This window comes from Manihot esculenta, chromosome 3 (genome assembly GCF_001659605.2).
Source record: "Manihot esculenta cultivar AM560-2 chromosome 3, M.esculenta_v8, whole genome shotgun sequence".
Lineage (NCBI taxonomy): Eukaryota > Viridiplantae > Streptophyta > Magnoliopsida > Malpighiales > Euphorbiaceae > Manihot > Manihot esculenta.
This window is the reverse complement of record NC_035163.2, coordinates 19,331,335-19,403,423: the sequence shown is the minus strand read 5'-3', so window position 1 is coordinate 19,403,423 and position 72,089 is coordinate 19,331,335. Positions and strand designations below refer to the sequence as shown.

General features: G+C 39.7%; 2 protein-coding genes and 1 pseudogene across 2 annotated transcripts; 2 read left to right on the top strand and 1 right to left on the bottom strand.

The window, feature by feature from the left end:
- Nucleotides 1–11,945: 11,945 nt before the first annotated feature.
- On the top strand, nt 11,946–12,709 carry LOC110610750 (dirigent protein 22). Its single transcript, XM_021750811.2, has one exon. It carries the CDS (start codon nt 12,018–12,020, stop codon nt 12,582–12,584), a length of 567 nt encoding a protein of 188 aa, XP_021606503.1. The 5' UTR covers nt 11,946–12,017; the 3' UTR covers nt 12,585–12,709.
- Nucleotides 12,710–28,261: 15,552 nt separating this feature from the next.
- LOC110611548 (transmembrane protein 45B-like) lies at nt 28,262–29,381 on the top strand. The gene has a single exon (XM_021751937.2). It carries the CDS (start codon nt 28,299–28,301, stop codon nt 29,253–29,255), a length of 957 nt encoding a protein of 318 aa, XP_021607629.2. The 5' UTR covers nt 28,262–28,298; the 3' UTR covers nt 29,256–29,381.
- A 4,889-nt stretch (nt 29,382–34,270) lies between these two features.
- LOC110611547 lies at nt 34,271–35,198 on the bottom strand (annotated as a pseudogene).
- Between the last annotated feature and the right edge of the window lie 36,891 nt (nt 35,199–72,089).

The window sequence follows — 72,089 nt, the reverse complement described above, 5'->3', positions numbered from 1 at the left end:
TGGGGGTTAGGGGAGAGGGGTGAGCTAGATGCCCAGTGAGTAGAACTATAAAAAAGAATATTTAAAACATGCCATCATGAAATGCGTCACTGCGCAAACAAATCACACCACGGATGGACTGATTCAAAAATCCCTCAACTCCATGCCCGGCCCTATTATGGGCACCACAGGACTTCGTATTGCCCGGCCCTATTATGGGCACCACAGGACTTCGTACTCGGAGTTATTGCCCGGCCCTATTATGGGCACCACAGGACTTCGTATTCAGAAGGCTAATGAATCATCCTAATGTCCATCCACTAACATTTATCACAACAATGCAATGCGGCATATTCGTGAATTCTAATGCAAGCAACCTATAATATGATCATGATGCATGAAGCATGATAAAAGCATTTCATTTCTTAATTTAAAAGGTTAAGTTTAGTTCCACTCACCTCTGGCTGACTCTTACAACTCCGAAGCAGCTGAACTCACTGCTGGGGTCCTCGGTTCCTCGGGTCCGAACCTACACAGGTGGACTCAAATGAGGGACCAAACATACCTGAACATAACTATAAACTACTCCCCAAAAACCCCCTAAAACATCATGAAAACATCACAGAAAATATGCATGAAATGGCTGAACAGGGCACTTTCGGCGGCACCTTCGGCGGCCGAAAGTCCTGGACAGAGACGAAACTCAGCTAGGTTCGGCGGCACCTTCGGCGGCCGAAAGTGCCAGACAGAGACGAAAGTCTCTTTTCGGGGGCAACTTCGGCAGCCGAAAGGCCTGCCTCCCCAGCCATGTTCGGCGGCCGAAAGTACCTTCGGCTGCCGAACCTGGTTTCTGCCAAAGGGCAGAAACTTGGCTCCCTTTGCCCAAATCGCCTCCAAACCTACCAATCATGCATATTTTTCAACCCAAAGCATGCATACAAGTTCCTAGGGGCCTCAAACATGCATATACCCCGTCTACAACACTTCAAACACACAAAAATCCACACACATTGCTCAAAACATCAATATAACCCATAAACTCAACATATACCCTAACATGCATTTCTACCCATAGATCTTGCATAAAACTCATTTAAAACACATAAGGAGCTTAAGATCGGCTCTTACCTCTTGAAGATCGAGAGGGAGACGATCTAAACTTGGAGATCCACGAAAAAGAGCTCTTGAGTTCCCAAAGCTCCAAAACTTGGTTTAAATGCTCAAACTTGCAAATGTGAGTTTAAAACTCAAGAAAGATGGAAGAGATTTAGAGGAAGAACACAAGAGTTGCAAAGGGAAGGTCGGAAGCTTGCTGTGACCGAAAATGAGAGAAAACTCGCCCATTTCGGCTAAGTGCCCCATTTATAGGTGGCTGGCCAGGCCACGTTCGGGGGCCGAAAGTGCCTCCGCATCCATGCAATGTTCGGCGGCCGAACTTGACTTTCGGCGGCCGAACCTGGACTTCCCTAACTCATGCTTTCGGGGGCCTAACGTACCTCCAAAACGCATGCATGTTCGGCGGCCGAACATGACTTTCGGCGGCCGAACCTGGGTTTTCCTCCAAAGACTTTTCATGCAAAAACTCATTCAAAATCATACTTAAAAACATTAAAATGCATGAAAACATTTTACAAAGACATGATTCTACCCTTCTAGAGATTTTCGACATCCGAGATTCCACCGGACGGTAGGAATTCCGATACCGGAGTCTAGCCGGGTATTACAGACCTTGCAGATAGGGGGCAAGATCTGTGAATGACGGCTCAAGTGGGACAATCAACATGATCATGGGGGGAATACGAGGACGGATGAGCAGGAAAGGAAAGAAGAGGAACCGGAGCGGAGAGGGGAGCAGCAATGAAGTCATGCAGATAGTAGAACACTCCCCAATAACCATCTCTTTTTCTCCTGAAGATGCCCACGGAGTCCAAATGCCTCATGACGATGCCTTAGTCATTGATGCCGTCATTCACAACTTCCGAATTCGCAAGGTCCTGGTAGATGATGGGAGTAAGGTAAACCTACTGCCTTACCGAGTTTTTCAATAAATGAACATTCCCGAGGAGCAGCTAGTTAGAGATCAGGCCCCGTGGCGGTGGAAGGAAAGGTGAAAGTGGCCCTGATGCTGGGAGAACCACCTCTGTTGCACACCCACTACGCGGTATTTGTTGTGGCAAAGTTGTCCCTAAGCTACAATGCTATTTTGGGAAGGCCGGTGCTATACGACTTTGAAACAGTAACCAGCATTCGGTACCTAGCCTTGAAGTTCCCTACAGATTCAGGGGTAGGCATAGTCCGAGGAAGGTAGGAGGAATCCCAGGCTATATATTTAGCCACAGTGGCAAAACCAGACACATCAGAAGAAGTAGATCCGGAGGTTATGGAGGTCCAGGATAAGAAGAAGGAAGTCAGGATGGAGCATGTTGATGAGCTGGAGATGTTCCCACTATCTAAAGAGGAAGCTGACAAAGTCTTCAGCATCAATGCAAACCTTGAATTAGATCAAAAAGAGACAACAATGGCTCTTATCAAAGGATATACCTCAAGCTTCGCCTGGAAACGTTCAGACATGTAGGGGATAGATCCTGAAGTGATGACACACAAGCTGAATGTACTCCCTGGGGCCAAACCAATAAAACAAAAGAAAAGAGTATTCGGAAAGGAGAAACAACAAGCCACAAGGGAAGAAGTATAGAAGCTGGAGGAGGTCGGCTTTATTAGGGAAGTCATATACCCGCAGTGGTTTGCTAACACTGTTCTAGTTAAAAAGGCCAATGGAAAGTATAGGATGTGTATAGATTTTACTAACTTAAACCAGACCTACCCTAAAGATTGTTATCCCCTTCCCGATATAAATAAAATGGGCGATTCTACGGTCGATTTCGATTACATGTCGTCCCTTGATGCTATGTCAGGATATCACCAAATTCCTATGGACAGGTCAGACGAAGAAAAGACCTCATTTATAACCGAGAATGGGACATACTGTTATAAAGCCATGCCCTTTGAACTGAAAAATGCAGGGGCGACATATCAATGATTGATGAATAAGATTTTCAAGAGCCAAATAGGGAGAAACGTGGAGGTTTATGTCGATGACATGGTGGTAAAGAGGTAAACCTTCCAACTGCACTTAGCCAACCTGAAAGAAGTATTCAGAGTGCTACAACAGTACAAAATGAGGCTAAACCCGGTGAAGTGTGACTTCTTTATCAAAGGAGGAAAGTTCCTGGACTACATAGTCAGTGGGAAAGGCATTAAGCCGAACCCAGAGAAGGTGGAGGCCATATTGAGAATGCCCGAGCCGACCTGCGTAAGGAATGTGTAGAAGCTCATGGGAAGAGTGGTGGCGCTTAATCGGTTCATTTCATAGTCTGCAGAAAGGTGCCTACCGTTCTTCAAAAAACTAAGGAAGGTTCCAAACTTCGAATGGACAGAGGATTGCCAAAAAGCCTTTAAAAACCTCAAGTAATACCTCAGTTCAGCACATGTACTCAGCAGCCCTCTAGCTGGAGAAGAGCTCTTGATATACTTAGTCACCTCAGAACAACCCATAAGTGATGTGCTGGTAAGAGAGGAAGCAGGGGAACAAAAGCCTATCTTTTATGTTAGCAAAGTGCTCAAGGATGCCGAGATCAGATACATGAACATTGAGAAAATGGCATTTGCCATGTTGCTAACAGTAAGAAAATTCATAGTGTACCTGGAATGCCACCAAGGAGTTGTAATGACAGACCAGCCCTTGAAGAAAATCCTGTACAGACCTGAAACTTCAGGACAGATGTTGGCTTGATCTGTAGAAATCAACCTGTACTGCCTCATATATTGACCTCGGACAGCCATCAAAGCCCAAGCCTTAGCTAACTTCATAGCTGAGTGCTCTTTTAGCTCGGATCAGCAGGAACAGAGTGAGGGGTTACTGAGCTCAACCAAAGGAAGGGACAGGGACCAACAACCACGTAAGTTCAGTTGGAAATTATTTGTAGATGGGGCATCCAGCGCCGGGGGCAGTGGAGCAAGAATACTTTTGAAAGGACCCAAGGGATTCAGGGTATGTTATGCCCTGCGCCTAGAGTTTGCAAAATCCAATAACATGGCCGAGTATAAAGCCCTCATAAATGGGATGCAGATAGCGTTGGAAGTGGGAGTGTAATACCTGGCTAGACCCCGGCATCGGAATTCCTATCTTGCGGTGGAATCTCGGATGTCGAAAACCTCTAGGAGGGTAAAATATATTTTTCTAAAATGTTTTCATGTGTTTTAAGATTTTAAGTGAGAAAGAAATTGAGTTTTTGAAAGAAAAGTGCCTTGGAAGGAAATCCAGGTTCGCCCGCCGAACCCATGTTCGGCCGCTGAACGTGGTGCAGTTTAGGGAGCACCTTTGGCCCCCGAAGGTGGTCTGGCCAGCCACCTATAAAAGGCCCCATGTCCGAAAATGGGCGAGTTTTCTTCTCCATTTTCGGGCAAAGGTGAGTCCATGCCCTTCCATGGTTAGTTTTGATGTCTTCCTTCAAATCGTTCATGTTTTTGATAAGTTTTAACTTGGTTTTGAAGATTTTTGAGCTAAGAATGAAGTTTTGAAGCTTGGAGACCCCAGAGCTTGATTTCTTCTATCTCCGAGTTTGGATCACCTCTCCTTTCATTTTCAAGAGGTAAGTGGGGATCCTACCCTTCTTTTATGCTTTATGTAAGTTTTGAAGGATTTTAGAGAGTTTTAATGTATGATTAGACTAGTTGTAAATGTTAGGGTTTATGTGAGTTAAATGATGTAATGAGTGTTTAATGTATGTTGCTATGTTGATGTTTGTTGGGGTATAGGATAGTTTGAGACCCTTATATGCTTGAATAAGTGTTTATGCATGTTTTTGCATGAGTTGGTTTGAGTTGTGAGGTTTGGGGTGGCTGGATGCATGTTGAGGCTTAGGTTCTGCCTTCTGGAAGAACTCAGGTTCGGCTGCCGAAACCATGTTCGGTCGCCGAACCTGCCTGTGGAGGTGGTTTGGCCGCCTAAACTTGCCACCGAAAGCTTAGACTTTCGGCTCTGGAGTGGAGTTTCGACCGCCGAATCTGCCGCCGAAGGTTGATGACTTTCGGCTCTGGATAGACTTTCGGCCGCTGAACCCTGCCCCCGAAAGTGCCTGACTTTCGGCCGCCAAACCTGCCGCCAAAAGTGCCCTGTTCAGCCTTCCTTTGCATGTTTTCTATGATTGTTTTGTGATGTTTTAGGGGGTTTTTGGGGAGATGTTTAGAGTCATGTTAATGTATGTTTGGTCCCTCATTTGAGTCCACCTGTGTAGGTTCGGACCTGAGGAACCGAGGACCCCAGCAGTGAGATAGCTGCTTCAGAGTCTTTGCAGAGTCAGCCTGAGGTGAGTAGAATGGATCTTTATGTTTCAAAGCAAATAAATTTTGAGCATGTTCATGCATCATGAATGCCATGATATATACTAGGTTGCTTGCATTAGAAATCACGAATATGTTGCATTGCATTCTATGATGTTGATGTGGATGGATGTTGGATGACCCATTAGCCCTCGATATGATATGATGACGATGATACGGTATGGAAGTCCAGTGAGGCCCATTCTACGCCCCTGGCACGATGTAAGAGAAAGACCAGTGAGGCCCATTCTACGCCCCTGGCACCATTGGAATGTGTAGAGGGCTATTGGTGACAAGTCCGTCCTTGATGTGAATTGTTTGTGATGTGATGCATTCCATAAAAGCATATGTTTTAATATATTGTTTTACTATTCTGCTCACTGGGCTCTAGTAGCTCACCTATTTCCCTTAATCCCCCCAGGCTTGTAGGTTCGGGATAGATCAGGAAGTCAGCAAGAGTAAAGGTGTTATGTATGTAATAGTTTAGTAGTGGACATGATATGAAAAGATAATGTAATGGAATGTAAGGTAATGCAAGACATTGTATAGATTTGTATTGAGGATTAGTATGGTGCTTGACCCTAGAGTTATGGTTAATCCCTTTGATTCATGATCATTGTGTAATGTTTTTATGAATGTATTGTAAACCAAGCTTGATGTATGTAATGTTGACCCAACTAGAGCATTTGATGAGGGCTCTAGTATGGGAGTTTTATGTATTCAGTTTCAGTGCATGCACAGGTCGAGCTTGGTGAATGAAAAAGTTTAAAGTTTTTATGTAAATGTTTGATCATGTATGGGATTTATCAGGTAGGTCAGGTTGTAAGTTAGGCTTGCTACGGGTCCCGGCGACCTTAAGTCGATCTGGATCCTAGTGCCGGTAGCGGTCCGATTTCGGGTCGTTACAGATTGGTATCAGAGCCGTAGGTTCATATGGTCGGACCTAGAGAGTGTCGGGCTCATAGATGTCATAGAAGGGCAAGCACAATAGGAAAATCATGTCTACTAGGATAGGATGTGGAGTCCTGTCTTGAATGATGATGTGAAATGCCATGATTTTATGCATGTGCATTAATGTTATGCTATGTATGTGATGCGGGTTCATGTGCTTCCACACGAACCATATGGTGCTAATGTTTTATGTGATGTGTGCTGTTTTTCAGTAAGCAAGATGAGAGGTACTCGTCGATCTGCACGATTGACTGGAGTCCCACCAGAAAGTGAGGGCACGGATGCCCGTCCCCCTGCATTGCCAAGGACAATGTCCTGCAGATCTAGTAGGGAGAGAGTGTCAAGGGACCCTCAAAGGTCTTTTGATGCAAGTAGAAGGGGAGCAGTTTAGGGAGGAGTGTCAGCTGAGGGGGATGAAATGGATGTTGACCAGAGAAGGGATGGAAGTCTGGGTGTAAGTATGTCTGAAGAGGGCATGGGAGAATCTCAAGGAGGCACTCAGGCCTCGGGGTTTGCTCAACCACCCCAATATCAACCCTTTCCACAGGGCCCTGGGTATTCGATGGGAGGATGTGGTCCCTTTCTCCTAGCTTGGGGATTTATAGGGCCTCCGAGTTGAATCTGGCTACATATTCTCTTAGAGACTCATTCCTTTTCTGTCGAATTGTCTCCAAGTAACTTGTTTTCCTTTTTGCTGGGACTCCCGCAATAAATCGGCTAATGAAGATGTTTGCCAGATCCGTGAAGCCTTTAATGCTTTCTGCTTCTAGACTGTTAAACCATTCTCGAGCTGGTCCTGTGAGGGTGGTAGGGAAGACTTTGCACATCAGGGCGTCTGAATGAGTTTGGAGCTTCATGAACATCTTGTAGTTTAGGATTTATTCCCGGGGGTTTTCTGTGTCGTCATAGGCTACCATCAACGGTATCATAAACTTCATGGAGATGGTCTCCTACTACACCCATCTTGAGAAAGGGGAGGATGTAGGCAATAGGGTGTGGCTATTGTCTTGTGCCCCCAGTTCAACTAAGAGCTTTTAGTTCAGTTAAGAGTTGTTCTTTTAGCCTTTTCAGCTTTTGGTCTACATCCGTTTCCTCCTGCCTCAGCCTCTTTTCTAGGCGGTATCCTTTCTCCAACTCTTCGCTCTTCGACCTTCTCGTTGGCTCAATAAAATAGCTCTTAGCTTTGTCATTTTCGATGAGCTCTTTTACCCTTTGGCTTGTTGCTCTAGTCGCGGCTTATTTTCCCTGCCAGCCTCTCCACTCCTTTTGCCCGTCCTTCGGCTGCTTTATTGGGGAACCTGGTAGTTTAAGGTGGGTTGGAGTTCACTGGCATTGAAGCCTTCAGTTTCAGGTGGTATATTCAGCGGGGTGTTGAGACCCCTCTGCTGCAACATTTGCCCCAGCTAGTGGGCGGTGCTTTGGAGCTGGAGAGCCATGTTTTGCAGCTCTTAGTCAGATAGGGTGGTTCTGGGTGTGTTCCCTGCTGAACTTGGCGAGGGGTTAAATAATACAGGTGGTTGGTTTGATGGAGCTGTAGGGCTTGAGAATGAGAATTGATGACCTTCATGAGTGGAACTCAAGTCTTTTGGAGTATTGGTGGTATGATTTTCGTTGTAGTTGGTCATGTGGATCTCAGTGGGTATTTATAAGAATGAAAATTCTGATGACAGAAAGATCTCCTTCATTTCCACAGACAGCGCCAATTGATGATTTGAGATCCAGAAAGAGGTAAGGTTTGTGGTATGAATGAGTAAGCTTGGCTTGAATGGTTCACTGTCTTCCTCTTTTATTTCTTTTTTTCTTTATCTTCTAGTGACGCATAACAGCCACCCTACTACAATGCCACTTGTCGCTATCACATAAAACCGTACGTACGAACGTACATGTCTTCTCACCATTGTCAGGCGGCTATTTAATTCCCTTTCGGTGCTCGTGCTGATAGGATCATAGTATAGTTGGGCCTGCTCCCCCACTCTCCCATCACGTCAGATGAGCTGAGTTTATCTTTAATGAGTTCGGATTCCGATCAGCCCAGCCTGCTTAATTGTGGACGAAATTAAAATGAGTCAGTTTGCTAATAAGTTTTAATGGGTTTTGAGACTGGCTCTCCTATGAAAGCTTAACTATAATTTGAATGCTAATGGCCCAACAATTATCGATACTAATGATAAAAATAATTAACAATTAATGATAGTGTTTTTAATTAATGGGATTAAATTATAATAAAAAAATATAATGACATCTATTTTTAAAAGAAAAAAGTTCAGAATTTTGACTTAGAAAATTATATATTCAGCCCCATTGGACAGCATTATGCTTAAGTTGAAAACTAATTCCACCAAGCTGAATTGAGTAGTTGGGTTGCTTCCCTTCCACTTTTTCTAGAAAAAATACCCACAAGCATATGCAAGTAATTATGACTTACCCCACTTTCCAGGAGTAGGTAAGGTTTCTCGTGTCTTATTTTTCTCTCAACATTAGAAAAGTCCAAGTCTTGGTCTCTCGATGATCACCTGCGGAACGCTCCACCATATTTCACCTACTGCAAAAAATGTATTGGTCAAAGTAATCGGCAAAGTTAAAACACTTGACTACTCTTGATTCACAAAAGCGATTGAAGTTCATGAGCTTACATGGACTTGAACGTAGAGGATCTCCAAGAAAGACTTTTGCAGAGACACCAAACTTGAACTTGAAGTTTCCTCCATCAAAAGACAAAAGGTGCCATTGTCAGCAATTGTCCGACGTGAAGGGTTGGGAACGGGACCCACTTCACGAGACAATTCGGGATCGTTGATTAGCCTGTGACGATGTAGTTAGGTTCGGCGACCAAATCGAAATCATACATACATAAACGAAAAGAAATAAAAAAATATTTCTCTAAAAAATTAAATTAAACTAAATTGATTGGATTAATTTATTTTTTAATATTTTTAATAATTATATTAAAAAAGAAAAATTAAACAATTAAAAATTAAATAAATTATTGTATTAAGAATATTAAAGTTCATTATTAATTAAATATATCGTTGTGTTGAAAGTGTTATCAACTAATCAACATTGAATGTTTAATTTCCACAGATTGTTTTTTATGCGTTTTATATTATGGACTTTTATATAATATATTTATGAAATTTATGTAATGTTTGACTGTCAACTTTTATGGATTGTGTTTAATTATTGCTCTTTGTTGATTTTTAAGGGTTATTTTGGTTCAAAAGAAAAAAAAAAATGCTTTTGTAATTTATTGAAATTTTGGTTCATAAAAAATTAAAATCAAACCTAACTAATATTTTTTTATTCGATTCGATTAAAATAAATAAATTTTAATTTTAATAAATTTAGAATCAATCCACCGAATATTAATCTCTAGAGAATTAGAGAACCAATCATGTATATATTTAAATATTTAATGGCTATTTAACCCATGATCTATAACTTTGCTAATAATAATAATAACTATTTTAATAATTTTAAATGTTTTAATAATGATGAGTTATTCTATAGTAATTAGTTACAAATTAAAAGCATTAACTTTTCATGATTTTTTTTAAAGAAAAACAAAAACTAGAAGGATTTTAATTTTTTTCAAAATTAATTTAAACCTTAAAAATAAGTTGAATTAATGGTTGTTGATGACCGTTGAAACTTTGGTATATAGAATGAGATCGAGTTTTAGAGAAAGAATTAGATCCAAAATCCACTACAGCTCACTAAACATACTGATCCGTCAATATTCTATCCAACTCGTGTCTAAATCAGGTTGGAGGACTGAGACCTGTCAGAAAGTAACCTAACTCGTCTGATGTGACGGAGAATAATAGAGCAAATTCAATTATGCTGCGACCTTACCATTACGCGTGGCGGAGGAGAATTAAATAGCCGTTTGATGAGGATGGGCAGGCAGATACGCCCGTATGTACGGCTCTGTGTGATAGAGACAGATGACACTGTAACAGAATGATGATTATGCATCACTAGAAGATAAAAAAAAATAAATAAAAAAGCGAAACGTGACTTTTCAGACTAATTTTACACACTCAAAAGCATTTTTCTTTTTAAATTTTGGAATATCAATTGTTAAAAAATAAATACATCAAATTTTAAGGGTTTAACTTGAAGTATAGGTAAAAAGAAAGTCTTATTTTTCTAAAATAATTAATTTTTGTGAAGTGGTTCATTTAACTAAGATAAAATATAAATTTCATCAAATTCAATATTGTTTTCATTAGGTCAGAAGTTGCTATATTAATCAATTTAATTGAATAATATCATTAAAATAAGTTATAATCTATGTTAAAGCAAAGTCTATAATGTAAATATGTTGTTGTTCTAATCTTTTATATATTAAGATTTCTTCGAAAAAAATATATTATGATTTATTTTTTTTCATCTTCGTTATATTATTAAAATAATATTATAAAATTTTAATTTCGCACAATATATTATATTCAGTTTTCTATATTTTAATAATTAAATATAAAACCTCACCCATTGTCAAAAATAAAAAATAAAAAAAAATCCTCACTGCAACTAAAAAATAATGTAAGAAATAATAAATTTAAGAAAAATTGGCATTGTCAAACATGATCATATTGTAGGGATTATCATTAAAATAAAGGAGATTTAGCATCTAGTTTATTATTATTTATAAGTAAGTTTTTATATTTTTAAAAATTTATTAAAATATTTTTATATTATATTTTTATCAATAAAATAATTTTTTCATTTAATTCAATCTCTTTATACTTTTTAAAAATATATTAAAAAATAAATTACCTCTATTATTTAATTAATTTTTCTTTTATCTTCTTCTACTAACAAATCATTCTCTTTTTATTATATTTTGCTTTAGCCTCAATATATATTATCTCGGTTTGAAAAGAAAAATTATGAAAAAATTTTAGAGAAAGGGATTGAGAATTATAAATTTTAAGAGTAATTTAGGATTTTAAGATTTTTTTTTTATTTTAGTAAAGTTTTAACAGAATAAATGGTTGAAAATAAAGGGAAGAAAATAAGAAAGTTTTAATAGATTTTAAAAAATGTAAAAATTAATTTATAAATAAAAATAATATTTAAAAATTAAATAATAAAATTTTCTAAAATGAATAATAAATTTAAGAAAAATTATAAAATAAAATTGTGACATCGTGTAGATAGCCTACCTATGTAACAAACATATGAAATTTATACTCTAAATATAAACAAATTTTTGTAAGCATTTGAATGTATTACACTCTTTGAAAACCACATATTATTTTATACTAAAATTTTCAAAATATAATAAAGGAAAATATTAATATAATATTTTAATTTTTAATTAATTAAATGTATAGTCTGTTGATGACTTTTACACCAATTGCTTAAACAGAATTTTCTATGCATATGCGTGAGTCTCACCGATTGCTTGTCAAAATTTTCACAATATTTAACTATTAATATTAATAAAAAAATTAATTTTTAAAAATTTAAAATAATTTAATATATTTTTTAAAAATTAAAAAACTAATTAATGAATTTCATATTTTAAATAATAAATTTTTCATAAAATATTTACTTCACCTTCAAAAAATCAACTAAAATATTATAAAAACAGATTTCTAGTCCTATAAATTGGGTTAAACAGCAAGAGTTAGGTGCTCCACCGATCGCAAATTTCACCCATTCTTTCAAGGAGTTGCTAGGAAGTCCCCATACTGTTCATGGCTAGACTTTCCTATTTCATCTTTCTCTCCCTCCTCTCTTCCTTCGCCGCCGTACTGGTGGCCGGAGAAGACCACAAATTTGGGAGAACCATAAACAGAAAGCTATATGGTCTCAAGAAAGAAAAGCTAAGCCATTTCCGGTTATATTGGCACGATGCCGTCACAGGTTCCAACGCCTCCTCCGTCCTAGTGGTGCCGCCGGAGAACACATCAACTACAGCTTTCGGGATGGTAAGGATGATCGATAACGCTCTAACGTTAGGCCCACAAATGAGCTCAAAGTTGGTGGGAAGAGCACAAGGGTTTTATGCACAAGCTGCTCAGCAAGAGATCGGATTATTAATGGCGATGAACTTTGCTTTTATTGAAGGTAAGTATAATGGGAGTACTATCACGGTTCTTGGACGGAACACGGTGTTTTCAAAGGTGAGAGAGATGCCGGTGGTCGGAGGAAGTGGGCTGTTCCGGTTTGCTAGAGGTTATGTTCAGGCGAGAACACACTGGTTAAATATGACATCAGGAGATGCTATAGTTGAGTATAATATCTATGTGCTGCATTATTGATGCTTTTTCTGATCTTCCTCTTAATTATTGCTTATATATTATGATGTATTTTATTTTTATACACATTTGCAATTTCTTTTTTAGAATATGCAAAATGTGAATAAAGAGGAAATAGTGTTTTTTTTGTTTTTTTTTTATTTAAATTTTTAATTTTTCAGACAAGGATCCATCTGTTCAAGTGATTTGAAATCCATCCATTGCATTAACAAGTACCATGTGTTTCATTGGCAACCCAATTAGCTGGGAAATTATGAATTCTTAAGAATATGATTAATGGAGATAAAAGGGATTGTCGGCAAGCAAAAGCTTCAGCCTCCCAAAGCCATACCAGAGTTAGAACGACAAAGCTGCACCAAAATTAAATATTCCGTTTCCATAATTGGTTTGGGATATAGCGACTTCTTGCCAACTAAACGGCCATTCTTAAAACAAATCTCTCAACAGCCAAAGCAGATGATGCAAATCCAGCAGAATGAAAACCATCCAAAAATCAGGCATAGTTCAACAAACATGTAATAATTTATTTTATAAGAAATTCTCATCAAATGCTTCGGTTTATCATCATTATGTATTGCCATAGAGTTTAAAATCATAGGAATTTAATTAAAACTTTTAAGTACATAAAGAGATTAGAAGAAGAATCTATGGGACAAATACAATAACTAAACCATCATTTAATTACATGTACTTTACATAATTAATATATAGTTGTAGTATATCAGAAGACCTAGACACTACTCTGTACACTTGAGAGTTCAAAATTAGTAGACTGTTAAATTTTTTTTGAAAATATAATTCATTTCTAAAATATTTTTTATAAAAATTTATAATCTATTTAAACTTAATTAATATCACTTAAACATAGCTGAAATTATAAATATTTTCTAAAAATTTTAAAATTATAAGTATTGAAATATTTCAATAAATAAAAATTAAAAAATAAAAAGTATTAAAAATTAGTTAAAGGAGATATTATAGATAAAAGTTAACGGGTTTGAGTATTAAAAATTAGTTAAATGATATATTATAAATAAAAGTTAATGGGGCTTGAGTATTAAAAATTAGTTAAATGAGGTATTATAGACAAAAGTTAACGGGTTTGAGTATTCTTTCAAATAAAAAATAAAGGATAAAAAATATTTAAATTATGATAAATGAATACAAACCGATTATAAAGGAATTTAAATATATGATTTTAAAAACACAAAGATTAATTCATTAATTATGTTAAAACTTAATGATTCAAATATAATTTATTCATTTAAAAAATTAATAAAGATTTTAACTGCAAAAAAAAATGGAGAAATTCTAATTTAAACAAATTAATTATAAAGAAAATTAAGTGTTAAATTTTAAAAATATAAAAATTATTCATTAATTATACTAAAATTTAATAATCAAAATATAATTTACCCTAAAAAAAACTCTACTTAAAGACAAACTTAACTATAATGCACCAACTTTCCCATTATATTCTCTCGAGAGACCTGCTCAAAATTCCAGGCTTCCCTGATAATCCCTTTCACAATCTGAATTAGCTTCCCACCGAATATCAAACTTAAAGGATTTATGAGACTTTTGCGAATTGTGATTAAGACCAATAATAAAAAATCTATAATCAGACCCTTTAAAATTTTTGTAAATTAAAAAAAAAAAATAGAAAACAACATTGTCCATTCCAAATGTGTGAAAATTATATTTTTCAAATAACTTTTAAATTTATTTTCTATTTAGTCTAAAATTATTAATTCAAATTACTTAATAATTTTTGTTAGCTATTTATAAACTCATCAATTTTTTCTATAAACAATCAATAATCAATAATAAAAAATTTAGTTAAAAAACATGAAATTTAATTGAGTTTCTTAGTTATCAAAGTTTTTTTAAAATATTTTAATTTTAAATTAAATTAAAAGGATAATTATTAATTAATTTAGAGAAAAGTTGAAGACTGGTAATAAGTTGAACCTTTCCAATAAATCTAAGGTAACATTAAACATTTGGCCTTTTTTAAGATGTTTTAATTTAATTTTTACCATAATGGCATAAAAAAAAATCCTATAGTTTTAACATCTTTTTCAATTGTAACATGAATTTTAATTTTAATAAATTAAAGCACAAATTGATTAAAATTTTTCAATAGTTGCCTGTTTACTTACTGTGCTTAACAGGGAAAAGTGATCTCAAATTCTTTGTCATCTTTCCAAGTCCACTTGACTTTATAAGAGAAATTGCACACGCTAATGGTCTCTGCTTGAGGCCAAGTCCAAGTCCAAGTCCAAGTCGTCGGCAGTTTCATTGCTGCCCACAAAGACTTGAAGTCTATTGGTAGAGGCTTGTCCTTAGGAATTGGGAAATGACGATGATCTTCCTGGATTAATTAATGTTACTGGATTTGAATGACCTCAATGAAACGTAGTTAGTGGAATAAGACTAAGGGAGTGTTTGTGAAAGCTAAGCTCTAAAAGTTAGATGACTTCTTTGTTTATAATATTTTTTGAATCTATAAGTACAGCTTATAAGCTGAAAAAAAATTTTTGAAGGAGACAATTTTTTATTTTGGTACTTAGAAACTGGTTTGATGAAATAAATTACCATATTTTCTTTATTTAATTTTAAAATTTTACCATATATTTTATTTAATATTATTTTTAATAATAAATATATTATTACCGAATATATTCATCGTTTATCAATTACATATAGATATTTTAATTAAACACATAATAACTTTAAATTTTCAATATTTATGAGTGTTAAATAACTTATAAGCGATTAGTTTTTATAAGCTAATTTTTATAAATTAAGCCAAATACTCTCTACCTAACTTATATCAAATTAGTTTATAAACTCTAAAAATTAAATGTAAGTAATATAAAAAGCTTATAAGTAACTTATAGCTATATAATAAAAAAGCTTGTTCCCTCAATTTTTTATTTTGGTACTTAAAGTACTCATATCAAATAAGCCTAATTTCAATTTTTTAACCTAAATAAAACTCTAAGACCTTGTCTAATTTAAAATTCCCTACTTTCTAGAAAGTATATTACCCTGAAAGTACACTTTTAAGGAATTTATTTATTGGAAAGTTGGGTGTAACTGTATTACGTATACAAATTATTTTTTCAGAAAGAAAAATTATTTATGAGTAGTTAAAGATAATAATATCCTATAATTGATTTCAAATGTAAGAAATTAAGGGATAAATTAATAAATTCTAATATAATTTAATTAGGAAAGTGTAACTTGCTTGACTCTACTTTTTTTAAAGAAGTAATTTTTAAGAAATTAACTTAAAATGCGAATCAAATACAATAATTTTTTTGCATTTACGAAAAAGTATCACTTTCTTGATCTATTTATCTCCATTAAATAAAATCTAAATTATGTGATGATCGAAATATCAAAGTATAAGTTTTTATTTGAATCACTTCAATGAAACTTTTCATTAATAATAATCATAAATATTATTTCAATTATAATGTTCTAGTCTTATATTTTGATAATTACATTAAAATATCGTAAAGATATAATAAATAGTAAATTCATACACAACACCGCTTTGCTTCCTTGTCATCCCTCACCCTAACTCCTTTTTGGATGGGATATGGAACTTATCTTTTATTTTACAGTTGCATAAACTTTAAATCATATTATAAGTTAATGTGAATTTAAATTTGTATTTCAATTTCTTTTAAAAAATAATATTAAATTTAAAAATTTTATTATTTAATATTTACATACACTCGATCAATGAATATTAAAATGACTGATTCGACACTTTTTTTTCTTAAATGAGATTTAAAAATTCGATTTTAGTGAATAGTTAAAAATTTTCTTAAAAACACTTTATTCTTTAATAAATTGATGTAGTGCCAATATAATTTAGTATCCTATCAAATTTTGAGAATATCTATAGTTTTTGAAAAAAAAAAAAAACCCTTATGCCTTTCATCACAAAGCCCAAAAAATCTTAAATGCCTGATGGTTTGGATCCCAATTATGTATCCCTCTAAGAGCCCATTAATTTTCTCAAATAAGTTTTACTTGCCCATTATTATTATTATTATTTGTTTTTTCCCCTGAAAACTTTTTACTTAAAAGCAAAGTAGACCATCCAAAAACATATGAATTACCAAAACGCTATGATTTTTTTTTCCCATAATATACCATTTATTTCTTGCCTTTTTTAAAATAATCTTGGTCTTTAATTATAATTTTAACCCAATATATTATTAAGGATGGGCTCATCAATCTTGATTCTTTTAGATTATATGATAATAAAAATGTTTGATTTGTTTAACCCTTAGCATTTTGTGTATTTAGTTAATATATATATATAAAATATAAGTACAAATTGCTAAACAAAAATTCTTGAATACTAAAAATTCAAGAGAAAACCTTCTCACCTACTAAATTGATTGATTGAAATTGAAGGTTTTTTGAGATTCTTAAGAATTAAAGCTTTTAAATCTTAAAGTTTTTTTTTTTTTTTTTATTATTATTATCTTAAAAAATCTAATCAAACATATTGTTAAGGTTTCAAAAGGTGTTGAAATAGAAAAGAGTGTTTATGGAAAATGGTAAGATATTTGGTGCATACTTAAGAACACCTTGTACTGCAGTTATGTATAGTATTTTATTTTACCTACAGTCTCTAATTTGGATTTTTTTAAAAATTTTGTAACAATACATTCATAATATGTTAAGTAATTTTATTTCAAATTATTTAAGTAGCAAGCAAGTCCATGACTATTTTTACTATTTCATAGATGCACGCGCTGAAATAAGCAAAACGGATAATTAAAAAAAAATAATTGTTTTTTATTATTAATAAAGTGAACCTTTTTCATTTATATGGTCATTTTTAAAATGTAGTATTATCTTGCTGTTTCAAATTAAAGATTTTATAAAAATTTAATTTATAAAATTTTTATTTAAAAAAAATTAAAATTATGCATAATTTTATAAAAAAATTTTAAATAAAAATTTCGAAGCCTTCTAATACTACAGTCAAACTACGTGTCTTCCTTCCTTTACACGACCAAGCCACATGTGGCACTATCTCCAGAAGTTTTGTGAAAATTCTTACACGCATTTTTTAATATAAGGTAATTTATAAACTCAATTAATTAAAAATTAAAATATTATATTAATATGTAAATTTATTATATTTTAAATAATATTTTTTATATTATTATATAACATATCAGTTAAAATTAAATGAATATATACACTCAAATACACAAAAATTTTTTACAAAGTTTTGATGCATCCAACTGCAATTACAATGGACGGGAAATTCGCTAAACATAATTTCGAAATTATTTTTATATAAAAAATCGATTAACACTTTAATTTTTTATTATTAATATTTAATACTAAATTTTAAATTTAAATAAAATATAACTATTTAACTATAAAAGAAAGTACAACATTTTAAATTTACCATAAAAGATCTTATGCACTTGAAGTACTTTCTTAAATTCAAAATGGCTAGATCAATCAATGCTTATCATCAATCAACGAAAACTCATTCTGGAAATAATTTAAGAAGCAAGATTATATGATGCCAAAGCAGTTACTGTTAGGGGTGAGCAGTATTTGGTTTAAATCGAAAAAATCGACTAAATCAAATCGATTTAAAAATTTAGTTTGGTTTTTTATACATTTCGGTTCGGTTCGGTTTTTAATTTCAAAAATTTCGGTCATTTCGGTTCGGTTCGGTTTCGATTTTGATCAGAAAAAAATCAAAAAACCGAACCGAACCGATTAGTGATAATAATATATATTTTTAATAATATAGAGAAATTAAATTATATTAAGATTAAAATATTTTAAGCAAATTTTAAAATATTAAAAATAAAGTGTAAAAAATAAAAAAATTATTAAAAATCAAAACCGATCAAACCGAACCGAATCGAACCGAATCAGACCAATTCAGTTTGATTCGGTTTCTGACCAAAATCGATTCGGTTCGGTTTTCATAAATACTAAAATTTCGGTTTTCGGTTTATTTGGTTTGGTTTGGTTTTTAACCGAACCGACCGAATGCTCACCCCTAGTTACTGTTCCTCCATCTAAAGGCTTAAAATTTTCCTTTGACACTAGATATTTATTATTTGATCCTTATAAATTTGTAAATTTATTGACCGTCTGATTTATGTCAATATCTCTCGTCTAAATATAAGTTATATCGTACAACATTTAAGTGAATTTATAGCTGCTCCTTATGAACTATATTAGCAAGCTGCATTGCATGTGTCACGATATTTAAAGTCATACTCTTCAAAAGGTCTATCTTTCCTGATGATAATAACTTGCAGTTTCAAACATATTGCGATGTCGACTGGGCATCATGTTCTTTCTCATGCAAATTTCTCACTGTAGTCTTTTCTTAAGAGGAATCCTCGTCTCATAAAAAACCACTTCAAATTATTTGCTGAAGCAGAGTATTGTGTCATGGCGATTGTTATATATGAGCTTTTATGCCTCTCTTATCTCCTAAATGATCTCCAAGTATCTGTGACACAGCCTATTCACTTGTTTCATAATAATAAAATTGCGCTCCATATATAAGCAAACTCAGTATTTTATGAATGCATAAAACATCTTGACATTGATTGCCTAAAGAAGGAATCTATTATGCCATCTCATGTCAATTCATCTTTACAACTTACCGATGTCTTTACAAAACTTCTTAACACTCAAGCTCATCTCCATGCCATTTTCAAGTTGTCACTCCTTGATGTTTAAACACCCCTTACTCCAACTTGAGAGGGTAAAGATAGTTAGTGTTAGAATCAGTTAAATGAGTTGGCAGGTAGTTATTGGTTATTCTCATATATAAATACAATATAAAACGCGTTATTCTCATTTCTCTACAATGCTTTTCATTTTCCTACTCTATTCATTTTATATGGTATCTTTGGTAACAGAGAGAATCGATCTTTACAAAACCTCTTAACACTCAGACTCATCTCGATGCCATTTCCAAGTTGTCGCTCCTTGATATTTGTCCCCTACTTCAACTTGAGGGGATTAAAGATAGTTAGCATTAGAATTAGTTAAATGAGTTGGCAGGGTTATTCTCCTGTATAAATACATGTGACTGTAACTCAATATGAAGCGCGTTATTATCATTTTTCTATTCTGTTTTTTTATTTCTCTACTCTATTCATTTCACATGTTTTCTGCAGATTTTTTTCTTTGTGTAAGCTTCTTTTAAAATCTTTGTTTATAAACAAAAGAACAAAAATAACTAGCGTAAAGAGCTACCATTAATTCATCAATAAGTCTTCCAATGAAGTTAATTATTTAAGTTTGTTTGTTTTCCAGACATCACAATCTATCAACACCTCTGCATTTCTTTCATGAATTTTCAATATTATTAAAGGATCTAATGAAAGAAAATCAAGGGAATTGATTAATATTTGTATAGAGTAATTTATGATTTATTAATGACATGTACATCTGATATCTTCTATTCTATGGACTTTAATTTATTATGTTGCGCACATTGTATCGTGTCTTTTATTTTTTTTTTGGCCAAATATATATATATATATATTTATAAAATTCATTTTATAACTTGTTAATTTTATTTTTATCCTATTTACTTGTTTAATTTTTAAATTGTAAATAATTTAATTATTGCAATATAATAATTAATTATAGAATAGTTTAATTTTTATGATGTTATAGTATGCAATATCATATAATAATTACATTAATTGAGTTATTTTATAATTTAAAAGTAGATGGCGTAAATAGGATGAAACTAAAGTTGAGAGATAAAGTGACTTAAATAAAAGGTTAATGGAACAAATTACACATTCAGCCTATTTTTAGAATGCAACAAGGGTTTCCTATCAAGTTATGAGTTTTGATAATTTGGTAACTATAAAAGGCCAAACCCGGTTATAAGTAATACCAATCTTCGAATTTTATCTAATACATTTGTTGGGTAATTTACAAAATGCTCCATGAAGTTAGGTCATTTTTATATTATGTTCTCTATATTTTTTTAATTGAAATGATTTAGTTCTTAAAGTATTTGAAAATTTTAAGAAGAAGGAAGAGCTGTTACTATTCATGTTGAAGGAGAAGGAAAACAGAATTACTATAAAGAGAAGTATGACCACAAGAAACATAAGTTAGGGGTGAGCATTTGGTCGGTTCGGTTCAAAATCAAACTTGTAATACCCGGCTAGACTCCGGTATCGGAATTCCTACCGTCCAGTGGAATCTCGGATGTCGGAGACCTCTAGAAGGGTAAAATCATGTTTTCATAAAATGTTTTAATGTATTTAATGATTTTAAGTAAGAAAGGAATTGAGTTTTGAATGAAAAAGGACCAAGGAGGCATTTCCAGGCTCGGCCGCCGAACCTCAAGTTCGGCCGCCGAACATTGGATGGTTTAGGGGGGCAAGTTAGGCTTCCGATAGTCTCAAAGGTTCGGCCGCCGAACCTCATGTTCGGCCGCCGAACTTGCATGAGATGTGGGGGCACGTTCGGCTGCCGAAAGGTGGTCTGCCAGCCCTATATAAGAGCTCCATGGCCGAAACGGGCGAGTTTTCTCCCCATTTTCGTCCACAGTGAGTTCATGCTCTCCTATGGTTCGTTTTTGACGTTTTTCCTCTGATCTTTCATGTTTTAACAAGCTTTATGTTGATTTGAAGAGATTTGAGCAAAAGGAGCAAGTTTTGGGAACTTGGAGACCAAAGAGTTGAGATCTCTCCTATCTCCAAGTTGGATCGTCTCTCCTCTCGTTCTTCAAGAGGTAAGAGTAGATCCATAGTTCCTTTAATGTTTTAAGTAAGTTTTATAAAGTTTCTTGGGGTAGAAATGCATGTATAGGTTTATGTGGAGTTTATGGGTTTACTGTGCGTTTATGAATAATGTATGTTGGATATGCATGTTTGATGTGTTGTAGATGGGGTTTTGGATAGTTTGAAGCCCCTAGGAGCTTGTATGCTTGAGTATGCATGTTGTAGAATAGGATAATGCATGATTGAATGAGTTGGGAGGCATTTATGCATGTTGAGCTGAGTTTCTACCCTTTTGGGAGAAACCAGGTTCGGCAGCCGAAGGCTCTTTCGGCCGCCGAACCTGCCTGTGGTAGCATGTATCGACTGCCGAACCCTGCCCCCGAAAGAGGACTTTCGGCTCTGGAAGGGAGTTTCGGCCGCCGAAGGTGCCGCCGAACATGCATGAGTTTCGTCTCTGAAGGGAACCTTCGGCCACCGAAAGTGCCGCCGAAGGTGCATGACTTTCGGCTCTGGAGGGCCTTTCGGCCGCCGAACCTGCCGCCGAAAGTGCCCTGTTCAACCCTCCTTTGCATGTTTTCTATGATTGTTTTAAGGTGTTTTAGGGGATTTTTGGGGAGTATTTCAGAGTCATGTTTATGTGTGTTAGATCCCTCATTTGAGTCCACCTGTATAGGTTCGGACCCGAGGAATCGAGGACCCCAGCAGTGAGATAGCTGCTTCAGAGTCATTAGAGCTTCAGCCAGAGGTGAGTGGAATAACTCCTTATGCTTTAAAATAAATAAATCAGTTTTAGCATGATTCACGCATCATGAATGCCATGAGGTATAATAGGTTGCTTGCATTAGATTTCATGAATATGTTGCATTGCATATTATGTTGATGATGTGGATGAATGTTGAATGATCCTCTAGTCCTCGTATGGTATGACATGATGTGATATGATATGGTATGGAAGTCCAGGTCGAGGCCCATTCTACGCCCCTGGCACTATAGTAAGAGAAAGATCAGGTCAAGGCCCATTCTACGCCCCTGGCATTATTGGAATGTTATGTTATGTATGTTATGATAAGAGAAAGACTAGGTCGAGGCCCATTCTACGCCCCTGGCACTATTGGAATGTATGGAGGACTATTGGTGACAAATTCATCCTTGATGTGATTAGCTGTGATGTGATGCATTCCATGTTATCATGTGTTTTAATTATAATGTTCCATTATTCTGCTCACTGGGCTCTAGTAGCTCACCCCTCTCCTTTAACCCCCAGGTTTGCAGATACAGGGTAGACCAGGAGGTTAGCAAGATTAATGAAGTTATGGTCATGTAATAGCTAGTGTGGACATGATAAATGTTAATATGTTATGTTTAGTACAGTCATGTAAAAGTGTAGTATTGAATGTAATGTAATGATGTCTATTGAGGTTTATAGTTGTGCTTGACCCTAGTATGTTGTTAATCCCCTTGAGTACATGATTTTAATGATGCTTATGTAACCAAACTCAATTTATGTTATGTCACCCCATTGGAGCATTGATGAGGACTCCAAGGTGGGGTTAATGATTATGTTTATGTATCGTGCATACACAGGTTGAGTTTGGCGAATGAATGAATGAAAAAGAAAAGTTCAAATTTTTATGTATGTTGTTGATCATGTATGGGATTAAACAGGTTCACAGGATGTATGTTAGGCTTGCTACGGGTCCCGGCGGCCTTAAGCCGATCTGGATCCTAGCGCCGGTAGCGGTCCGGTTTTCGGGTCGTTACAAAACTGAACTGAATAAATCGAAAATTAAAATTTTAGTATTTATAAAAATTAAACCGAATCGATTTTGGTCAGAAACTGAATCGAACCGAACCGGTCTGATTCAGTTTGATTCGGCTTGGTTTGATCGGTTTTGATTTTTAATAAATTTTTATTTTTTACACTTTATTTTTAGTATTTTAAAATTTAATTAAAATATTTTAATCTTAATATGATTTAATTTCTCTATATATTTGAAAATAACATATTATTATCACTAATCGGTTCGGTTCAGTTTTTTCGATTTTTTATGATGAAAACCAAACTGAACCGAAATAACTAAAATTTCTGAAATTAAAACTGAACCGAACTAAATTAAATAAAAAACCGAACTAAATTTTTAAATTAATTCGATTCAGTCGATTTTTTTTTATTTGAACCGAATACTGCTCACCCCTCTACAAATTTCTCTAAAAAGTTGCAGAAGAAAGCAAAAGTAGTGTTGGGGGAAAACGAAGGGTTTTTATAGGACAGTTTTGACAATGGACTTTAAATACGGCAGAATAAACATTGCAGTTATCATTGAAAGACCAGATAGGCAAAACGATGTGAACAACAAGAAATCAATTTCAATGGGTCACGTGTCTAAATCTCGATGAGAGATATCTCCTTCAAATATGAAGAATTGAAACTAGTGAGGGACCTCTGATGTTACATAGCATTCACCCAAAATAAGCCGTGAGCTGTCGTTACTAGGTAAGGACACGTGACTAGGATGAGACACGTAAGAAATGTACACCGGTATGAGAAAGAGAAGATCCATATACTATAACATCTGGACCCTTATCGGAAGACTCACTCTTCCTTCTCAGGGCGAGTCTTGACGTGGAATTATCGTTATCACACACATTACGCCTATAATCACGAGATTTCCACCTGTTGGCTGACAATATCCCATATCAGGCAGACGACAATATTATCGCTGGATTATTAGAGAAATACCGTACTCATCTCTACCTCTTACGATATAAAAGGAAAAGAATCACCGAGATGAATGTGCGCTATTCTAGAACACAAAAGCTCTCAATAGTTTATTAAATTTTCTCTACTTGTAGATGTTATGACTTGAGAGTTGGAGTGGCTGTCGTAGGCACCCACCACCACCGCATATTTTCTCTCTTACAGGTTCTAATCAATTACGATACGGTCTCACTTTAGCCACGTCATCAATCAAATCCTAGCAGCATCAAATATATAACTCTTTTTCTAAGAATCATTGTATAAATTTTTCCTTATAATTCACTTTCAAGTCCAAAAAATACTAAAATCTCATAACAGTGTTGCTCCAATTTTTGCTAAATTTCTATAAAATATAAAAAGAATAATCGGATACAACAATCTACTATATGGGTATTTATATATAAAAGTGACACAAAAATAAATGTTGATGTATAAAAATTATGATTAATTTGATAAATCTCAAAATATAACTGATCTAATATAATTTAGAGATTACATGATAACAGAATTTTTAAAAATTATAATTGATATCACCAAAAGAATATTAATTCTAAATATAACTAAAAGAACAAAATAAAACGTTATTGATATTATTAAAGTACTGGTAAAAAAAATATAAAAAAGCATTAATCTTTGTTTTATAATAATATATAATCCTTTTTCTTTCCGCTTGAATTGTTTTCAATGGTAAGAATTAGTTTTTTAAATTTATTGTTTCTAAAAGTGTTATAAACTGCTCTTTTTGAAAAATTATCCCATAATTTTTTTTTATTTTATTGTAGCTTCGATCTTTACTAAATTCTTAAAAAAATAAAAAGAATAATTAAATACAACAATCTATTTTAGAAATATTTATATATAAAAATGATAAAAAAAATAAAGACTAATCTATAAAAATAATGACAAACTTGATATAATTTTAAGGTATAAAATTTTAAAAATTACAATCGATAAATATTATCATATTCTATAATTAAATTTAAATAAAAAATTAATTAAATTAAAATTTGAAATAATAGTACATTTTTATATTATTTTTAATTAATTAAAATAAATATAATTTATAATAAATGTAGATATAAGTATTTTAAATAATCTCATTATTTGCTTTTCTCTCACTTTTATATATAAAACTATATAAATTTATTAATAATAATAATATAATTAAATTAATATTTAATTAAATAATTTTTTATTTTACTTCTAAATATAATATATTATAAAATTTTGATTCTCAATATAAAATACTAATTTTTATATTTTTTATATACAATTTTTTTATTTAATTCATTATTTTTTGATAAAATTTCAATAAATAAAATATAGAATCAAAATACTAATTTTTATATGCAAATTTATTGTTTAATTCATTATTTTTTGATAAAATTTCAATAAATAGAATTTAAATGTTAAAAAATATATTCTATCACAAAATTTAATTAAGAATTTCTTCAAATAAAAAATTTTAAATAACAAAAAATTATAATTATCAAGGATATAATTGTTTAATTAATTATTTTTTAAAAAATATAGTTTAACTCATGATAAAATTTCAATACAAATAATTTAAACGTTAAAAGAATGGTAAGAGATTTTTTTATGTTCTAAATTTAAATAAAATACTAATATAATGAAATAATTAAAATAAAATTTTTAAATAACGATAAAATTATAATTAATAAAATATAATGGAGTAGTTCAAGAAATCTCATTATTCCTCCTCTTTACTCTCTTTTTGAATTGTGTAAACTTCTATTAGTTTTAATTTTTTATTTAAACTCTTAATTAATAATAAATTAAAATTTTATACGCATTAAAGTATTTATAACAAAAAAGTTAGAATTCGATTCTCACTATAACTTTAAATAGCCAAAAGAAGACAATCACCTTAGCAAAATAGTATATTCAAAATTTTAAAGTTAAAATAATATATATTTTTTAAAAGAAAAAAAATAATTTTTAAATGCAATTTATAATTTTCAAACTTATTCTACTATAGAATTTATTTAAATTTATAGTAAAAAGAGAATTTAAATGCAAATAGGACTAAAAATTTTAAAATTAAGTCAACTCTAAAATTATTTTATATAATAAAATTTAGGATAAACTGCAATTTAGTCCCTCTGATTTAGTGAAATATAACTTTTCGTCCATCTATTTTAAAAAACTTTTAATTTAATCCTTCACATTTAAAAAAATTGCAAAATAGTCCCTACCGTCAAATTTTCAGTTAACCTTCCATTTATTTTAATGAAAATGACTAAACTACTCTTTAAGTAAAAAAACTCAACCAAACAGTATTCACTCCATCCCAATACAGAAGAAGGAGGAGGAGGAGGAGGAGGAGAAGGAGAAGGAGAAGGAGGAGAAAGGATCGGGAAAAGAAGGAGAATGAGAAGAAGAAAAAGAAGAAGAAGAAGGAGGAGGATGAGGAGGATGAGGAGGATGAGGAGGAAGATGAGGAGAAAAGGAAGAAGAGGATCGGGAAAAGAAGGAGAAGGATGAGGAGAAAAGGGTAGTTTAGTCATTTTTATTAAAATAAATTGAAGGTTAACTGAAAATTTGACGGTAGGGACTATTTTGCAGTTTTTTAAATGTAAAGGATTAAATTGAAGGTTTTTTAAAACAGAGAGACGAAAAGTTGTATTTCAATAAATCAGAGGAACTAAATTGCCGTTTACCCTAAAATTTATATTAAATTAAAATAATTTCTTTTAAATATTATCTTAAACTCATTAATAAAATTATAAGGACATTTAAGTAAATTTGGAGTGTTCTCCCTCTCCTTCACACATTTATATATATTATAGATTAATAGCAATAATTATTTATATTAATGCAATATATTAATCAATATAGTAATAAAATTAATATTACTATAAAATTTTTTACTATTAATTTTATTATTTATTGTAGTGATAATATATTATTCTATTTGTAGATATTGCATCAGCTGGCGTTGAAAAAAGTCCCATCAAATTCTATTAGAATTAGGAGTTATAAATGAAATTAATTATACTCTTATTTTAATTAAATTCGCTTCTAGCCTTGTCGAATCTGTTAAAGAACTTGAGTATAGTACTTTATAGAACTTAAGTCTGTTTAATTTAGATAATTAATTTAAAATAAAATATTAATTTAATATAAAAAGTAAGAACTTGAATAAAACCTTCATTCAATTTAACTTTCAACTGAAATGATAGTAGGTTTAATTTTAAACGACTGTATACAAAAAAATAAAATTTAATAATTTAAAATAAACTTTATTACTCTTAATTTATCTTTATTCTAATTTAATTGTATTTGATCAAACTTTAAACTTGTCTTATCCTTATTTAGATGGTAAAATTTGCTGAAATGACATTTTATGAAACTTTCCATCGCGCTATAGGTTTAACCAAGATTGCAACCTCTCACTACAAAAATCCTTTAATTCAGTCTTTTTTCTCATTTTTTTTTAATTTTCGCTTAAAAACCTGTTCAAAATTAAATTTTAAGTAAAAATAAATATTTATATCAAAATTATAACAAAATAATAAAATTAAATATGAAAAAAGTTGTGATTTTTACATCTCATAAAATCTATTTTTAAAATTGATCTTTTAAAATTTAATTAAATAAATTGATCCATTCTATAGTGTTTTAAATATGATAATTAATTAAAAAATAGTTAAAATTGATTTTTTTTTTTTTTTTTTTACAAATTTATGGTTTGAAATTGACAGCACATAAATCACATTTAAGAATTTATCCCTTGTCTTTTTTCTTCCCTTAATTATGTTGAGAAGCTTTAAAGAGAAGTAATCAATAGAGGAAATTTCTATTATTATATTATTAAGTTGAAAAACAAAAGAAAAAGAAATCTCTATACTAATAGCTTCTTTGTGAATAATAATGAGAACTGTTTTATTGATTTGAGTTGGCCAAAATTTAAGAAGGAAGCTACCAGCCTTAGACAATTAAGGACCATAGATTCAATATTGAGAAAAAAAAAATTAAAAATAAATAAGTAAAGGAGGGATTTGCACCACTGAATGGATTATCTATTTCAGGAATTTGTACATATTCTTTCAATCTGTTCAAATGAATTTTCCTAGAGAAATTTTACATAAACATTTTACTGTGGTTAATGGTCAATGTCTATAAAAGCCCTGATAAGGCCTTTAGGAAATTGTGCATACAAAGATGGGTAGTCTAATAGGGCATGTATTACCGGGCATAGCTTTCCTTGCATTAGGTTTGTGGCATCTCTTTAACCACATCAAACTCTATTCTCTACATCCAAACTCCTACATTTCTTCTGCTTGGTTCCCCACTTCAAAAGTTAGGCACTTGGAGCTTTTCTTGATCATGGCAGGAAGCTCCATCTCCATTTCCATGGAGCTTTTCATTGGTCCTGAGAGACACCAACCCTTTGATTCTGATGGAACCATACCATCAAATCATCTCAAAAACTTTGAGCACTCTTCAATTTCAATGCTTTTCTTTGTTTATGCAACTTTTGCTATACTTCTTGACAGATTTAAGCCTAAATCTCATCTTGGTCTAACACAACTTCTTGGAGCAGTAGCTTTCGGGCAACAGCTCTTTCTCTTCCATCTCCACTCAACAGATCACCAAGGCCTAGAAGGGCAATATCATTTGCTTCTCCAAGCTATTGTAGTTGTTTCTGTAGTCACCACCCTTATGGGAATTGGGCTGCCAAGGAGTTTCTTGGTCAGCTTTGTGAGGTCTGTTAGCATATTTTTTCAAGGAGTTTGGTTCATAGTGATGGGCTACATGCTATGGACACCAGAATTGCTACCTAGAGGTTGTGAACTTTACAATGAAGATGAACACCATGTGGTTAGATGTGGCAGCCAACAAGCATTACATAGGGCTAAGTCACTTGTAAATATTCTATTCAGCTGCTTCTTAATTGGTACTGCAATTTTTGCAGTTTCTTTTTATATGGGTATGGTTGAAAGATTTGGTACAAGGGAGGATTACTATTGTAAATTACCAAAGGAATTTGAAGAGATGCAAGAAGAGGAAGAAGAGTTTTGTGATGCTGAATCCCAAAAGGAAAAGAAATTTGGTGAGTCAAAGGGTGCTTTTGTTCATATGGAAGCAAGAATTGCACCATTCAATATGGAAAGGTAGAAGATGTGAGAGAATTGGAGTTAACATGATTTCCTCTAAGTTTAAACTCCCTTGCTTGTTGGTATATATGCTGTTTTGTGTAATCTGTATTTGTCCGTTCCTATATATAATATTTGTACAAATATTCGCTGATTAATTTTATTTTTTAATAGATTGATTCGAAGAGAATGTTATTTATTTTAGTGAGTAATTATAAAAAGGAAAAATGTAGGTAAAAATTGTGATGAATATCGAAAGAGCCAATTTTCCATATAGTGTAAAATAAAAATGAAAGAATACATAGGAGAATCCAAATAAAAGTCTCCAACTGCATTTTTGTTAGGAATGATCAATTCGGTCCAATTGGAAGGGGTTGGAACTATTCGAGTTTTGTCCATTTTAAATTTCTGATCTTTTCGGTTGGGATCAAGATTTTTTTTTTGTTATAATTAATTTTTTTATTAATCATATTAAAAAAAAACTTAACAGATTAAATTCAACTAGTAACTTTTTTGTTGACATCAAATGTTTTAGTTATAAGTTAAGGCGCCATTTATTTTATGTAAATATTTTTTATATTTTATTATATTTAAAATAAAAAAAATTATTTGATAAAATATATAAATTTAGCCATTTTATAAAAGATGGTTTACGTTTTTCAGAAAATAAAATTATTTTTCTTATTTTTGAATATTTATTAAGACATCTATATAAATAAATTTATTTATATATTTTATTTTTTAAATTAAAATTAAAAAATAAAAAATAAATTATCTTGTTAAAAAATATTTTTTTAAAAAATATTTTTTAAATAGAAGTTATTTTCGGCAAACACTCATAAAATCAGTATAGATCTAAGATTTTGCATTCACTTTTTAGATTATGAACCCTATTCTAAATTCTGGAAAAAAAAAATTCTAAATTAGAATATTACTTTTTCTTCAAAACTAAAATTTTTATTTATTTAAATTTTAAATCAAATTCAATTTGAATATAATAAATCAAAATAGATGATGTCATGAGTTTATTTTCAATTTTGTGAATTATATAGTTTTAAGTTATTTTAAATGTATTGCATATCTAAATGAGTCATGAATCTCCACAAATCTCATGAATTTCAAATTAATTTAATTAATAAAATCAGAATTTTTTAATTTATGTGCACAATTTAATAGTTATTAAACAGCTCATTTCTAAGCTCCCACTTTTCAAAGCTGCTCCTTTTTGCCCTCCAGTTAGTAATGGAGGATTTTGTTGCTATGCATTGGTCAGTAAATGAGAATTCTGAGTGAGGTAATCAACTATGAAAACATTGAGATTAATTAGAAGGCAAATAAAAAGGAAGAAAAGAGGGAAAAAAAAATTATAAGAGAAGCCAAATTGGATATGAAAATCAACACAAACAAACAGAGGAATCAAAGAAAAAACTACAAAGTAATAACATCATACGCATGTGCATTTGTATTTCGTTTGAAGGAAAAGGTCAAATAGATCCATTGGATTTTATAATGATTTATAAACGAAACATTTAATAAAATTTTCTAACGTTCATGATAGAATAGGGCTCATATAGAATTTGAGAGTAGATATACAAGAGAATTGTGTAATTTTATATTTCTTATTGATAAATCTTTTTCTCCTCCTGCTCCATGATCGATCATGATAGATCTGGTTTTCTTCTTGGTTCTTCATATGGGTCCATCAAATGGGTCTCTCAATGTTCTATTTGATGAAAGGACTTGCAAAATAAGGAAAAACGGTCAGGGGTCTATCGGGGATGTCCCGGTGGAGACCCTCCGACGTTCAAGTCAGATTTTATAAATAAGAGTGGTATATTTAGGCGAGAGTTGCCGAGAGAAAATAAAAATGGAGTCCAGGAAAGAGAGAAAAAAAGATGAAGGTCCTCTCTTTCTTTTACCTGTGATGTATATCTGCCTCTCTGTTATAATGCTAGCTGTTTCTGTCACTCAGCTCCGTACGTACGAATGTGTCAGGGCTCCTTACCACGCCAGGCGGCCATTTAATTCTCCCCAGTGCGCATGCAGGTAGGGCTGCGAGGTGTTTGGGCCTACTATTCTTTCCCACATCACTCCAATGGGTTGGACTTCTTTTTATTGGACCCGGGCTCATGGGGGACCTGGCCTACCCCACGTGTCCGGATCGAGATCTGAAGCGCTGGGTCGGTCTTGCTTAAGGAGGACTTGATGGGCTTTGGGCTATTGTTCTCCTCATGGGCCCGGCCTCGCTCAGGGCAAAGGAAGCCCGGTGGTCATCAATTGCCCCTTTACCTCCTCGGCAGTTATTACATGAGTGGCGAGGGGGTAAATCCTTGAATTCTATATATGACCGCATGGCCCGAGAACTGCTCCTGTCAAAAGCGTTTTTTCCTTGCCTTTTTATTTCTTTGTTTTTCTATTTTGACGTTTGAATGTATGGCGATCTGGAGATGTGTATTTGATGATGAATGATATTTCACCTCGGCCTGTGCCTTGTCATTATTTTCTACTCAGACTGTCTTCTGGTTTTGTCAATTTTACTTACTTGATGGACCAGGCTGGCTCTACTGGGACTTTGCTAGTCGAACTGACCCGAGCTAAGAGCTCGGAGTCTGGTTAAGCTTCTGACTTGCGAGTTTTTCTGACTTGCGAGTTTTTCTTACTCCCATGAGGGCATTTCTGTTTTTGACTCACGATCTCGTCAGTGTTGCGAGCTCGGATATATATTACCTAGAGAAATGTCTTATTTGTATGAGTGCCCCACTTTAGACGATTTTAAACCTTGTTCTTGTTACGAGCTCGGACACCTTGTCCCTCTTGAGATAACCTTCTGGCAGTCAGTGCGGTTTGAGCTGTGTGTTCCACTAGGATAGAGAGCTCGGTCTTTTGTCATTTTCCTCTTCCTGGGTTATCCTTGCTAAATGTTTATTTATTGTGAGTTAATCCGAGCTGTGAGCACGATCCTTCGCCTTCGTTTATCCTTTTATGCGTTCTTGCATTTGTGAGTCTTTTCATAGAGGGAGTTCGGTTCTCTGTTATTTCTTCTATACTTAGCTTTATTCTATTTGAGTGTTTTCATGTCGCGAGTTCATCCGAGCTGGGAGCTCGGCTCTTTGCTTTTTGCTTAGGCTTTTATGCCTATAGCCTGTGACGCTGCTTGTATCGCGAGCTCGGGAGTTTGAAATTTTATTTTCTTCACTTTGGTGCCCCGAGCTCTTTTGTGAAGTCGGACTTAATTTCTTGCTTTTTGTTGAGCCTTATACAGGCTGTCTAACTGTTTGTTTATTCGGTTTTGACTTTTCTTTTATAGGCTTATAGCCTTGCCGTTACAGACATAAGGCCCTTCCAAGCTTCTGGGGAGATCATCCCTGGATTGAGGAGGTTGGACTATCTGTTTTGGACTTGACCATACTGCGGTTCGATTCTTTTGTATCTTAATGAGTCAGAGCTTTCTACTGCCCCTGAGTGTTTTATGGGTTGTCTGCCCTCGAGCGTTTTACGGGCTCTTGGCTGCCTAGACCTCTCTCTAAGCTAGCTGAGTTGGTTTAGTGCCAGTAGTTAATTCTCGAGGTTGATGCCTCTTATGATTGCCCCCGATTCTTTGTTTGGTTCTGTATTTTGGTATGCATTTTGCTTAGGATTCGCCTCGCCTTAATTCGGTCTGCCTATTGGATTTACCAGTACCGAGCTCATTTTCTTGAGATCGGCATAGTGCTTTGACGCTTTGGCGCCGCGAGCCTTGCATTGGCCATTAGTAGGTCGTATTGCTACATGATACAGGCGTTGGGGCGCCTTAGTTTAATTTCGTTATATGCTGGCTATTTTGCGAGATCTAGGTCTTATTAGCCTGAATTTGAGCTCTTTTCAGATTTTTTATTTCTGTTTCAGTACCCTCCTGAGGTCAGCACGGCGCTTTGGCGCTTTTGGCTGTTGTGTGAGATCAAAGTCTCTTTACCTTAAGATTCAAGCTCCTTGTGGAGGTCGGAATTAAGCTTTTCGTTTATTGTCTAGGACCCTAGTTTTTGTGAGATCGGGGCTGCGTTTTTATGAGTTGTTTTTGCTTGTTGCACCGGGAGATCTTGGGGATCTCACCGTCCGTTTTTGCTCCGGGAGATCTTGGGGATCTCGCCGGCCGTTTTTGCTCCGGGAGATCTTTGAGATCTTCGTCGGCCATTTTTGCTCCGGGAGATCTTTGAGATCTTCACCGGCCGTTTTTGCTCCGGGAGATCTTTGAGATCTTCGCCGGCCGTTTTTGCTCCGGGAGATCTTTGAGATCCGCCGGCCTTGTACCTCCTTGAGGTTTTGCGCAAGATTCGGGTTCTGTGCCTGCCTGAGGTCTTTGAGCGAGATTCAAGATTTTTCTGCAAAATAAATGTTTGCACAAAACGTATATAACTAGGATGCTCGTTTGTTAATTCAATAATATTCATCAATAAATAATATGTCGCACATGTCACTTAGTTTCATATTTCGGATGAACGTAAATATTAGCTCTAACTAACAATATTAACTCATGCAGTTCAAAAGTTCAATAAATAATATTTGCATGCGTAAATTTCTCCAGAATTTTTTCAATCTATAAAATGTAAGCAATTATCAGGATATCTAAACTCATAGAGGTATATTTTAATTAAATTTAGTCTTACTATTTACATGCGAAGCATACCTTTTAATAATCTATGAAATCATTTGTATTCAATAATGTTTAATTAAAAATAATTGCCAATAAGTAAAGGCACTCTTGAAATTCTGAAGCAAAATAATAAATATACACAGCAAAGTACGATTTGGGTAACTGGAGCATACATATATATCATGAGTTTTTAAGATAAGTAATTAAGGGCTTGTAAATTTCTCCAACAACAATTATGCTAATGATACGTGGCAAGTTATGTGTACCTTATTTCAATCATCAATTGGCATGATTATCCAAAATGTTACGAGCAGCACTTCAGATGAGTGCAGGTTTTCGAAGACTGAGTGAGTGCGAGTCCATAGTTGGAAGTGCGGTTCGCGCTGATCCACTCACATGATGCCTGATCAGTGGATTTCCTTTGAAGATGCGGAGAGATTGAGGGGTTCATAATGAACCTGAATAAGTGGATCAAAACCATAGGAGGTTTCTGAGGAGGTGATGTTTGCTGCTGAAGGCAGAACAATTGTCTGTTGCTGCATTGGTATCTAATAGTCCACTTCCCTCATCAAAGTTCGATCCTGTCATGGGCAGGTTCATAGGTGGGAGAACTCCTGGTAAGCACATGGGATGAAAACTTAATCCATTTCTCATTGTTGACATCCCATCTCAGGAGGGCATGCGTGAAGAACCCAAATTAACTCATGGCTCTTTCACCAGCCTCAATAGAATAAATAAAAATGTGTTACAATTTGACTTGAAAACCACATGGAGTTCAAACACCTATTTCCGCCCTACAGACTGTACTTGAAGCTGAAGCTGCTTCAAGTATTCAATTGCCTCATCTAGCATTGAAGCCTTATTGGTCTTATTGGAACTTGGAATAAGATTCTGTAAAGCCTTCATTTTCTCATTAATTCCGCTCCTCCTCCTCTTTTCGAATAAGTTATGAACCTCTGCAGCTCTGCTTCTCTTCGAGGAGCTTCTAGGCCGCACCATTTCTAATGGCACCTCTGACACATCTGCACCCTTCTCGCTATCGCAGCTTAAGCCACCTAGATCATTCTCCTCAGAAACCCCTCTCTTTGAAATAACTGAAGAGACAGCATTTTCCGCACTCTCTTTGGCGAAGTAACTACCGGGATCAAAGAAACTGATGCAGGAGTTGCTGCCATCTGCTCGGCAATCTTGGGAGCCGCCGAATAACAATTCAGCTGGAGGTTTAGTCTATCGGCGGCGGCGGCGGGGGAGAAGGAGAAGAGAGAGCATGGTGAAGGAGGAGATTTCTTCGAGCTCCAGAACTGGAGAAGGAGTAGTTTCGTACAGATCGGCCATGGATAAATAAATCTGAGCAACTAGAAAAGATAATAGAGAAAGCAATGTTAGATTTTTTGTGAGAGTCTGGTCTTTGTAAAATCGTCGTTGCTTGACCTGTCCAGCTCTTGAGTGTCCGACCTACGGGCTTGACCATACAGATTCCTCGATGCTTCGATCAAGCGTCCTGGTGCTAAAGCAGGTATGTTCAATCAGAGGTTGAAGGATTGCCGACCTCGTAACCCAACCGACCTCGTCTTCAAGTTGGACGACATACAGAGTTTGAGTTCATCCACCTTGATCAGCTTGGACATTTGATCATTTCTCATTGTCTCCATGTTGCCCCGATACTTGGGGGACACTACTGTGTAATCAAGTTAGATGGCCATGGATCGTGCCCCATCCGACCTCATGCCCTATCCGACCTGAAATGTTAGTCCGACCTCACCTATTTTTTATTTATTAATTTTCTCTCTAACTTGCTAACCTGGAATTTTACAGCCGATCTGAAATTTTGCTTCACAAGATTTCAAAGAAAAAATCAGCCGTAATAAAACCTAATAAATATTGAAACAAACTATCTGAAATACTGTCAAAATATTTTTTTTAACACAATGAATCTTTCTCTTCAGCTGGGTTATTCGCACAAACCTTCATACCTTATGTGGATCTCAATGGGTGGATCTGGAAACTTTAAAGAGAGTAAGATCCTCTTTGTTCCCCATACGGCGCCATTTGATAAATCTTTTTCTCCTCCTGCTCCATGATCAATCATGATAGATCTGGTTTTCTTCTTGGTTCTTCATATGGGTCCATCAAATGGGTCTCTCAATGTTCTATTTGATGAAAGGACCTGCAAAATAAGGAAAAACGGTCAGGGGTCTACCGGGGATGTCCCGGTGGAGACCCTCCGACGTTCAAGTCAGATTTTATGAATAAGAGTGGTATATTTAGGCGAGAGTTGCCGAGAGAAAATAAAAATGGAGTCTAGGAAAGAGAGAAAAAAAGAGAAAATAAAAATGGGCTTTGGGCTATTGTTCTCCTCCTGGGCCCGGCCTCGCTCAGGGCAAAGGAAGCCCGGCGGTCATCAATTAATTGATGATCTGAGATCCAGAAAATAGGGTTTTACAATGGGTTTGTGAACTTAAGAAAAACTTGGCCCTAGAGGAGGGTATTTCCTCCCTTTTATACTCTTTACTCTTCCCACACGAGATGGCCATCCCGCTATAGGACCACCTACCTCTTGTTGTAGGTTCGTACGTATAGGTGACCTCAGGACCATCCCTGTGTCAGGCTAGCATTTAATTCCCTTCGGCGCGTGAGTGGACAAGGCTGCGAAATGACTGGTCCCGCAATCATTTCTTCCTGTGCCCGGGTTTGAGGAAAAAGGACTGGAACCCAGGAAGGTCTGGCTTTAAGGCTAAATTGGGCTGGGCCGGTCTGATCAAATGACTTAAATAGAGATCCAGTCTGGAGGAGGAACGGGTTGGGCCCAGCTTGTTCGAGGGCTTAGGAGCCTCCGGGTCGTGGGCTGCTACTGTCGGCCCGGCCTTATGATGGGGTGGAGAAGCCCCTTTACCTTCTCATCAGTTATTGCCCGACTGATGAGGGGGTAAATACTGAGAATCATAATGACTGCTCCATTTAAATATAGTTTGCCTCAGAACACCCTTTCACCTTATCGTCATATCAGTTTCCAAATTTTCTCCGTCTTCTCCCAGTTTCTGCTTTCCTTGGTTATTCGTGCATGCTGCTATCTGCGTTCCTCTGTCTTTATTTTCACGGTATGTTTCCTCCTTTACGTTAGTGCCCCTTGCCAAACAGTGGAGTATCATTCTCCTCGATCATCATCCTTCTGGTTTAATCAACTTTCAGAAGGATGCGAGCTTGATTTTGCCTTCCTTCGAATCTGTTTATCGAGGCTGGGGGTTCACACCAACGGCGTGTCTGTTCATCGTCTTCTTCAAGGGGGTCAAGATGGACCAAAGATCTCATTATTTTGTCCCTCTTGGAGTCCCGTGTTAACCTTGCCTTTGTGATTTTTGCTGAGAAGTTATCTGACTTGCCCCGATTTTGAAATTTTTTTTTTGCAGCTTCTGAGATGAAAACGGATCAGATTAAGCCCTCTAAGAATTTTGTGCTCTCCTGGTAAGACATGAACATCGCCTCGGGCGCCTCCTCAGTGGTGCGATCAAGGGGGGAGACCTCCCAACACATGGCCGAAGTAAGATCGTCCAAGTCGTCTTTCAGGCCTCCTTCCCGAGCTCCGAAGTCGGGCCCTCGAAATGTTAAATCTTCAAGGTCGCCAAGCTGTAGCTCGTCAGGCTCGGTCACTCAGGCTAAGGTGAAGGTCCTTGCACGCGAGACTAAGATCGCGCCTGGGGGGGGGATGTTCAGGGGGCCCCAGTTAAGGGTGTTCAGGTTACAGAGGAGAGGGAGTCCAGTTCTGCATATGGCGGGAGTGTAGCGGAGGAGGTCGGAGGCAAGCGTCCTGCCCTTACCGAAATGCCGGTCCCGATTCCCATTTCGAAGGAGTTCCGGGCTTCTGGGAGATCGGCTTCTGTCCTCCTTCCTATTGAGAAGAAAAAGGATGCTCCCGTGGTGTCTTTGATGCCTGCTCCTGACTCAGACTCAGGGAATAACATGATTTCTGAAGTTTATTGTGGAATACAAGATGCGGCTCACACATGTAATATAAAGCAGATCATGGTAGATTCGTGTCAGGATTTCCTTGCTGGGCATGGTGAAGATGATCAGCTTGCTATCGATTTTGATGTAGAGCGCTTGTGCTATGAGAAACAAAGATCTGCTGCGCTCAGTCAAGCTTCCGTCGATGCTTTCTTGTTCCATTGCTTTTCAGAATGCTTTATCGGCTTTCTTGTGCCACTTTAAGTAAGCAAAAGGGCGACAACGCTACTGAATTTGCCAAGTGTCATATCCCATCTGTTGTCGTTGAAGGTTCTCTTTTATCCGGCTTGAATCTCCTTTTGAGGGTATTGAGAGGCCTGAGCCATAGAGTGTTGGGTCTCCCACAATCAGCAATGTAGATAGTATAAATGCAGATTATGTAGATGATAGCGCCCCTAGGCATGTAGGTCCTTTAGGGACGGTCTTCCTTCTATCCCGCGTAGGCGATAAGAATAAGCTGTAATATACTTTTCCTTTAATGAAAATTTATTACTGTCTATTACTTCATGTTTATACCTGAGTTATTTCCTGTCTTGTGTTTGCGCTTGAATTGTTTTTGCCTTTGTCTGTTTTTTAATACTCTACTGAGCTATCGCTTGCTTTTAAGCTAACTAGGGTTGAAGACTTAGCCCAAGACTTGGCTCCTGGCTTGCAAATTTCTTTAATTTCACTGGGGTCTTCTTGTCTGTAGGCTTTTTTCGAGCTGGGTTTTCCGTAGGGATAAGACTCTGAGCTGTTGCTCCTTTACGGGTTCTAACCCTATTAGGTCCTCAGCCTGAGCTCGGTTTTTGACAGTTGACCAGTTGTCCTCAATTTTCATTTCATTACTTAATGCATACGATTTCAGGAGTACAACCTTTGTATAATCAGAGTAAAATGAATTATGTACCTTTTAAGGGGATGAGCAGGGCTGGCTTTCTTTTGTTTTTAATTCTGTTCTGATAGGAACTGAGGCTGAGGCCTTCAGCTCTGCCATTGAATTTCCTCTCGGATCATAGGAGGCTTGTTGCTTTCGGTTTGCCTTTGAGCTTTCTGAGCTTGACTATTTTTTGCTTGGTTTTCCGAGTTCGTGCTTCCAGGTCGGCACTTTTTGCCTTTTGTTGTCTTTGTCTTCTTAGCCCAGCTGTCCGTGCTGGGAGATCTTGGGGATCCCAGTTTTGTAGCTTCGGGAAATCTTTGAGATCTTCGCCGGCCGTTTTTGCTCCGGGAGTCCTTTAAGGATCTCACCGGCCGTTTTTGCTCCAGGAGATCTTGGGGATCCTGGTCTTGTTCCTCCTTGAGGTCTTTTGTGAAATTCGGGCTCTGTAGCCTTAGTGTCGTTTCGTCATCTCAGCCAGTTTTGTAGTGATGGGGGCACTTTGGGAGCCCGGTCACCTGCCTTACTGAGATCTTCTGAGATCTGTTCCTTCCTTTTTCGGAGATAGTTAATACGCAAAGTAATAGAGATAACATTGTTTTGCCAAAAAATGGTGTTATTCCATTCATTCATGTTTTCGGAGTACAATACTTTTCTTTACAAACATTTTAAGGGAAGTACCTCTTTAGGTGCTGGATATTCCAGGCGTGAGGCTCAGGGTTTCCCTCCATATCCTCAATTCGATATACCCCGGGCTTGACTACTTTGGCTATTCTGAACGGGCCCTCCCAGGTCGGTGCCAACTTGCCTACCGCTGCTCTTTTTCCTATATCTTCTAGGTTTCTCAGGGCCAGGTCTCCTACCTTTAGGCTTCTTTCCCTGACCTTTTGATTGTAATAGTGGGCCGCTCTTTGTTGGTAAGCGACAGTTCGGATTTGGGCTTCTTCCCTGATTTCCTCCAGGGCATCAAGGTTACTTCTCAGTTTATCGTTGTTTGCATTCTCATCATGAAACTGGACCCGGTGTGTAGGGACTTGTAATTGAATTGGGACTACGACTTCAGTGCCAAATGCAAGTGCAAAAGGCGTTTCTTTAGTGGACGTCCTAGGGGTAGTTCGGAGTGTCCATAAGATGCTATTGAGTTCTTCCGCCCAGTTTGCCTTTGCCCCATCCAGCCTCTTCTTTAACCCCTGGAGGATAGCTCTGTTGGTGACCTCCGTCTGGCCATTGGTCTGAGGGTGAGCTACTGAGGAGAATTTGTGCCATATGCCCATATTTGTTGTGAACGCTCTGAAGGTACTGCAGTCGAATTGTCTGTCGTTATCTGAGATGAGCACCCTCGGTACTCCAAACCTGCAGATGATATTCCCCCATACAAAATCTATAATCTTGCGGGCTGTTATTGTGGGGATTGCTTCCGCTTCCGGCCATTTCGAGAAGTACTCCACAGCCACTATTACAAACTTTTTCTGCCCCGTGGTCTTGGGAAAGGGTCCCAGGATGTCTATTCCCCATTGCGAGAACGGCCACGGGCTGGAGATGCTGGATTGAGGAGTGGCTGGGACATTGATGGCGTTGGCAAATCTCTGGCAGACATCACATCTTCGGACAAACTCTTCTGCTTCCTTCTTAACGGTGGGCCAGTAGTACCCTTGCCTGAATATCTTATTAGCCAGTGTTTCTGCCCCTTCGTGAGCTCTGAACGTTCCTCTATGTATTTCTTCCATCACCTTCATTGCCTCCTCCGGGCTCACACAGCGGAGCCACGGGCTGGATTTCCCCTTTCTGTACAAAGTTCCCCTTATTGCTTGATACTTGGCAGCTCGAGCCGCTATCTTTTTTGCTTCGCCCTTATCTTTAGGGAGCTTTCCTTTTTCCAGGTATTCCAAGTACGGGGTCATCCAGTTCTGGTTTTGCTCTACCTGAAATACAGTGATTGTTTTATTAAAAGCAGGCGTGCTAACATATTGTATGTATACCTCATCAGGAAGTTGTTCTAGTTCTTCCTTGGACAACCGACTAAGCAGGTCTGCTTCTTCGTTTTCTTCTCGAGTTATTCTTTGGTATTTGATGATGACTCCCCGACCCTTAAGCTCGTCTTCTATGGCTTTTACCTTTGCTAGGTAATTCTACATGGTTGGGTCTCTGGCCTGATATGCCCCAGTTATCTGATTGATCACCAGCTGGGAGTCACTATTCACTTTGAGGTCAGTTGCCCCTACCTCCATTGCCACCAGCATCCCATTTATTAGGGCTTCATACTCTGCCACATTATTGGAGGCCTTGAATTCTAGGCACAGGGCGTAGCAGACCTTAAACTCGTTAGGGCCTTTCAGCATTATGCTGGCTCCACTGCCCCCAACGCCTGACGCCCCATCCACGTATAGTTTCCAGTCGAATATCTAAGAGGGCTGCTCCTCTGTTTCCTCTCCCGATGCTTCAGAAGCTGGCTTACTCGGCCCCTTTTGTTCTTCATTGAAGGTGCACTCTGCTATGAAATCAGCTAGGGCCTGAGATTTGATAGCGGTCCGAGGTCGGTACTCTAGACAGTAAGGGCTAATCTCAATGGACCAAGCCAGCATCCAACCTGACATTTCTGGTCTGTGAAGGATCTTCTTTAGAGGCAGGTCTGTCATTACCACTCCCTGGTGGCTTTCCAGATAGACCCTGAACTTCCGAACGGCTAGCAACAGAGCATATGCAGTCTTCTCGATGTTCAAGTATTTGGTCTCGGCATCTTTAAGCACCTTGCTGACATAGAAGACGGGATTTTGCTCCCCTTCTTCCACCCTAACCAGCACAGCACTGACGGCTTGTTCTGAGGCTGACAAATAGATCAGGAGCTCTTCTCCTTCCACCAGACTGCTGAGTACATGAGGCGAGCTAAGATAACTCTTGAGCTCTTTGAAGGCTTTTTGGCAGTCTTCTGTCCATTCGAAGTTAGGCACTTTCCTCAACTTCTTGAAGAATGGCAAGCATTTCTCTGCCAACCTTGACATAAAGCGATTTAACGCCACTACTCTCCCAGTCAGTCTCTGGACATCCCTCACGCAAGTAGGCTCTGGCATATTTAGGATAGCTTCTACTTTCTCCGGGTTGGGCTCAATGCCTTTTCCACTCACCATGTATCCCAGGAACTTTCCTCCCCTGATGAAGAAAGCACATTTCGCTGGGTTCAGCCTCATTCTGTACTGTTCGAGCACCTCGAATACCTCCCTCAGATCTGCCATGTGTTGTTTGAAGGTTGGGCTTTTGACCACCATATCATCCATATACACTTCTACATTTCTGCCGATTTGATTTTTGAAGATTTTGTTCATCAGTCTCCGGTATGTTGCCCCGGCGTTTTTCAGCTCGAAGGGCATGGCTTTATAGCAGTAGGTCCCATCTTCTATTATGAACGAGGTCTTTTCTTCGTCCGACCTGTCCATTGGGATTTGATGATAGCCAGACATAGCATCCAAAGAAGACATGTAATCGAAACTGGCCGTAGAGTCAACCATTTTATTAATATCAGGGAGGGGATAACAATCTTTAGGACAGGCCTGATTCAGGTCAGTAAAATCTATGCACATCCTATATTTGCCATTGGCTTTTTTGACTAATACAGGATTTGCTAACCACTACGGGTACATGACTTCCCTAATAAAGCCTGCCTCTTCTAACTTTCGGACCTCCTCCCTAGTGGCATGTTGCTTCTCCCTTCCTACTACCCTCTTCTTCTGCTTCACCGGTTTGGCTTCCGGGAGGACATTCAGCTTGTGCGTCATTACTCCAGGGTCAATCCCGGGCATGTCAACAGGCTTCCAGGCAAAGCTTGACGCGTGACCTCGGATCAGGGCCATGACCTCGATTTTTTGTTCTTCAATGAGGCCGGCGTTGAGACTGAAGACTTTGTCTGTTTCTGCTTCTGATAAGGGAAAAGTCTCCAGTTCCCCCACCGACTCCATCCTGGCCTCTTTCTTCTCGTCCCTGACCTCTAGCAGTTCTGAGTCTAACTTCTCCCCTGCCGAGCTCGATTCTGCCACTGTGGCCAAGTACACTGCTCTCGCTTCTTCCTGGCTTTCCCGTACTACTCCCACTCTTGCCTCTGTTGGGAATTTCATCGCCAGATATCTAATACTGGTTACGGCTTCGAAATCAAATAATGCAGGTCTTCCCAATATCGCGTTGTAGCTTAGTGGGAGTTTTACCACCAAGAACACCGCATAATGAGTGCGAGTTCTTGGTGCTTCGCCTAAAGTGAGAGCCAGCTTCACCTTCCCTTCCACGGGCACTGGTACCCCTCCGATCCCCTTGACTGGTGCATGATCCCGGACTAACTACTCCTCGGGGATTCCCATTTGCTGGAAAACCCGATAGGGCAACAGGTTCACCTTGCTCCCGTCATCCACTAAGATCTTCTTAATTCGGTAGTTGTGAATGACGGCTTCAATGACGAGGGCGTCATCATGGGGCATCTGGACACCCTGAGCATCCTCCGGAGAGAATGTGATGACCACTGAAGAGTGCTCGACGACTTGCATGACCTCGGTATTGCTGCTCTCCCCCTCTCGACTTCTCTTCTTACCCCTTCGGCTCATCCGATCTCCTGTGCCCCCGATAATCATGTTGATGGTTCCTGATGTGAACCAGCATGGGAAGCAAGGCAAGGATCCCTTGGAGCTACAACAAGGACCATTGACAAGGAATAAAGCAAGGAAGTACGGCGTTACTCTTGGATTGCATATTCAAGAATTTATTACAAGAGAGATGACTGAAATTGCTAGGGATAAGTGCGAGAAGGAACTTGAAGGTCATTCGAAGCTGATTACGTTGCTGGGTGTATGCATGGATGAAGCAGAAGCAAATTGAAGATTTGTAGCGCTCGCTACCATTATCAAAGTCGCGCTCGCGACATTCAGTTAGCCGAAGATACTTTTGTGTTTTGTGGAAGTTAATTTTGGAGCACATCATGGAGGAAGATAGTGGAGAATCAGCCCGAACCATAAGCAGGTTGTGGTTTCGTCCCTGAGGTTGTGGTTTCTGCTGGAACTATTGAGGCATACGAGAATGTGGGTGGTTTTTAAAGACTTGGCAGTTATTTTGTTATTTTAGCTTGTTTCCCTGTTGGGATAGGAATTCTGACTTAGTATTTGTTTTCCTTTTCCAACTAGGTTTAGGTTTTTGCCTTACACTATAAATAAGGCCTTAAATTCTTATATCAGACACTTCTTTTGTTTTTGACAAATTTAATTCAGATTTGCTTTATGCAAATTTCGGCCTTCTTTGAGAGAGTGAGAGTTTGCTTCTTTCATTGATTGCATCACGAATCAGACCAACTTATCAATTTCGATTGTGGCGTTCTTCTGATCCGTTCTACAAAATCCTTCCGTTATTAGTGTTCTAGCTTCGCTAAGCTTAGGGTGCTATAGAGGGTGGTTTATCCACGTTCTTGGAATCTATATCAGAGGTGCGACGGGGTTTGAGGACTAAGTGCCATAGGGTTCCGCGTCATTTGGTATCAGAGCCAACAACAGGTAAATCTTTATCTATCTGTCTTTCTAGGGCTGTGTTATATTTTCGTTTTTTTTTGGTATCTTAGTTTCGAATTTCGTTAGGGTTCATTGTCTTCAATTCGTTTCTGTTCAATTCGATTCCAATTGTTAGGTCCTGGATTGTCCATCCAAAATCATTGTGTTGCTTGCTATTTTGTTATTTGGCAATTCGGTTTCTTTTAGCAGCCATTATTTCCCTTCGAACTGAATCTGTTAGTGAATTTTTTTTGATACACACTCAAGAATTTCGTGTGGTGTTGTTTGAGACCCAAGCAAGGGGATAAAAAAAAAAAAAAAAAAAAAAAAAAAAAAAAAAAAATTGCTCCAACAAAAAAAAAAATTTTTTTTTTTAGTCTTGCTATTTAAGTATTAAGGATCAGTTCTAGGTGGGTTACAATTAAGTGAAAATTTTGCTTCAGATTTTTTTTTTCCACCATTGAGGGGCTGCTGTTCTTTTATTTCAAATTGCATAGTATAGTAGCATTCTTGGGGTGTTTTCAAACCAGCGTTTGGGGTAGAAGATTTAGGTCCATAAATCAGCTTACCAAGAGCGAGTTGGTTTTGATACATTCTGACCAGAATTGTCTATTTTATTGCCTCTTGTTTCTATTTTGTTTTTGAGCTAGCGTTGAAATTCCATTACATTGCTGAGTATCATTTGTTTGTTTCGATACTTAGTTTTCAATCGTGTAGTGCAAACGTTCTTGTGCTGCCTCCGGATACTTGTCAAGTTGTCTTCTAGGTGTCTAGGGATTAGGATCCTACCTTTTTGAACGTACTTGGCAGATTGGTGAGTGAACCTTGGTTCTGAAGTGCAATCGAAGAATCGGCAATAGTGAGGTAAGAGCGAAACACTTGTGAATTCTTTCTTTCAGTTACTAATTGTTTCTTGTGAGTTTCTCTGTTGTGGTCATGACTAGTGGGAATGGTAAAGATGTTGCTTCAATTTCTAGCAATTTTGAGACATATATGCAGCAAAGTAATGAGAAGATGGAAGAGATGGCAAGAATGATGGCCACCCTACAAGAGAACATGAATCTAATGATGAGGGAGAGGGTACAACAGCCCGCACCCCCAGTGAGATTACCACAACGAATCTTACCAAGGGGAGGCGAAGAGGAGGTCATTAGGAGAGCAGCAAGAGGAGGTCGAGGTGATCAGGAAGAGGTGGCTGAAAACTACCAAATTGTGACTGACAATGACCTTAGTTCCATCAAGATGAAGGTACCCGAATTTAAAGGGAATAACAATGCGGAAGAATACATTGAATGGGAGCGAAAGGTGGAACAAATTTTTGAGTGTCATAATTACTCAGAAGAAAAGAAGTCCCATATCGCAGCCGTGGAATTTAGGGGATATGCTACATTCTGGTGGGATCAACTCAAGTCTAGTAGAAGAGGAAAAGGATTGCGACCCGTGCCGGAGTGGGAGGCCTTGAAAGACTTAATGAGAATAAGGTTTGTTCCTTCTCATTACTATAGGGATTTGTATAATAGGTTGGCAAGACTGGTCCAAGGTGGTAAGAGTGTTGAAGAATACCACAAGGAGATGGAGATGACCATGGCCAGGGCTGACATTGAGGAGGATGAACACAGGCTAATGTCCAGATTTCTGGGAGGTCTAAATTCCAACATTGCAAGTGAGCTGGAAATGTATGATTACAATTCCATGGAAGAGTTAGTTGAGAAGGCCATGAAGATTGAAAGGAAAATCAAGAACAAGAGCTCCACCAAATATGGGAAGTTCCAGAATGTGGGAGGAAGTAGTTCAACCTTTAAGGGGTCTTCAAATGATTTTCCCTCAAAAGGTGGAGATTTCAAGAATTCCTTCCAAAGGAGCAATCCTCCACCTACAAGTGGAAAAGGGATGAATGGAGGTTCAAATAAGCAGCAGTCAGGTATTCCTAATACTACTCCTAGTAGAAATATTAAGTGTTTCAAATGTTTAGGAAATGGGCATATTGCATCTCAATGTCCAAATAGGAGAGTTATGATTGCTACTGATGATGGGGGTTTAGTTTCTGATTCTGACCATAGTGATGGTGATAATAATGATATGAATGATATGCTTGATGATGTTGATGAGTGTGAAGAAGAAGTTGAGAATGCGTTGGTTGCTGAACGTGGTGATATGTTAGTTGCTAGGCGTGCTTTGAATATGCAAGTGAAAGAAGAAGGTCTAGAGCAACGAGATAACATATTTTATACTAGATGTTTAGTTGAGGGTAAAGTTTGTATGCTCATCATTGACAGTGGTAGTTGCACCAATGCTGCAAGTGAGACAATGGTGGAGAAGCTGAAATTGACTTGTTTAAAACATCCACATCCATATAGACTGCAATGGTTTAATGATAGTGGAGAGGTGAAGGTTACTAAACAAGTGAAGATACCATTCTCTATAGGCTGGTATAAAGATGGAGTGTTGTGTGATGTAGTTCCTATGCAAGCTGGCCATATGTTGTTAGGAAGACCATGGCAATTTGATAGGAAGGCGCAGCATGATGGGTATTCAAATAGGTACACATTTACCTATGAAGGAAAGCTGGTTACTCTTGTACCCTTGTCACCGTTGGAGGTGTATGAAGATCATCGGAAGATGCATGAAAAAGCAAAGCAAGATTCGACCAAAAGGGGTGCTACTTTAAAAATTAAGGGAAGTGCGAGAGAACATGATAAGGAGAGTGAATGTGAGAAGAAATTGGGAAAGGAGGCCAGAAAAGAAAATAATCAAATAAATGGCCCATTGGTGAGAGAAAACCAAGGAAAGGTGAAACAAACTTTTTATGCGAAACCAAGAGAGCTTAAATTTGCAATATCTAACGAGCAGCCGTTATTACTCATTAGATATAAAGAAACTTTGTTTACTAATGTTGATGTTTCACTTGACCATTTGCCTTCTAGTTTTGTGTCTATGTTGCAGGATTTTCAAGATGTGTTTCCAGAGGAGCTGCCTAGTGGTTTACCGCCATTAAGGGGAGTTGAACACCAAATCGACTTCATACCTGGTTCGACGATTCCAAATAGACCAGCATATCGAAGTAACCCAATGGAGACCAAGGAGATGCAACGACAAGTGGAGGAGCTGTTGGAGAAAGGCTTGATTAGAGAGAGCTTAAGCCCTTGTGCCGTTCCTGTTTTGCTGGTACCAAAGAAAGATGGCACGTGGAGGATGTGTGTCGATTGTAGGGCTGTAAATAAGATCACGGTGAAGTATCGACATCCCATTCCACGACTTGACGACATGTTGGACGAGTTACATGGTGCAAGGTATTTTACTAAAATTGATCTTATGAGTGGATATCATCAAATTCGTATGAAACCTGGGGATGAGTGGAAAACAGCTTTTAAAACAAAATATGGCCTATATGAGTGGTTAGTAATGCCTTTTGGGTTGTCTAATGCACCGAGTACATTTATGAGATTAATGAACCATGTTTTGAGAGCTTATTTGGGCAGATTTGTTGTTGTTTATTTTGATGACATTCTGATCTATAGTAAGACATTAGATGAGCATTTAGAGCATGTTAGGATAGTGTTGGAAGCTTTGAGAACAGAAAACTTATATGCCAAGCTTAAGAAATGCACATTTTGCATGGATAGGCTTGTTTTTCTTGGCTTTGTTGTGAGTGCACAGGGATTAGAAGTTGATGAAGAGAAAGTGAAAGCTATAGAGGAATGGCCTGTTCCTAAGAACGTGACTGAAGTGAGGAGCTTCCATGGGCTAGCAAGTTTCTATAGAAGATTCGTGAAGGATTTTTCTACCATTGCAGCACCACTCACTAGCATTATCAAAAAGGAGGTTGGATTTCAGTGGGGAGAAGAGCAGCAAAAGGCGTTTGAGAATTTGAAAGGGAAGTTGACATCTGCACCTGTCTTAGCTTTGCCTAATTTTGATTCAATTTTTGAGATTGAATGTGATGCTTCTGGTGTAGGTATTGGGGCTGTGCTGATGCAAGAGAAGAAGCCAATAGCATATTTTAGTGAAAAACTCAATGGTGCACAACTGAGTTATTCTACATATGACAAGGAGTTACATGCTTTGGTGAGGGCGTTGGACGTGTGGGAGCATTACTTGCTGCCAAAGGAGTTCGTGATTTATACTGACCATGAATCCCTCAAGTATTTGAAGGGCCAAGGTAAGTTGAACAAACGGCATGGTAAGTGGATCGAACGAATTGAGAGATTTCCATATGTGATTAAGTACAAGCAAGGTAAAGATAACGTTGTTGCTGATGCGTTGTCTAGGAGATATACATTACTTTCTGTTTTGAGTTCTAAGTTGCTTGGATTTGAGTATATTAAGAACTTGTATGTTGGTGATGTTGATTTTGGCAATGTTTATGTTGCATGTGAACAAGGAGCTTTTAATTCATTTTATAGGCATGAGGGATATTTATTTAAGGGAAATAAATTATGTGTGCCCAGATGTTCCATGCGTGAATTGCTTGTTTTGGAATCTCATTGTGGTGGTTTAATGGGGCATTTTGGTGTGTCTAAGACTTATGATATTCTGCTTGAGCATTTTTATTGGCCATCTATGCGTAAGGATGTTGGGAAGTTATGTTCTGCTTGTATTGCATGTAGACAGGCGAAATCTAAGTCTATGCCTCATGGTCTTTATATGCCATTGCCTGTACCTAGTTCTCCTTGGATTGATATTAGCATGGATTTTGTGCTTGGTTTGCCTAGAACTAAGAGAGGTAGAGATAGTATTTTTGTGGTGGTTGATAGGTTTAGTAAGATGGCACATTTCATTGCATGTCATAAAGCTGATGATGCGAAAGTTGTTGCTGATTTGTTCTTTCGCAATGTTGTGCGCTTACATGGAGTGCCTCGGACTATTGTTTCTGATAGGGATACAAAGTTCTTGTCCCATTTTTGGCGTGTTTTGTGGAGTAGACTAGGAACTAAGCTTTTATTCTCTACTACTTGTCATCCACAAACAGATGGGCAAACTGAAGTTGTGAATCGTACTCTTGGTATGTTATTGCGATCTATAGTGGGTAAGAATTTGGCTACTTGGGAAGATTGTTTACCTTTTATTGAATTTGCTTATAATCGTTCTATTCATTCTTCTACAGGTTATTCGCCATTTGAGCTAGTTTATGGCTTTAATCCACTAACTGTTCTTGATCTTTTGCCATTACCTTCTAATGAACTTGTAAGTTTAGATGGAGAGAAGAAAGCTGACTTGGTGAAAGCTTTGCATCAGAAAGCACGAGCTAACATGGAGAAAAAGACCAAGACGTATGCTGATATTGCGAATAGGGGTCGCAAGAAGATGGTGTTTGCTCCTGGAGAGTGGGTTTGGGTGCATTTTCGCAAGGAGAGGTTTCCAAATCAAAGGAAGAATAAGCTGGATGCGCGTGGTGATGGTCCATTTCAAGTCTTGGAGAAGATCAATGACAATGCTTATAAGATTGACTTGCCTGGTGAGTATGGTGTTAGTGCCACTTTTAATGTTTCTGATTTGTCTCCTTATGACGATGCAGATTTGAGGACAAATCTTTTTAAAGAAGGGGAGAATGATGTGAACCAGCATGGGAAGCAAGGCAAGGATCCCTTGGAGCTACAACAAGGACCATTGACAAGGAATAAAGCAAGGAAGTACGGCGTTACTCTTGGATTGCATATTCAAGAATTTATTACAAGAGAGATGACTGAAATTGCTAGGGATAAGTGCGAGAAGGAACTTGAAGGTCATTCGAAGCTGATTACGTTGCTGGGTGTATGCATGGATGAAGCAGAAGCAAATTGAAGATTTGTAGCGCTCGCTACCATTATCAAAGTCGCGCTCGCGACATTCAGTTAGCCGAAGATACTTTTGTGTTTTGTGGAAGTTAATTTTGGAGCACATCATGGAGGAAGATAGTGGAGAATCAGCCCGAACCATAAGCAGGTTGTGGTTTCGTCCCTGAGGTTGTGGTTTCTGCTGGAACTATTGAGGCATACGAGAATGTGGGTGGTTTTTAAAGACTTGGCAGTTATTTTGTTATTTTAGCTTGTTTCCCTGTTGGGATAGGAATTCTGACTTAGTATTTGTTTTCCTTTTCCAACTAGGTTTAGGTTTTTGCCTTACACTATAAATAAGGCCTTAAATTCTTATATCAGACACTTCTTTTGTTTTTGACAAATTTAATTCAGATTTGCTTTATGCAAATTTCGGCCTTCTTTGAGAGAGTGAGAGTTTGCTTCTTTCATTGATTGCATCACGAATCAGACCAACTTATCAATTTCGATTGTGGCGTTCTTCTGATCCGTTCTACAAAATCCTTCCGTTATTAGTGTTCTAGCTTCGCTAAGCTTAGGGTGCTATAGAGGGTGGTTTATCCACGTTCTTGGAATCTATATCAGAGGTGCGACGGGGTTTGAGGACTAAGTGCCATAGGGTTCCGCGTCAGTTCCACTGGACCCGTCATTCACTGGCCCGGGTCCTACTCTTCTTGGTGCTTGGGCTGCTGGGTTAGGCTGGGGCCTCTGTCCCTCCGGCTTTTTCATGAAGTTTCTGAGGTGTCCCCTTTTTATCAGCCTTTCGATCTCGGCAATCAGCTGGTAGCAGTTGTTGGTGTCATGGCCGTGTGTACGATGATACTAACAATATTTGTCAGGATCTCGCTGGCTTGCTTCAGCTTTCATAGGTCTAGGCCATTGAAGGAACTCCTTGTCCTGTACTACCATGAGCACCTCAGCTCGGGAGGCGTTGAGCGGGGTCAGACTCTCCGGAATCCACGGAGGGAGCAATTTCTGTTCTGGGACCCTCGGAGGGTGGGATCTTTGGTCTCTTCGTTCCCAAGGTTGTTTGTAAGGCTCAGGCCTTCTGCCTTGCTTCTTCTCCTGCCTCTCCTACCTCTCCGACCTCTTTTCTTCGGGAGCTTTTCCTCGGTCTTCTGCCCCTTTGGCAAACCTGCTTGTCATTAAGGCATCATCCTACCTTATGTATTTCTCCGCCCTCCTCATGAGCTCTGCCAGTGAGGTCGGGGGTTTCCTGCTCAACGAGCCAAAGAACTCGGGCAAGGTCGTCCCTTTCTGCATGGCCTCTACCGCCTGGCTCTCATCCAGCTCGGGGATCTGTAGGGCCTCTGTGTTGAAACGGGCCACGTACTCCCTCACCGATTCATCCTTCCTCTGCTTGACCGTCTCCAAGTAACTGGTTTTTCTCTCTGCTGGCACCCCGGCTATGAACCGGCTGATGAAGCGAGTGGCCAGATCTCCAAAGCTTGTAATGCTTCCGGTCTCAAGGCTGTTAAACCATGCTCGTGCTGGCCCCGAGAGCGTTGTTTGGAATACCTTGCACATCAAGGCATCTGACAAAGTCTGTAGCTCCATGAAGGTCTTGTAGTTCAAGACGTGCTCCCGGGGGTTCCCAGCTCCATCATATGCGGCCATGGGCGGCATCATAAATTTCTTTGGGACGGTCTCCTGCTGCACCCACTTTGAGAAGGGTGAAGAGGTAGGTAGAAGAGTTTGGCTGGGGTCCTTCGCTCCTAACTCGGCCAAAAGCTGGTCTCTCATCTTTTGCAGCTTTTGGTCTACATTCTCCGCTTCCTGCCTGGGTTTCTTCTCCTGGCGGCACTCCTCCTCCCATGTCTCGCTCCCCATCCTTCTAGTTGTTCCAGCGGAATAACTATCGACTTCATCATTCTCGATCAACTCCCTCGCCCTCCTTCCGTGAACCCTTGCTTCTGGCTCTACTTCTCTGCCAGCTCTCCTGCTTCTCTCTCCTGTTTCTCGACTGGTTGTTTAAGGGGGATTGAGGGTAGGTTGGCGAGGTTCATTGGTTCTAGGTTCTTCTATCACTGGCGACACATTCACCGGGGTGTTATGGCCCCTTTGTTGCATCATTTGCCCCAACTAGTGAGCGGTATTTTGTAGTTGGAGGGCCATGGTTTGAAGGTCCTGGTTGGATAGAGCGGCTCCGGGCATGTTTCTCGCCAAGCTTAGCGAGGGGTTGAAGGGGATTGGTATTTGGTTGTTTGGAGTTGTAGGACTGGAGAAAGAAAACTGTTGCCCCTCTTGGGTGGAGCTCAGGTCATTGGGAGTGTTAAGATTGTTGTTTTCATTGTGATTAGTTATCGTGGATCTCAGTGGGTTTATTTAGAGTGGAACTCCGGTGATGAAAAGATCTCCTTCGTCCCCACAGACGACGCCAATTGATGATCTGAGATCCAGAAAATAGGGTTTTACAATGGGTTTGTGAACTTAAGAAAAACTTGGCCCTAGAGGAGGGTATTTTCTCCCTTTTATACTCTTTCCTCTTCCCACGCGAGATGGCCATCCCGCTATAGGACCACCTACCTCTTGTTGCAGGTTCGTACGTATAGGTGACCGGCTAGCATTTAATTCCCTTCGGCACGTGAGTGGACAGGGCTGCGAAATGACTGGTCCCGCAATCATTTCTTCCTGTGCCCGGGTTTGAGGAAAAAGGACCGGAACCTAGGAAGGTCTGACTTTAAGGCTGAACTGGGCTGGGCCGGTCTGATCAAATGACTTAAATAGAGATCCAGTCTGGAGGAGGAACGGGTTGGGCCTGGCTTGTTCGAGGGTTTAGGAGCCTTCAGGTCGTGGGCTGCTACTGTCGGCCCGGCCTTATGATGGGGTGGAGAAGCCCAGCGGTCATCACTTATCGTTGTCCTTTTATAATATAAGAAAATAGAGATAAATATAGTATTTCATGATGAATTGACGATGATGTGACCGGTTAATCTGATAAGGGATCATGCCAGATTAACTGATCGGGAATTTCATGATTACAGATGTAATGGGAGCTCGCTGGATTATATTTGCTAATGATAACCTTATGTCAAGACTCGTCCTATCTAGAGGAGGGCAAGTCTTGATAATGAATCGAGTATTAAAGTGTTCCGGTCTTCTTTTCTTTAGGTAGGATTGCGTTACCCACTTATTAAATTCTTTGTCACGTAACTCTTGTTTTGTATTGACAACTTATTGTAACTTTGAACGATTGTCATGTAATATCAAACGTTTTTACAATTTTTAAACTATTATAATTTTTATTGTCCGGAAAGAAAAATATTTAAATATTTTAATGAGAAATCCTTCTCAATTTTACTTTATAAAGAGAAAATTAATTTGATGAATTGAAAATGGAGTTTTTTCAGAATTTCTAACAAGTTTTATTTTAAAAATCTCAGGAACTCATAAATATAAATTTAAGCTTTTCAAATATTGAAAAAGATTATTTCTAAACAAAAGCTGAGTAAAAAGAGGATATAAGAAGGGAGAAAAAAACATTTTATTCTAAAAGCTAAGTTATGTTTTTAAAATATATTGTAAATAATTCACCTTTTACCTCCATTAAAATATTTATATTCTCGATAAAAAAGTTATTGATATATATTTAAAGATGAAATTATAGTTTTTAATTTTTTGCCATGACAATGGAAAATGAAATTTCTATCTTTAACAAAAAAAAAATATTATAATTTTTAACTTATATCACATTGATAAATTAGTGGGGTATACCCACTGTGAAAATATTAGCAATGCGAGCTTGAGGTGTCAGAGGCCTAACGTTTTAGGGATCAAAATTGCCATTTTTAAATATTAAAATATCTTGAAAATAATATTAAATAAAATTAATATAAATTAATAGTAAGTTAAGGATAGAGTCAGTTATTTATAATTCTCTTTTATTTATTTTTTTGGAGGATGTATCATTTAAGACACATTGATCTTTTGTCATAAGTCATTTTGTTTTTAGGACTATTTAGGAGTGAGTGACTAGTTGATTATAAGTGAAAATTGTACCGAGTTGCCATCTCAGGCTTGAAGAGTTCCTGTACTGTCCCTCTATTTCTGCTATCCTTTTGTCTACGAGCGATATGAGGATTGTAGCTACGATTGTAATGTTGCGCATGTACTTTTAATATTTTTCCCTTTGATGACTGCTGGGCTTCACCACCTCGATACAAGGCCCAGCCCATGATCGCAAACTTAACCCAATGGTTGAAAGGCGTCTTCAACAAGCCGGCCTGGACCACCCGACCTCGAGGTCGGGCCTCCCGTGGGTCTCAGTCTTCTCACACCCATCTCAGTTTTGAGGCCTAGTGTGATGAGGGATAACCGGCCCGTACACCCAGCAGAATTGCTTACACGCGTGCTAGGAGGGAATTAAATGGCCGTTTAGCATGGAGCAGGCGACTGCCATTCCTGTACGTACGAATCCGTATGGCAGAGACAAGTGGTCCAATAATAGCAAGGCCGTTATGCGTCACTAGCGGACAAAAGGAAAAGAATAAAGGGAGAGAAGCACCCTCCCCTCGGACCAAGCTTACCCAACTATTGTAAACCCTTTTTTCTGGATCTCAGATCATCAATTGGCGCCATTTGTGGGAACGAAGGAGATCTTTTCATCGCCGGAGTTCCACTCTTACAAAATCCACTGAGATCCACAATGGCTAACCATAACGAAAACAACATTGCTAATGCCTTCAATGACCTGAGCTCTGCCCAGGAGGGGCAACAGTTCTCTTTCTCCAGCCCCACAACCCCCAACAACCAACCACCAATCCCTTTCAATCCCTCGCCGAGCTTAGCAGGGAATGTGCCCGGAACCACCCTATCCAACCAGGACCTCCAAGCCATGGCCCTTCAACTACAAAACACCGCCCATTGATTAGGGCAGATAATACAGCAAAGAGGCCTCAATACCCGAGTGAATGTGTCACCTGTGATAGAAGAGCCCCGAACCAACGAACCCCAGCCTACCTTTAACCACCTCCAAGCAAACATCAAAGAAACTGGAGAAAGAAGTAGAAGGGCGGGTGGAGACAAAGAGCCGGAGGCTAGAACCCATGGAAGGAGGGAAAGGGAGCTGATAGAAAATGATGAGGCGGAGAGTTACTCAGCCAGAATAACTAGGAGGACAGAAAATAAAGAATGGGAGGAGGAATATCGTCTGGAGAAGAGGCCCATACAAGAAGAAGAAAATGTAGATCAGAAACTACAGAAAATGAGAGAACAGCTCCTAGCTGAGTTGGGGGAGAAGGACCACAAGCAAGCCCTCTTACCCGCGTCCTCGCCTTTCTCGAGATGGGTACAGCAGGAAACTATCCCCAAGAAGTTCATGATGCCACCTATGGCGGCATATGACGGAGCTGGAAACCCAAGGGAGCACGTCCTCAACTACAAAACCTTCATGGAGCTGCAGACCTTATCGAATGCCTTGATGTGTAAGGTATTCCCCACGACGCTCACGGGGCCAGCACGAGCGTGGTTCAATAGCCTAGAAGCAGGAAGCATCAGGAGTTTTGGGGATTTGGCCAATGTCTTCATCAGTCTATTCATAGCTGGAGTGCCGGCTGACAGGAAAACCAGCTCCCTAGAAACAGTCAAGCAGAGGAGAAATGAATCGTTGAGGTAGTACGTAGCCCGTTTTAATATGGAGGCCCTGCAGATCCCTGAGCTGGATGAAAGCAGAGCTGTAGAAGCCATGCAAAAAAGGACGACCTCCCTAGAGTTTTTCGGCTCATTAAGCCGGAAACCCCCTACCTCGCTAGTGGAACTGATGAAGTGGGCAGAAAAGTACATAAGGCAGGATGATGCCTTGATGACGAGCAGGTTCGCCAAAGAAGCAACAGATAGGGGAAAAGCCCCAGAGGAAAGGAGGCCGGAAAGGCAGGAGAAAAAGCAAAGAAAAAGGCCTGAGACCTATAGACAGCCCTGAGACCGAAGGGACCAAAGACCATTCCCCTCTCGGGTTCCAGAACAAAGACCATTCCCCCCGCGAGTTCCAGAGACCCTGACCCCACTCAACGCCTCCAGAGCCGAAGTGCTCATGGCAGTCCAAAAAAAGGAATTCCTCCAATGGCCGAAGCCTATGAGAGCCGAAGTAAGCCAGAGAGATCCTGACAAATACTGTCAGTACCATCGTATACACGGCTAGACACCAATAATTGCTACCAGCTGATCAGCGAAATCGAGAGGCTAATAAAAAGGGGGCATCTCAGGAATTTTGTGAAAAAATCGGAGGGAGAAAGGCCTCAGCAGAACCCTGCAATAGAGAGACCCAAGAGGACGAGAGTAGGACCAGTGAATGATGGCTCTAGTGGAACCATCAATATGATTGTCGGAGGGACTAGAGGTCAAATGAGCAGGAGAGGAAGGAAAAGAGGCCGAGACGGGGAAGGTAGCAGTGCCGAGGTCATGCAAGTAATAGAACATTCCCCAACGGTCATCTCTTTCTCCTCAAAAGACGCTCAGGGCATTCAGATGCCGCACGATGACGCCCTTGTTATCGAAGCCGTCATCCACAACTACCGAGTCAAGAAGGTCCTTGTTGACAATGGAAGCAAGGTGAACCTATTGCCGTACAGGGTCTTCCAACAAACGAAAATACCTAAAGAGTAGATGGTCCGGGATCAGGCCCCGGTGAAGGGGATCAGAGGGGTCCCGGTGCCTATGGAGGGAAAGGTGAAACTGGCTCTAACCCTCGGGGAAGCACCTCTGGCGCGAACTCACTACGCAGTGTTCCTGATATTGAAACTTCCCTTGAACTACAATGCCATATTGGGAAGGCCGGTACTGTACGATTTCGAGGCGGTGACCAGTATCAGATACTTGGCCATGAAGTTCCTAACAGAAGCAGGAGTGGGAGTAGTCAGAGGAAGTCAGGAAGAGGCGAGAGCAGTATACCTGGCCACGGTATTGGAGCCGAGCTCGGTAAGGGAAAAGTTTGACTCAGAAGTCCGAGACGAGAAAAAAAAAGCTAGAACGGAGCTAGTGGGAGAGCTGAAAACCTTCCCCTTATCAGAGGCAGAGGCGGATAAGGTCTTCAGTCTCAATGCTGGCTTGACTGAAGAGTAGAAAACTAAAGCCATGGCTCTGATCTGAGGGCATGCATCAAGCTTCGCCTGGAAGCCATCTGACATGCCTGGGATAGACCCAGAGGTGATGACTCACAAGTTGAACGTCCTCTCAGAAGCCAAGCCGATAAAACAGAAGAAGAGAGTGGTGGGAAGAGAGAAGCAGCAGGCCACTAGGGAGGAGGTACAAAAGCTGGAGGAAGTAGGGTTTATTAGGGAAGTAATGTAATCGCAATGGCTAGCGAATCCTGTACTAGTGAAAAAAGCCAATGGCAAGTATAGGATGTGTATAGATTTTACTGACCTGAACCAGGCATGTCCTAAAGATTGTTACCCCCTCCCCGATATTAATAAAATGGTCGACTCTACTGCCGGTTTTGATTACATGTCGTCTCTGGATGCAATGTCTGGCTACCACCAAATCCCAATGGACAGGTCGGATGAGGAGAAAACCTCGTTCATAACAGAAGATGGGACCTATTGTTACAAGGCTATGCCCTTTGGACTAAAGAATGCTGATGCAACATACTAGAGGCTAATGAATAAAATTTTCAAAGAGCAGGTCGATAGGAATGTCGAAGTGTACATGGACGACATGGTAGTAAAAAGCCCAACTTTCCAGTAACACTTGACAGACTTGGGGGAGGTGTTCGAGGTACTGGATCGATACAGAATGAGGCTGAATCCAGCAAAATGTGCTTTCTTCATTAGGGGAGAAAAGTTCCCGGGATACATGGTGAGTGGAAAGGGCATTGAGCCCAATCCAGAGAAGGTGGAAGCTATATTGAAAATGCCTGAGCCGACCTGTGTGAGAGACGTCCAGAGACTTACTGAAAGAGTGGCAACGCTCAATCGTTTCATGTCGAGGTCGGCAGAAAGATGCTTGCCATTCTTTAAGAAGTTGAGAAAAGTTTCGAATTTCGAATGGACCGAGGATTGTCAAGAGGCTTTTAGAGAGCTCAAATGCTATCTTAGCTCGCCACATGTGCTTAGTAGCCCGCTGGAAGGGGAAGAGCTCCTGATCTACTTATCAGCCTCAGAACAAGCTGTCAGCACCGTACTGGTGAGAGTGGAAGAAGGAGAGCAGAAGCCGGTTTTCTATGTCAGTAAAGTGCTCAAAGATGCTGAGACAAGATATTTGAACATCAAAAAAATAACGTATGCCTTGTTGTTGGCGGTCAGAAAATTCAGGGTTTATCTAGAGAGCCATCAAGGAGTAGTGATGACAGACCAGCCGTTGAAGAAAATCCTACACAGACCATAAACTTCAGGTCGGATGCTTGCATGGTCCATCGAGATTAGCCCTTACTGCTTAGAATACCGACCTCGCACCACCATAAAATCTCAAGCTCTCGCTGACTTTATAGCGAAGTGCTCTTTTAATGAAAAACAAGCAGAGCTGGGTGAGATGTCCTTGGAGACATTAGAAGGCGAGGGCGAGAGGCAGCCCCCACGAGAGTTCAGCTGGGAGTTATATGTGGATGGGGCATCAGGAGTTGGGGGCAGCGATGCGGGGATAGTGCTGAAAGGCCCTGAAGGGCCTTGAAGGGTTCAAAGTCTGCTATGCTCTGCGCCTAGAGTTCAGTGCCACCAACAATGTAATAGAATATGAAGCCCTAATAAATGGGATGATGATCGCGACGGAAGTAGGGGCAACCAACCTCGAGATAAATAGCGACTCCCAATTAGTAATCAGTCAAATAACAGGGGCATATCAGGCAAGGGACCCAACCATTCAGAGTTACTTGGCGAGGCTAAAGGCGATAGAGGTCGAGTTAAGAGGCCAGGGGATCATGGTAAAATACTAAAGAATACCTCGGGAAGAAAATGAAGAGGCAGATTTGCTCAGTAGACTGTCTGAAGAAGAACTGGAACAACTCCCAGATGAGGTATACGTACAACACGTCAGCACTCCTGCTTTTGACAAAGCAAACACCATAATGGAGATCGAGGAAGAGCAGAACTGGATGACCCCATACCTCGACTACCTGGAAAGGGGAAAACTCCCTGAAGACAAAGCCGAGGCAAAGAAGATTGCAGCTCGAGCCGCCAATTACCAAGCAGTGAGAGGAACTTTATACTGAAGAGGGAAGTCCAGTCCGTGGCTCCGGTGTGTAAGCCCGGAGGAAGCTGTGAGGGTGATGGAGGAGATACACCAAGGAGTATGTGGAGCTCATGAAAGAGCTGGGACACTAGCAAAAAAAATATTCAGACAAGGATACTACTAGCCCACCATCAAAAGGGAGGCCGAGGAGTTCGTCCGAAGATGTGATGTTTGCCAGATGTTTGCCAACGCCATCAATGTTCCAGCCACTCCCCAATCCAGTATATCCAGCCCATGGCCGTTCTCGCAGTGGGGTATAGATATTCTGGGGCCTTTTCCCAAGACCACAGGACAAAAGAGGTTTGTAATAGTAGCGGTGGAGTACTTTTCAAAATGGCCAAAAGCAGAGGCAATCCCCACAATCACAGCAAGAAAAATGATTGATTTTGTCTGGGGCAACATTATATGCAGGTTTGGCATACCGAGGGTGCTCATATCAGATAATGGCAGGTAGTTTGACTGCAATGCTTTTAAGGAGTTCATGAGAAACATGGGCATATGGCATAAATTCTCCTCAGTAGCCCATCCCCAAACCAACGGTCAAACAAAAGTCACCAACAGAGCCATCCTCCAGGGATTGAAGAAGCGATTAGATGGGGCAAAGAGCAATTGGGCGGATGAGGTCAACAGTATCCTGTGGGCCTTCAGAACTGCACCCAGGGCACCAACCAAAGAAACACCTTTCGCACTTGCGTTTGGCACCGAAGCGGTAGTTCCAATAGAGCTGCAGGTCCCCACACATCGAGTCCAGTTCAATAGCGAGGACACCAACGACGATAAATTGAGAAGTAACCTGGATACCCTAGAGGAAGTCAGGGAAGAAGCTCAGATTCGTACCGCTGCATATCAGCAGAAAGCGGCTCGGTACTACAACTAAAGAGTCAGGGAAAGGAGCCTGAAGGTGTGAGACTTAGCATTGAGAAATTTGGAAGCCATTAGGAAAAGAGCTGCAGTTGGAAAACTAGCGCATACTTGGGAGGGCCCCTTCAAAATAATTAAAGTGATTAAACCGGGTGTATATCAAATTGCAGACATGCAAGGGAACCCTGAGCCTCATGCCTGGAATATCCAACATTTAAAGAGGTATTTTCCTTAAAAGTATTGCTCGATGTAAAGCGAACCACTATATTCTGAAACATGCAAATAAAATAAACTTTGATTGTGTTGATTGCCATAATTTGTCTTGCCTTCCTTAAAAAGAAAAAGAAAACAGACACGAATAAAAGAGCTTGAATCTTGCTCAAGACCTTAGTGAGGTAGGTGACCGGGCTCCCCAAGCAACCCCGGCACCACAAAACCGGTTGAGATAATGAAGCAACAGTAAGGCCAAAGAGGCTAAATCTTGCACAAGACCTCAGTGAGGTAGGTGACCGGGCTCCCCAACCGACCTCGGCACCACAAAACCGGTTGAGATGATGAAGTGACAGTAAGGGCAAAGAGCCTGAATCTTGCTCAAGACCTCAGTGAGGTAGGTGACCGGGCTCCCCAAGCGACTTCGGCACCATAAAACCGGCTGAGATGATGAAGCGATAGTAAGGCCAAAGAGACTGAATCTTGCTCAAGACCTCAGTGAGGTAGGTGACCGGGCTCCCCAAGCGACCCCGACACCACAAAACCGGCTGAGATGATGAAGCGACAGTAAGGCCAAAGAGTCTGAATCTTGCTCAAGACCTCAGTGAGGTAGGTGGCCGGGTTCCCCAAGCGACCCCGGCACCACAAAACCGGCTGAGATGATGAAATGACAGTAAGGCTAAAAGTGCCCGAATCTTATTCGAGACAATGAAGGCTGAATCCTGAGCTGAGATACACAAATCTGAGCTCGGAGAAACTAAGTGAGAGAAGAGCCAAAACTCAAGAAAGCTAAATAGCATAATAGAATTCGCAAATCCTCCCTAACCTAGGCAGAGGAGATTGGAGGTATGAGCAGACGAGCAAGGTCACAGCCTCAGCTCCACTCAACACCGGACAGAAAATAAAACCCAGGAGACAAGCTCGTCATGCCAAAAAGGTACATGATTTAGTTTGCTTTGATTACATGTAAATTATGTGCATGGGCTCGCGTTACTAACGAATCAGCCAAATAAAAGCAAGAATGCCTTGGCAAAATTAGAAAAACTCACAAGAGAGAAGCTTAGTCAGTTACTAAAATTCCAGCTCGGGTTGATTCGAGGGAGGGAAGATTTTTAGCGAGGCTCATTAGCTTAGTATAAGTTAACCCTTTAAAAGATTGTTGAGTAAACATAAGACCTAAAAGATTTCTGTCCTTATAGGAAGAACGAATTAGGCCCTGGGTAAGTTAAATTTTTAAGCAGCTCAGTGGAACCAGAAAAACAAATAAGAGTGAAAATAAACTCAGAAATAAATACAAACAAAAGTCGAATCTCATTAAACCAAAGAAAAATAAATTACAACCTTTCCTAATCATCTATAACTATAGGGGGAAAGATTGTCCGTAGAGGACTTACATTATTTATTACATCGTCATTTACACTATCTACATTACTATCCTTGGGGAGCTCGGTACTCTCCTGTTCCGACCCCCCAGCACCTACAAAAAGGCACTATATCCCCTCCCTGGGGTCCAGCATCTTCCCCAGGGGACTCGGCATCTTCTCCTTGAAGCCTGGCATCGTTCTCTTCAGGCTCGGTGGTTTCCTGCTCATCTCCCCCCTCAAACTCGGCATCCTCTTCAAGGGGCCCAGCGGCAGTGTGAGAAGCTCCTTTGGGCAGAGGGTTATCATCCTCCCCATAACACACCTCCTCACCATCAGAGTCCACTTCAGGGGCTCGGAGCCGTGCTAATGGGGTGGAGGGGTCATCCCTGGCTTCCTTCAAGCCCCTATTGAACCCGGAGGCAAACATGCGGAATCCCTTGTGCCATATATCATTTTTTAGCTCGTCAGAAGCTTTGAACTCCGCAAGTCGCGCCTCACAGGCCTCCTCTATCTTTGCCTTCAACTCAGGGGAATCTTGATAAAGCTGAAGACGACCTTCACAGGCCTGCTCTATTTCTGCTTTCAACTCCGAGGAGCCTTTATACTCTAATAAGCGCCTTTGACAGGCCTGATCAATCTCTACCCTCAGTTCAGCAGACCCTCTATATTCCCGCAGGCGCTCCTCACAAGCCAACTGGACCCTATCTTCAGCGAGCTTAGCATCCTCGAGCAGGGCTGAACACCTCTTCTTCAAAGCCTCGACTTCTTGGCAGAGATACTGATTTTGAAGCTTGGACGCCTCTGCTGCCAAAGTCAAGTCTTTAAGATTTTCAGCGCGCTTGCTCAGCTCCTGCTCGAGAACTACTATCCGAGCTAGGGCCTCATCCCTTTGGGCCATTACTGTGTCATAACGAGCCTGAGCTCCCTCGTAATATGCTTTTAAGGCCTCGTACCGATGTCAGACCTCATTCCTCTGGCCCACGGCCTCATCCCTCTCCCGCTGGACCCCCTCCAGGGAGGACAGCTACTCCAAGGCCTCGTCGCGATGAGTTTCTGCAGCGAATGCCTTTTCATCAGCCCTCTTGAGAGCCTCCACGGTGTAGGAAAGTTCCCCTTTTAGAGTCTTTAAATGCTCTTGGGCCGCAGCGAGATTGCCCCGGGCGTCACTGGTCGCGGAAAGATTCTCCTCATGGCGCGCCTCCTCAATCCTACGATCTATAGTGTCCCGAAGAGATCGGTCACGGGCGTCCACCTTCATAAAGAGGCCCATTACCTGGTGAGAGGAGAAAACAGTTAAGGCCTGGAGCAATGAAAGTTAAAAGAGGAACTAAAAGCGAAAAATACAACTTACCATGAGGAGCATTTTCCTGATCGTGTCTCCCAGCTCCTCTCTAGTTCGAGACCGGAACGCTACTTGCTCTCGAGTAGAGCTAGCCAAAAGGCCAGTAAGAGCAAGCAAGCGAGGGAATGAAGCCTCCATGACCCCACCGAACATTTTCTCCCGTAGTATCCCCGCAACCACGCTCGCTGGAGATTGATGAGTGATGTCCCCTGCGTTCAGAATCTCATTGTCAGGAGCAGAGAGTAGGGGCACCACGGGAGTTTTTTCTTTTTCAAAGGGAGGCAGGGCTAGAGTTGGCCTTCTAGAAGCCCGAGACTTTTTAGGAGCCCGAGACTTTTTAGGAGCAGGAGCCGGGGCAGGAACTTCGAAAGAAGGAGGACATTTGCCTGCGGCCCCCTTAGCAGCGCCCTCAGGGATGGCTGAGGTCTTCTTTCGAGGAGGAACGCTGCTAACTGGCTTAGACGCAACCCCCTCTGTAACACCCGACTAAGCTCCGGCATCGGAATTTCCAACTTTCCGGCGAAATCTCCGTTGGAATCCGGAATCCCGAGGTCAGAATCCCTTAGAAGGGTGAAAATAAAGGTTTTCATAAAATGTTTTAATGTTTTTATGGTTTTAATCAAAGAAAGAAAATTGAGTTTTCAAAGAAAACACCATGGAGGAAAAGTCCAGGTTCGACTGCCGAACATGGTGGAGTTGCGGAAGCTCCTTTGGCCCCCAAAGGTGGTCTGGCCAGCCACCTATAAAAGGCCCCTTGTCCGAAAATGGGCGAGTTTTCTTTCTCCATTTTCGGGCATAGGTGAGATTTCGCCCTTCCATGGTTGATTTTATGTTTTCCTTGAAATCCTTCAAGTTTTTTATAAGTTTCTACCTTGTTTTGAAGATTTTTAAGCTAAGACCAAAGTTTTGAAGCTTGGAGACCTCCGGAGCTCGTTTCCTCCTCATCTCCAAGTTGGGTCACGCCTACCTTCGATCTTCAAGAGGTAAGTGTAGATCCATACCTTTTTACATGTTTTAAGTAAGTTTTAAAAGGGGTTAAGGGTATATAATGCACGTTTAGAGTAGATCTAAATGTTGGGGTTTAGGCTAGTTTTATGCCCCTATGTGCTTGAAAATGTGTTTATGCATATTTTAGAATAGTTGGATGCATGTTGTGAGAGTTTTGGTGGCTTGGACATGATGGCAAAATCGGGTTCTATCACTCAGAAAGACCCAGGTTCGGTAGCCGAAGCAAGGTTTGGCCGCCGAACCGCTAGGGGAGGCAGTTTTGGCCGCCTAAACTTGCCCCCGAAAGTTGGACTTTCGGATCTGGAGGGGAGTTTCGGCCGCCGAATCTGCCCTCAAAGGTTAGTGACTTTCGGGTCTGTGAAGGCTTTCGGCCGCCGAACCCTGCTCCCGAATGTGCCTGACTTTCGGATCTGTAGGGACCTTCGGCCACCGAACCTGCCGCCGAAAGTCCCCTGCCTAGCCTTCCTTTGCCTGTTTTCTATGCATGTTTTATGATGTTTTAGGGAGTTTTTGGGGAGATGTTTAGAGTCATGTTAGAGTATATTTGGTCCCTCATTTGAGTCCACCTGTGTAGGATCGGGTCTGAGGAACCGAGGTGATTAGCAGTGAGTTAGCTGTTCAAGAGTCAGCCAGAAGTGAGTAGAACATAACTTCTTTTATTTTCAAAGCAATCAAACTTTTAAGCATGTTCATGCATCATGATATGTAATAGGTTGTTTGCATTAGAATTCACGAATATGACGCATTGCATTATGTATTGTTGATGTGGATGGATATTGGATGACCCACTAGCCCTCGATATGATATGATATGATATGGTATGGAAGTCCAGGGCTTGCCCATTCTACGCCCCTGGCACGATGTAAGGGAAAGACCAGGGCTTGCCCATTCTACGCCCCTGGCACAGTTGGACATGTTATATTATGTTTAAGAGGAAGTCCTGAGGAGCTCCGTTGTGGGCCGAGCACATTGGATATGTAGAGAGTTACTGGTGACAAGTCCATCCTTGATGTGAATTGTTTGTGTTGTGATGCATTTCATAAAAGCATATGTTTATTAAATTTTTTTTATTCTTCTGCTCACTGGGCTTTAGTAGCTCACCCCTTTCCCCTAACCCCTAGGTTTGCAGGAGCACAGGTTGCTGTGGGAGAGTCATCAGAGTTTTGGTATAGCATAATGTAATAGATTAGTAGTGGACATGTAATGTATTGTGGATAGTATTGTGCTTGGCCCTATTGATAGATTGTAATCCCTTTTTTTACATGATCTTTATGTAAATGTTTTAATGATGAGATGTGTTGAACCAAGCTTGATGTATAAGATGTTGACCCTACCAGAGCATTTGATGAGGGCTCTAGTATGGGGTTTTTATGTTTACAGTTATGATGCATGCACAGGTCAAGCTTGGTATATGAAAAGTTTAAATTTTTATGAAAATGTATGATCATGTATGGGATTTCATCAAGTATAACAGGATGTATGTTAGGCTTGCTACGGGTTTCGGTGACCTTAAGTTGATTTGAATCCTAGCGCCGGTAGTAGTCCGGTTTCCAGGTCGTTACAGAGTGGTATCAGAGTCCTAGGTTCATATGGTCGGACCTAGAGTGTGTCGGACTCATAGATGGTATAGAAGGGCAAGCACATAGGATAGGATGTAGAGTCCTGTCTTGATGATGATGTGTAATGCCATGACTTTATGCATGTGCATTAATGGTATGCTATGTATGATGTGGGTTCATGTGTTTCTGCATAAACCATATGATGCTGATGCTATGTGTTGAATGTTGTTTTTCAAAAAACAAGATGAGAGGCACTCATCGATCTGCACGATTGACTGAAGTCCCACCTGAGAATGAGGGCATGGATGCCCTTCCCCCTGCTCTGCCTAGAGCAAGGTCTAGTAGGTCTAGCAGAGAAGGGACATCAAGGGACCCTAGAAGGTCTTTTGATGTGAATAGGAGGAGAACCGATCCGGGAAGGATGTCAGTTGATGTGAGAGAATCAGAGGAGGATGAACAGAGAAGAGATGGTAGTCTGGGCATGAGTATGTCAGAAGAGGGTATGGGAGAGTCACAATGAGGCGCTCAGGCCTCGGGTTATGCTCACCCACCCCAGTACCAACCCTTTCCACAGGGCCCAGGGTATTCGATGGGGGGTACATCAGATTACTCTAGCTTTAACCCATATCCCTCCTTCATGCCTTATCCTCCTTTTTACCCACCATATCCCTAGTACCCCATGTTTCCACCCTAACCCTTTTATCCAAATACAGCAAACCCTAACCCAGGGAATGCTGCACCTCCTCCTCCACCAGTAGAACCCATAGTCCCTGATATCCAAACACCTAAAACTAGCTCATTTGTGGGGAGCAAAGTAAAGATGACAGATTACCTGAAGCTGGATGCTCCCAAGTTCAAAACAGGGGATGATCCGTTTGAGTATCTTAAAACGGTGAAAATGATAACGGAGGAGCTAGAGGCCAGTGACAGTAGAGCCATTCAGATGGCAGGGTTCACATTGAAATGTAAGAAAGCAAATGAGTGGTTTAAAAACTATGTGGACCCAAGGCTGGATAGCCTATCCTGGGAAGTGTTTGCCAATGAGTTTGCTGGATGGGCTTTTCCAGACAGTTCTAGAGAGCTGAAGGTTGTTGAGTTTGAGCAGCTGAGACAGACAGAGGATATGAGTGTCGATGAGTACACCGATAAGTTCTTAGAGTTGCTGTAGTATGTGAGTCAGGCATATGATACTGACCAGAAGAAAGCTAAGAGGTATATCATGAGGCTCCACCCTAGGTATTCCTCCCTGATCCTAGCAGCAGAGAGAGAGAGCTTCCACACCATAGCGGATGCAGCCAGAAAAATGGATGCTAGTGCCATCATCCAAGGAACAGTGAAACAGCAGGTGGCATAGTTTTCGGGTTCTAAAAACCCGAGTACAGGGAATATTGATCTCTCCTCTCTGGGTGCAGCCGCCACAGAAAGCAAAAAGTGGAATAGATCCACTAAGAAGCCAAAGAAGAATAAGTTCTCAAACCGGTTGAAGTCTGGTCTGGGAATGGGTGGTGGCTCGAGCTCTGGTTCAGACAGTTCAGGATGCATGAGGTGTGGGAAGCCGCACAAGGGAGTATGTCGGCTTGGGACTACAACCTGCTTCAGATGTGGGCAGGAGGGGCACATAGCATGGGAGTGTCCTAATACGGCCATGACGGCTCAGTCCCAGCGGACGGCTTCAGGCAGTGTGGCTCAGCCAGTAGCTCCAGCCATGACGCAGGGCAGTGGTAGAGGCAGAGGGAGAGGGACAGCCTCTTCTTCAGCAGCTTCCCGGGGTGAAGGTCCATCAGCTCCAGCACGGATCTTCACCATGACTCAGCAGGAGGCTAACACGCCAAACACCGTGGTGTTAGGTAATCTCATCATTGGATGTTCTGATGTGTATGCTCTTATGGACCCTGGTGCTTCTCACTCTTTTATTGCTCCGAGAGCCGTAGAGAGGTTGGGTTTGATAGCTTCTGGGCTAGAGTGTCCTCTTTGGGTCAGTGGACCCAAGTGTGATCCATCAGTGGCAGAGTCAGTCTGCCGGTTCAGTCCAGTCTTTGTTGAGGGTAGATGCCTTCCAGCCGATCTTGTGGTTCTAGATTTGACTGATTTTGATGTCATTCTAGGGATGGATTGGCTATCTGCTCATAGTGCTACCTTGGACTGCAGAGACAAGGTAGTTAGGTTCAGAGGACAGGATGGGTCAGAGGTTGTCTTCAGGGGAGACAGGAGGGGTACACCTAGAGGTCTAATATCAGCCCTACAGGCTCGTAGGTTGCTTAGGAGGGGTTGTCAGGGGTTTCTAGCTCATGTCAGAGAGCTTGATAGTCGAGTCAGGGAGCCCGCCTCAGTGCCCGTAGTCAGAGAGTTTCCAGATGTTTTCCCAGACCAGCTGCCAAGTTTACCACCTGCTAGGGAGATAGAGCTTGAAATAGAGTGATGCCTGGAACCAGACCGATCTCTATCCCCCCCTACAGGATGGCACCTGCAGAGCTGAAAGAGTTGAAAGAGCAGTTGCAAGAGTTGGTAGATAAGGGTTTCATCCGACCGAATACCTCACCTTGGGGTACTCCAGTGCTGTTTGTAAAGAAGAAGGATGGATCTTTGAGACTATGTATTGACTACAGGCAGTTGAACAAAGTCACTACCAAGAACAAGTATCCTCTACCCAGGATTGATGATCTATTTGACCAGCTAGCAGGAGCGGGTTGTTTTTCCAAGATAGATCTGAGATCCGGGTATCACCAGCTAAGAATCAGAGAGGAAGATGTGCCGAAGACGGCATTCAGGACCAGATATGGGCACTATGAGTTCCTAGTGATGCCGTTCGGGTTAACCAATGCCCCTGCAGCATTCATGGACCTCATGAACAGAGTTTTTAGCCAGCACCTGGACCACTTTGTTATCATTTTCATTGACGATATTTTAGTGTATTCTAGAGATGCAGAGGAGCATGCCCATCATCTGAGGATAGTGTTACAGACCCTGAGGGAGCACGACTTGTATGCCAAGTTCTCTAAGTGTGAATTCTGGTTGAGGAGCATCTCATTCTTGGGGCATGTTGTGTCAGAAAAGGGAATTGAAGTGGACCCCAAGAAAGTAGAAGTTGTAGCTAACTGGCCCAGACCCACTACAGTAATAGAGATCAAAAGCTTTTTGGGTTTGGCAGGTTACTACAGGAGGTTTGTCCAGGACTTCTCCAAAATTGCCGCTCCTATGACCAGATTGACCAAGAAAAATCAGAGGTTTGTGTGGTCTGAACAGTGTGAGGAAAGCTTTGAAGAGCTGAAGAGAAGGTTGACGTCAGCACCAGTGTTAGCTCTGCCTACGAGTAATGAAAATTTCACAGTGTTTTGTGATGCATCCCGTGTGGGACTAGGTTACGTGTTGATGCAAAATGAGAGGGTAATCGCTTATGCTTCTAGACAGCTGAAGAAACATGAGTTGAATTATCCTACACATGACCTAGAGATGGCAGCTGTGATCTTTGCACTCAAGATGTGGAGACATTACCTGTATGGGGTTAAATGCGGGATCTTTACAGATCATAAGAGTTTGCAGTACATCTTGAGTCAAAGAGAGTTGAACCTAAGGTAGAGAAGATGGGTAGAACTGCTTAGTGACTATGATTGCAAGATTCAGTACCATCCGGGTAAGGCAAATGTTGTGGCAGATGCCCTAAGCCGGAAATCACTTGGCAATTTATCCCATGTTACAGCAGAGAGAAGACCGGTGATGAGGGAATTCTACAAGCTCATTGATGAAGTGCTACAGTTATAGTTGTCTGGTACAGGTGCACTAGTGGCTCAGATGAGAGTGACACCCGTGTTTTTGGAGTAGGTGGCACAGAAACTGCATGAGGACCCAGAGTTGGTGAAGATAGCCAGAGCTGTCCAGGCAGGCAAGAATGATGAGTTCAGATTTGACAACAAAAGGATCCTCCGTTACGGGAACAGGTTATGTGTACCAGATGACGTGAGTCTGAAGGGAGACATTATGAGGGAAGCTCATAATGCCAGGTACAACGTTCACCCTAGAACCACCAAAATGTACCAGGATCTGAAAAGAGTTTATTGGTGGCCAGCTATGAAGAGGGAAGTGGTGCAGTTTGTGTCCGCCTGTGAGATCTGTCAAAGGGTGAAGCTAGAGCATCAGAAGCCAGCTGGAATGCTCAACCCACTACCGATTCCAGAGTGGAAATGGGAAAATGTGGCAATGGACTTTATAGTGGGGCTACCAGCAACGTCCAACAGATTAGACTTTATATTGGTGATAGTGGACAGACTGACCAAATCTGCTCACTTCATCCCTGTCAGGAGTGGCTATTCCGTGGACAAATTGGCAAAAGTGTATGTAGAAGAGATTGTCAAGCTACATGGGGCTCCAATATCAATAATGTCAGATAGGGGACCCTAGTTTACCTCCAGGTTTTGGCGGAGTCTACAGAATGCTATGGGCACCAGGTTAGACTTTAGCACTGCTTTCCATCCACAGACTGACGGACAGTCAGAGAGGACCATTCAGACTATTGAAGATATGCTCAGAATGTGTGTGCTAGATTTTGGCGGTTCTTGAAGGCAGCATCTACCCTTGTTGGAGTTTGCCTACAATAACAACTATCATGCTAGTATCGGGATGGCTCCTTATGAAGCTCTTTATGGGAGGAAGTGCAAGTCACCTGTCTACTGGGAAGAAGTTGGAGAAAGGGCCTTGGCAGGGTCTGAGTTAGTAGAGATCACCAGCAGAGTAGTGCCCATAATCAGAGAAAGAATCAGAACTGCTGTGAGTCGGCAGAAGAGTTATGCAGATGTCTGCAGGAAGCATATAGAGTTCCAGGAGGGAGATATGGTGTTGCTCAAGGTGTCTCCTATGAAAGGGGTGATTCGTTTTGGAAAGAAAGGTAAGCCAACTCCACGGTACATCGGACCCTTTGAGATCCTGCAAAAGGTTGGGAATGTATCGTACAAGTTGGACTTACCTGCTTCCATGGAAAGAATCCATCCGGTTTTTCATGTGCCCATGTTACGGAAGTTCGTGTCAGATCCGGGCAAGGTTCTTAATGAGCCTGATGTGGAGATCCTAGGAGATCTCACTTATGTTGAGCAGCCAGTGCAGATCATAGACACGCAGATCAGAAAGCTGAGGAACAAGGAAATCCCGATGGTGAAGGTCCTTTGGAATCACCACAACATGGAAGAGTGCACTTGGGAGACACGGGAGTCCATGCTCCAGCAATACCCTTATCTCTTCTAAGGTTAGTGTTTTATGTTTTTATGTGTGCTTCCTTGTTGCTTTTGTTTGTTTGGTGAACATTCGGGGATGAATGTTCTTAAGGGGGGAAGAATGTAACACCCGACTAAGCTCCGACATCGAAATTTGCAACTTCCGGCGGAATCTCCGTTGGAATTCCTAAATCCCGAGGTCGGAATCCCTTAGAAGGGTGAAAATAAAGGTTTTCATAAAATGTTTTAATGTTTTTATGGTTTTAATCAAAGAAAGAAAATTGAGTTTTGAAAGAAAACACCATGGAGGAAAAGTCCAGGTTCGGCCGCCGAACCTCATGTTCGGCCGCCGAACATGGTGGAGTTGCGGAAGCTCCTTTGGCTCCCGAAAGTGGTCTGGCCAGCCACCTAGAAAAGGCTCCTTGTCCGAAAATGGGCGAGTTTTCTCTCTCCATTTTCGGGCATAGGTGAGATTTCGGCCTTCCATGGTTGATTTTATGTTTCCTTCAAATCCTTCAAGTTTTTGATAAGTTTCTACCTTATTTTGAAGATTTTTAAGCTAAGACCAAAGTTTTGAAGCTTGGAGACCTCCGGAGCTCGTTTCCTCCTCATCTCCAAGTTGGGTCACGCCTACCTTCGATCTTCAAGATGTAAGTGTAGATCCATACCTTTTTACATGTTTTAAGTAAGTTTTAAAAGGGGTTAAGTGTATATAATGCATGTTTAGAGTAGATCTAAATGTTGGGGTTTAGGCTAGTTTTATGCCCCTATGTGCTTGAAAATGTGTTTATGCATGTTTTAGAATAGTTGGATGCATGTTGTGGGAGTTTTGGTGGCTTGGGCATGATGGCAGAATCGAGTTCTGTCACTCAAAAAGATCCAGGTTCGGCAGCCGAACCTGCTAGGGGAGGCAGTTTTGGCTGCCTAAACTCGCCCCCGAAAGTTGGACTTTCGGATCTGGAGGGGAGTTTCGGCCGCCGAACCTACCCCCGAAGGTTAGTGACTTTCGGGTCTATGAAAGCTTTCAGCCGCCGAACCCTGCCCCCGAAAGTGCCTGACTTTCGAATCTGTAGGGACCTTCGGCCGGCGAACCTGCCGCCGAAAGTTCCCTGCCCAGCCTTCCTTTGCCTGTTTTCTATGCATGTTTTATGATGTTTTAGGGGATTTTTGGGGAGATGTTTAGAGTCATGTTAGAGTATGTTTGGTCCCTCATTTGAGTCCACCTGTGTAGGATCAGACCTGAGGAACCGAGGTGATCAGCAGTGAGTTAGCTGTTCCAGAGTCAGCCAGAGGTGAGTAGAACATAACTTCTTTTATTTTCAAAGCAATCAAACTTTTAAGCATGTTCATGTATCATGA

Excerpts from the sequence above, each read along its gene's own strand:
- LOC110610750 (XM_021750811.2), top strand. The coding sequence starts at position 12,018 with ATGGCTAGACTTTCCTATTTCATCTTTCTCTCCCTCCTCTCTTCCTTC.
- LOC110611548 (XM_021751937.2), top strand. The coding sequence starts at position 28,299 with ATGGGTAGTCTAATAGGGCATGTATTACCGGGCATAGCTTTCCTTGCA.